At 41.9% G+C, this 60,948-nt stretch overlaps 1 protein-coding gene across 1 annotated transcript; it reads left to right on the top strand.

Annotated features, from left to right (window-relative positions):
• The first annotated feature begins 9,181 nt into the window (after nucleotides 1–9,181).
• On the top strand, nucleotides 9,182–14,106 carry C1D (C1D nuclear receptor corepressor). The gene is made up of 4 exons (XM_016224234.2): nucleotides 9,182–9,328; nucleotides 10,287–10,353; nucleotides 10,677–10,732; nucleotides 13,242–14,106. Exons 1-4 carry the CDS (start codon nucleotides 9,191–9,193, stop codon nucleotides 13,404–13,406), a joined length of 426 nt encoding a protein of 141 aa, XP_016079720.2. The 5' UTR covers nucleotides 9,182–9,190; the 3' UTR covers nucleotides 13,407–14,106.
• The last annotated feature ends 46,842 nt before the right edge of the window (nucleotides 14,107–60,948 follow it).

Genomic DNA, 60,948 nt, shown 5'->3' with positions numbered 1-60,948 from the left:
TTCGCCTCTTATTCGCTTCTTGGCTCCGCCTCTCGCATGTTGGAAGGCGGAGAATTTAAAAACACAGGACTTCACAATTAATTTTCAGTAGCCTTCAGCCCTGGTTTCAGGAAAGGGCAGCAGAAGGGAGAGCTGTAGGGGACTAGCTCTCCTGTGTCATCCACTTCGATCATTCACATTCATGATCACGAGCTGCCTGCCGTTGCTGTATTAGCCCACCCGGACCTTCAGTCGAAATCTGTAGCGGATAATCTCAAGAAAATAGTTTTACTTTATGGCCCAGGAATGTCCATTGTGATTCAGACAAAGACTTAGCGTCTTCCTGTTTGTTGACTGCTGTTCAGTTCGACTTAATAAAGATGGGTCTCCCCGTGAGATCTTCGCTACCCACCTGTTAACCTATTTGGACTGTCTGAGAGTAGATTGAACCGAGACTTAGCCGGATGTTGACGCTGGATCTGAAAAATCACTAGATAACTCATTGAAATTCAGAGAACCAATTGCGATTGTTTGAAATGATAGAACTCATGGTTTTTGTTGAAAGGTAAAATAATGACTGTGAAAAATGGTTTTTCAAAATAGAACAGTTCTCAGTCAAAAGGTGTTATAGCTGACCTCAAATAGCTGTGTTGTATGTATTACAGTTCAGAAGTGATGGTTTCTCATAACTTTTTACAAGGTTCTTTATATGTGTTATCTCTGTTAGATGCTCTTTCCAAGCAGTTGACCCTTCTAGTTTGGCTCAGTAGTCCACATTGGATTAAGGTATTTGATCATTTTTATTTTTACTAAAATAATAACTAATATTACTAATGTATTGAGTGCTAATTGAGCCAGCCACTGTTCAAATGGCTTTATCTGTGTTATTCACTTAACCTTCACAATAGTCCTGTATACTGTTATGATTATTTTAGAGATGAGAAATTGTAAAAAGCAATTTTCATGGTTTTAGAAGGTAATTCTGCTGCTTTATAATTTTTTTAAAAAAATATATCTTTATTGATCTCAGATTGAGGAAAGGAGAGGGAGAGAGAGAGATAGAAACATCAATGATGAGAGAGTTATTGATCGGCTGCAGCCCGCAACCCGGGGGCATGTGCCCTGACCTGTAATCGAACCCCGATCGCCTGGATCTTAGGTCGACTGCTGAGCCACGCCCTGCTGGGCTATTTTTTGTTTTTTAAATTGATTTGTAGACGCTCCTTTTATCTGTCTTTATGTTGCAAATATTTTCCCCTAGTTTTTCATTTGACTTTAAACATAGTTGGTTTATTTATTTTCTTATGCGTACATTTTTCTAAGAGCCAGGTAAAGATGTAAGACATTAGGATTTTTGTTTTAGAAGGAAATTTGTGACATTCTAAAAATAATTGTAGACACCTTGAAATGTCAGCCTGTGTTAGAAATGTTGGTAACACAAACCTCATTTGAAGCCACAGACTCTGTCTTCTTTTAATGAGTTTTGTTTAGCAACTGTCACAGATCTGGTAGTGCTCAGTAACCTACCTTCCCTTCACCTTCCATTATATTTGGAATTGAGATGAGATGTAACAGAGCTGCTTAAGTATTCTAGACTCTACTTCAGATTTAGGTATCCCCCAATTTCTAACCTGTATTGTATTCTAAAAGTTAATTTCTGAGTTAGCTATCTAATTTCACTATAAATACAATGCACATAGATTTGTTTTCCTTGCTCTCAAAGTGTAATTAATCCATGAACACTAGCTTTTTTTTCAAAGCAAATTCAAGATGTTACGTAATTTTACCCAGGGACATTTTTCTGATATAACTATGTATAATACTGTTTTCATAGATGACAAAATTATCAGTAATTTCTAATACCCAATCCATGTTCATATTTCTTTCTCTCAAAAATATCTTTTTATACTTGGTTTATTTGAGTCAAGATTCAAACAAGATCTATACATTCCATTTGGTAGTTATAGCTTCTAAGTCTCCTTTTTCTCTTATTTCTCTACCGCCCTCCCCTTTTCTTTAATTTTTTTCTGCATGCCACTTACTTGTTATAGAAACCAGGTCAGTTGTCCTACAGAGTATTTCTCATTCCAGATTTGTCTGTTTGCTTTTTGGTGGTGGTAACTTGTTTCTCTATCCTGCATATTTCCTGTAAAATAAGTTAGCTCTAAAGGCTCAGTTAAATTCAGATTCAACTTGTGGAGCTGGAAATGCAACACAGATGATGCTGTGTACGTCATCTTCTTCAAACAGGAGGTTCACACTGTGTGTTTATCCAACTTTTAGTTGGATAACGGGTTAGTCTCACCCCTGTTGTAAACTTCCCCTCACCCTTTTATCTGTTGGGGATCGCTGCCCGAGTCTGTCATTTCATTAGGGGTTGTAGAATGGTATTTTGAAAAAAAGTTGTCATTTCTTTCACATTTGTTAGCTGGAATTTGAAATCTAGTTCTATTACTTGGGAACCTGACAATCAAGAATAACAAAGCTGCTCTGGGAAAATGCTGTCAGAACAGCAACTTAAGATGCCAGGAGTATACCTTTCTTTGCTGTGGTCCTGGTGGCTTAAAGGAGTGTAAAGGCCTGCCCTGCAGATTTTGGAATCACTTAGCCCCCACAGTTGCATAAAGCGGTTTCTTGTAACAAATCTCTTCATATATCTCTCCTACTGGTTCTGCTGCTCTGGTTGAACCTGGGCTCACATCAGCAACTCCCCTGACTCTCTTGTTCTCTGACAAAATGGGGTGAGGTGTGGTGGTAGGAGTCAGAGGACCTACTTAGGATTACCATATAATTAATTGCTCAGACTGGGACTCCGGAGAGAGAGATAGGGAGCTGAGCAGATGGCATGCTGAAACAACAGTTATAAACTGGGACTGTCCCAGGCAAATTGAGACAGAATCGTTTTGTGTGTCAGCCACTGGTGATAAAACATCAATATGACACCGCCCCTCAGGATGCTTACAGTCAAGTAAATCAACAGATGTTACCAGATAGTGTTTTAAGTGATGTTGTTTATCTAGACAGAATGGGGTGTCAGGGTGGCAGTCAGAGGGTGAAAGGTGAGAGTGAGCATGACACATTTGGAAAACTGCCATCATGGCCATAACCTTAGAATTGGAAGAGGGGAGCCATGAAAGACGAGGTTAGTCAGACAAGCAAGGGCCACATCAGAATGGGCTTGGCATCCATTCCTGCGGGTTTGGAATTTATCTTCAAGGTGGTGGGGGACAATTGCAGAATTTTAAGCATGGTGGTACCATGACCAGACTATATAGGAAAATCGTATTTTGTAACATTCTAAAATTGAGAATGGAAGAAAATTGATAGTAGGAAGACTACTGAAAGGCTCTCAAAAAAGTCTAGTCATTGAGGAGGGAAGCTTGTCATGTAAGGAGATCAAGGCAGCAATATTGATATGACTGATTGGATATGGGGCCTGAGGAAGGAGTGAGGGGTCACTCCCAGGTTGCTGGCTGGACTGACCTCCCTGAAGTAGAGAATTGAGGAAAAGGTAGAGGAATGACTTCAGTTCTGTATGTGATACTGTGCACCCCTACTTTCTTCCTGTGGTGCTATGGCTTCCATAACCAGTGAGGAGGGGAGTGACAACATCCGGTAGGGATCACTGGGCTGGGTTTCCCCTTCTCTGCCCCTTAGTCTCAGCCAGACCTCAGGAGGGATGAAGGGAAGCACATTTGTCTTGCCCTCTTCCACTGTTTCACCTTGCAGTGGGCTTTAGAAGGAGTAGGTGGCAGGGAGGAACACCGGAAGAACCCTGGAGAGGTAGGAGGAACAGAGGTGGGCGAGTTCTTTCTCCCCTTCGTGCACTTTAACACGTACAACCTTGGCAAGTTATTGAAACTCAGTTTCTTGTCTGAGGAACAGATGAGTTAGTGTGTGTGGTGTGATTAGAATGGTGCCTGGCTTGTAGGCTGTGGTGGTCAGATGTCTGCTATTTCTGCTAACAGCGCACACTGCTTCATGCTGGGGTCCCAGCAGCAAAGGGAACAGGGAAGTTTCTGCAGCTCCCTCCTGCAGCTTTTCCTGTGGAAGAAGCCAGTACTCAGGAACTGTCTATATAAGATGTCAGAAGAAATCATTTGAATTGGGGGGAATTTCTGACAATAGGAGAACCTTTATTTTTTAGTCTGCCTTGCCTTTTTTTTTTTTTTTTTAGGTAAAAGGCAAGTGGTTCAGTTCAGATTTAATGAGGGCAGTTATTCTTACTGCCTTACTTCCAGTGTTCACCCTAACCCATTTTAACAATAAATAACTACTTGTTTATTGGGGCTTAGGGATAGGGAAATATTGCAGGAAAAATCCCCATTATGATTCTAGAGAGAGAAAATATTTTCCAATAGAAAAAATGGATGAAAAAAATTACATTTAATAAAGGTTTTTAAAAAAATACTTGCAGTATTTGTTAAAAGCCAAAATACTTTATTAGAATTTGCCTTTATTTTAATTTAATGATTATTTTTCATCACAAATTTAACATGCTTTTTGAAGAAGAAACTTAATGAAGAATGAAGAGTTAAAAGAATAACAACAGTGTGGAGAAGACCTGGGGGTGGGGGCAGGGTGGATGTTGGGTGGAGGGGATCAATGGGGGGAAAAACAGGGACATCTGTAATACTTTCAACAATAATAGTAATAATAATAATAATAAAATGAGTTTGCCTTGATCTTACTCCCTAATCCCTGCTCTTAGAGAGGATGTCTGTTTTTTATGTCTCCTTCAAATCTTCACTATATCTACAGATACAGGTTTTTAAAAACAAATGGCATATGTTAGATACATTATGTGTTTATATATAGAGTGTTCTATGACATATTTTTCCACCACTTCTCTTTATGTGTTACTACATATTTACTTTTTTTTCTCCTTTTTTTACTGTGAACAATATTTTATTTAGTCATTTGCCTGTATCTCTTCAGTTTACAATGGAAGCTATGGGAATTCAAAATTAACGTCCTTGCCTGTGAGCTTCTTATGGACATCAGAAAAAGTTTCAACCTTGTGCTATATGTTGTTCTGCTGAGCTTTATCCAAATGAACCTTTATGAACTGGCTTATTTATAATGTTCTCTTGGATGGATATACTCCAATTTATTTAGCTGTTTCTCTATTGATGAATAGTTAGATTATTTCCAGTATTTTGTTATAGGTTATTTATTCAACAAATGTTTATTGATTGTCAGGCAGTGCTAGTGAAAAAACAGAAAACATTCTGCTGTCATGTAGTTACCATCCTTTGAAGTGGACAGACAATAAAGTAGTAAGTTTTGAAGCTATTGGTGGGGGAGGAGAGGAAGAGCAGGACATTCTAGTAAGGGGAGAAGTACAAAGGCCCTGAGGTAGGGGCATGCCTGCTGTGATGGAGGAGGAACAGTGATGCCATCCTGGCTGGAGCAAGTGGTATAATGGGAGGAGCTGAGGTCACAGAAGGCTACAGAGAGGGCCAATTTTGTTGGGCATTTTAGGGCATTGTGAGGACTTTGTCTTTTACTTTGAATGAGGTGGTAAGCCAGAGGTATGACATAGATTTGGAATGACCACTCAGATTTGAAGTGACCACTCTGCTTTTTCTTGATAGTAAACTACTGGGCTGGAAATAAGGAGGCCATGTAAGAGGCTGTTGCAGCAATCTAGGCAGGGCATGACGATGGCTGGGACTGGCTTGGAGCACTCTGGAGGCGTAGGGGTGGGGGGATGAAGTTAGATTCTGAGTATGCTTAAAGGTGGGGGGAGAAGAGTCCAGGACCTCTCTGAAATTTTAGGGCTGAACAATTTTGAAAAGGTCGAGTTACCATTAAATGTGATGAAGACTACAATAGGCAAGATTAGGAATTTGGCTCTGGGTACATTATGGTTGAGAATCTATTAATACCAACCAGAGGTATTGAGTAAGCAGTTGGAAATGTAGATTTGGAGTTCAGTAGGGAGGTCAGGGCCAGAGATACAGACCTGGGAGTTAGCAGTTTATTAATGCAGTTTAAAGTCCTGAGCTCACCTAGGGAATAAATTAGAGAAGAAAAGAGAATCAAGGACAGCCCTTGGGACTGCAGGGTTAAGAAGCAGAGGATATGAGAAGGATGCTGCAAAGGACACCAAGAAAGCAGCCAACGAGGTAGGAGGGAAACCAAGAAAATGGGAACCAAATGAAGGGAGTCAATGAAGTCAAATGATGAGCACTGAGACTTGACCATTGAATTTAACTGTGGCTGTGTGGGTGACCTGGACAAGAGCAACTTTGAGTGAGAAGTAGGGGTCCTGTTTGTAGCAGATTCAAGAAAGAATGGAAGGAGAGGAATTGGACTGTTAATATAAGCAACTCTTTTGAGGAGTTCTAAAAGGGAGATAGAAAATGGAGCTCTAGCTGGAGTGGCATGTGAAGTCAAGATGTCTTGTTTCTTGTCTAAGATGGAATAATGTTTTAAGATTTATGAGGAATGATCCAGCAGAAGGAAAAAAATGATGCAAAAGAAAGTGGGGGAAATTCAGAGAAGAGTTTGAGGAGTCAATTTTGATAACTTTTTATGCATGTATACATGGTTTTCTGTAGGCTAGATTCTTAAGACGATTTCCTAAGTCAAAACCTGATGCACCCAGGTTGTGGATTTGATCCTGGTCAGGTCATGAACAGGAGTCAACCAATGAATGCATCGATAGGTAGATAAGTTGATGTCTCTCTTTCTCTCTCTTAAATCAATTTTAAGAGAGCGTTTTTTTAAAAAAGGGTATGTGTATTTAAAAAATGTGTACCAATTTATATTCTACCTTCAGTATATACTTTTGCTAACATTGACCTTTGGTAATCTATAAAATTGTTACCAATCTGATGAGTGATATCTTCATTATTTTAATTTGTTTTATGCTTTGTAGAAACTCAATATAATATTATCTAACTAATCCTTTGTTATATTTTGGTAAATATTTTCTCCCAGGTTCTTTCCTCTAACTTTGCTTATGCTGTACTTTTATCGTAATTTTAAAAATAATTTTTGTGTAGGTAAGTCTGTCAGCCTTTTCCTTTTATAGCATTTGGATTTCACTTGGGTTATGTTTGGATTTCACTTTTAATATGTTTATTCATTTATCTTTTACATTCATCTGGAGTTTATTTTTGTGTGTTATGAAAAAGGTGTCTAAATTTTCTATCTTTTCCTACATTCTAACCAGTTAAATACCGTAAGAATTAACATGTTTCTTGAAGGTTTGGAAGAACTTACCTGTAATGTCTTTTAGGCTTGGATCCATTTTGGATGGCAGATCTTTGACTTCCTTTAAATTTTTCCCTTATGATTAATGATCTACTTGTTTATATACTTCTTTTAGGTTAGTTTAGATAATTGATTTTTTCCCCCCAGCACCTTTCTTTTTATTCATATTTTCAAATTTATTGGTTTAAGATTTTGCATAAAGAGAAGAAATACTAAATCTTCTCTATATTTGCAGCATGGCCCTTGTACTTACACCTGTACCTGGACAGCAGATGCTGGAGCCATCCTTTGACAGCGCTAGAGATTGGGTTTAGCTGTTTTCAGCCCTTGTGGCCCAGCTCTTACTGCCCTTTGCCTTGGGGTTATTCCTAGATTCTCCCCTTTGGTTTGTAAGGGATTACAGGCTCTTTTTTCCTGTTCCTTATCAGTCTGATCCCATTTACTCTTGAGCTTACAAAAATTTGTACCATAAGGTTTGCTGATGGGTATGTGCCCCTTTTGGTTCTAGCATCACTATGGACTTAAATTTTTATATCTCTTTCATCATTTTGGAGAGATTTTTGGGAGGGATGAGAGGCAAATATGTGTTTTCAGGTAGCCTTTTGAAGGAAGAAGTCACAGTCTTTGCTGTGTGGTTTTCTTTTACCATAGTTCTTTGTTTAATTGCTGGTTACACAGTAGTTGGATAGTAACTACAGCACAAGCAGTGATAGTCAGGTGGGCTTCACTTTTTTTTTTTTTTTAAATGAACCCAGATGTCTCAGTAGAATATATACTTGTTGAATAGAAATATTGATATATTGTGACTAAATATTCAAATAGTACATTCTAAACTTAAATGACATAGTCATAACATTTAGAACTATAGGAGTCCTTTACAGACCACAAGACCATTTTATAGATGAGGTATTTGAGGCCCAGAGAGATTCATCTATTTATCCAAATCTGAGGTGACAAAGTCGGTGATCAAGCAAGATGGAAAACCCAAGTCTTTTTACTTCAATTCTGCTATGCTATGTTCTATTTTACCACATTCTTGCTGTTTTCCTTAGCTATGTAATAAATGAGGTATTTTTAGCTAATAAATTTTTTTTTTTTTAAACATAAAATGGTATCCGTGGCTTAGAATTGCTTCTGAAATTTGGTCATAGGTACCACATGAAATATATTAATGTGGGTTTTGCTTTTTCTTACATAGATATTAAATATTATGATATAAATGTGAATTTTAAAAGAATGGGCTGTCAAGGTATGCTCTAGCCTAAATGAAAACCATATAGTAGTTTGTTTCCCCCAAGTTTCCTCTTTTCTGCTTTATGTGATTTATGGGCTCTTTGAGTTTCTTCTTAATATTTTAAAGACATTTAAGGAATATATATGTATATACATATAAATATAGGCTTGAAAGTGGTTTTAGTGATAAATAACCATAAGATATTTCAGATTTAGGATTTCTCAGTTTTTGGTTTAACATACCATGCTGCTAGATCAACACCTAAGTTTAGAAGGGTTAAAATATATATAAGTGTTTTGAAAAAAAGAGCTTATCATTTTTTCAGCAAGCATTAGGGGATATACTTATCACACTTTTATTGCTTTGCTTGGTCTTTAACTTCAACAGAAAGTTTTTTAAATGTAGGATTTTGATTATTGATATTCTGTGTTTGGTAGCCATGTCTTTAGTTCTCTAAAAGCACTGAGAGTTTGATATGTTTAGCATTAGTGAGCTTGGGTGGGTCTGTCCCCTGCTCTCCACTCCACCCTCCCTTCCCAAGCAACTTAAAAAGAGGGCAAGTTTGGATGTAGTTGTTCTACAATTATATTCTAAGATTTGTTTAATTAGCTTCAGGTTTTAACTTTTAGCACTTTTGAAGTACATGGTATGACCTATTTATTTTATAGTAATCTGAGGAGCTAATTCAGCCTGACTCTGGTTTTTGTCTCTAGTATGAATTCTAAGAATTTATTTTTCCCCCAGTTGGTCGTAATGGCAGAAGAAGAAATTAATGAAGACTATCCAGCAGAAATCCATGAGTATTTATCAGCATTTGAGAATTCCATTGGTGCTGTAGATGACATGCTGAAGACCATGATGTCTGTTTCCAGAAATGAGTTGTTGCAGAAGGTACTTTAAAAATGTAATTCAGCCTGACCAGTGTGGCTCAGAAGTTGAGCATTGACCTATGATCCAGGAGATCGCGATTTGATTCCTGGTCAGGGTACATGTCCAGGTTTTGGACTCAGTCCCCAGTAGGGGGCATGCAGGAGGCAGCCGGGCAATGAATCTTTCATCATTGATGTTTTTTTCTCTCTCTCTCCCTTCTCTCCGAAATCAATAAAGATATATGTATTTAAAAAAAAATGTAATTCATAAAAACAAAGTGCTGTGTTAAGTAATAGATTAATGATATATGCATGCTCCTTTCCCCCTTTATTTCAATTTTTAAGTGTTTAGTATTTTTCAGGGATAAAATAAAACAAAACTCCAACCTTAGGAAATACCTCTTAACTACATTTTTATTTTGACTTGGTTTTGGAAAAAAACAAACAAAACAAAACCACTCATAGCATTCTTTTCGACAGACTCTATCTTTGACCTTTAAGTATTACAATGATGTTATCGGGGTTTCTGGAAACCCTATAGGACAAAAACAGTAAATTGACTTTGACAGTCTAAAACAAATCTCATTATGTTTCTTCTGTCTTTGGTATTGCCTAAGCATTTTAGCCTGCTTCTTATACATAAATGCATTGTGTACAATGTTTATATTGATAAATTACTTTTGACATACAAAGTCCAGATCGTAACTCCTGAAATTAAAATAATTCAAAAGAATTTTTCTTGGATTATACACATTCCTCATCTAACTAAAGATGGTACCCTGAATTGAAAATTTGTGGGCAAAAATCACTGGCTAACCAACCTTTTTCTTTTTTGCAAATTATTTCCAGATCACTTGGTTATTGGATTATAAGAAGTAAAAAAAAATTTCTTTGATACATTGTGCTTGGTGAAAGTTTAAAAGATGTGATGGTTCTCAAAGTTTGAATTTCTTTTTTTTTCTCTTTCTCTCTTTCAATAGTTGGACCCACTTGAACAAGCAAAAGTGGATTTAGTTTCTGCTTACACATTAAATTCAATGTTTTGGGGTACGTATATTACTTTGGAGTTAATTACAAAGCAAATTATTTATTGAGTCAAGGGTGATTTATTTTTTAAATGCTAGCATGTTATATACAATCATACTTTATGACAATTTTAATAGTCAGATACAGTATTTATTTCTTTTAAATAAGAATACCTTATGCCCATAAGCCACACATACATTTATTATTTCATAGAGGTTGAATAATTTAAGATTTAATCAATCATTTCTGTGACATTTCTTTTTTGTGAGTAATTAGAGTTTCTTTAATTAATGCTCTTAATTAATATATACACCATTTTATTTCATGAAATCTTTCTCTTGTAGTTTATTTGGCAACTCAAGGAGTTAATCCTAAGGAACACCCAGTAAAGCAGGAATTGGTAAGATTGCAGTGGGTTTTTTCCTTTACATGGCTGTTTGTTGTATTCCTGAAGTTAAAGCCACAGTACCTTTATCACACTAATTGTAGAGAATAAAAATTATTTAGAGTTGAAATTGTGAAAGTGAGTCAGATTTCAGTATGTCTTTAGCTTTTTCTTACCTTTGTCAGAATTGGTGCTCCACATATATTATCTAAATCTCTGGATGAGAAAACTATGTTATGATTCTAGTAATTATTTATAACTTCCATATTATTTTGCCTATAAATTCTTGAAATCTTGTTCATCTCTACAACTGCCTCTCTTTTTTTTTAAACTCTTACACAATTCTTAAAAGTATATTCTAGTTGATTTACTAGCAAAGACGGGAAAGTTTCTCCCCCACCTTTTCAATTCTTCCATTAATTCATTTTCTCAGCAGTAAAGAATCCAGTTCAGCAACAAAGCTAAAAGCTTTTTTGGCACCAGTTGTATGTGTACTGTCCAGTAATTCTGCATTAGTGACATATTTACAACCTGTAATAAATCTTCTAGGTTTGTCTTTGTATCCCATTTAGATGTATAAGTACCGTATATAAGGTCTGGTATCTTAGAGGTTTTGCTGACTTCAGAAATTAAATCAAATCAGTCAGTTTAAAAGAGAAAAATTAGAAATCAAACTTATGGTTACCTTCTTGACTTGGCTTTATGAATAAGAATATTAATTTATTCTTTGTGTTTATAAAATATAAGGTAAATATATATGTGAACACACTTGACAATGTATTATTGTCCTTAAGTCTTACGGTAGTTGATATGTATGTTATATACAACTTAGTAAAGTGTATGTAACAGTAAAGTACTTGGTCATTTATTTTTAAAAATAAATAAACCAGATCTGTTGTCTTCATTTTGTTAATGCGTGGACTAAGATATTTTCTTCTTTTAAAGCTCTTGGGGGAAAACAAATTTATTTCTGAATTCAGAAATTGTGAAAAAATACTTAAAGCAAACTATAAAGCAATGTGATACACAGATCTTGATCTGAGCAATGACACTGGCTTTAATTCCTAGGAAGTATGCATTGTGTCATCTGTTTTCAACTTTCTAATACAGACTGTACATTTATAAAATTTCTCTCTTTTTTTAACATCAAGTTATTTGGAGTATTTTAATGCTTGGTTCTGTCATTGGGAAAAGAAAATCATATGTCTTCTTTCTCCCTCAGAACATACTTTATGGAGGAGTACATTCATATTCTGGACAAGTGTTGCCAAATAAAAAGAATACATAAACCTCTTCTTCTTTTCTGGCCTTGTGACAGACATCACTAATTGATCACAGAGTTAGTGTGTGAGAGAGACATCATGAATGGGAGAGGCATTGAAAATAGTGAATTTATCCATTCAATAATATTTGAGTGCCTGGTAGGAGGCCAGGCATTATTTTCAAGTGAGGTGATTCCTTAGTAAATAAAGCGATAAACATCTCTTCCCTGTGGCAGATGTTGGACCATCCTGTGGAAGAAGACAAACAGTTAACATAATAAAACAAACAAACAGATAATAAGTGTATAGAATATATGGTGTGTTAGGGGATATATAGTATATGTTATGGGAAAAAATAAATAGCACAAGGTTGGAGTGGGTGTGTGTTGTGAGAACTTTGGCTTTTACTCTGAGAGAAATAGGGACCATGAGAGAGTTTTGAGCAGAGTTGTCAGTCTTTCAATTAAAAAATTCTAAGGTTCTGCATTTTTCTGTGTATGTCACTATTTTGATTATTTTACTGAAACCTGCTTTTAAGCAGTGATTAATCATTTACTCGGCTATTTTATGGCTCTCATAACCTTTATTTCTCCAACTGAAGTACAAGAATAGCCCTTCATTCTGATTAATGATCTCAGAAGATTTTAATGGTATGGCAACCTATTGTGTTTCTCACCTTGTTAAGTCTGATTGGAACTGTATATGTCTTTAGAAAATATGTGTTTATCAATCAAAACTATGAAATTGAATAAAAGATCTTGTGTTTTTATCCTGCTTATTTTAATTGTGACACTCCAAGGTAGTAAAAAAAATCAACCTTGCCTTACTCATTTTCTGTTTAGAAGATTTTTTAGGAGAGTTTAGTTTGTATGTTGCAAGTATAGGAGAGCTCTATTTTTAGATTACAGACTTCAGCTAAATAAGAGCCAATATGTGGATTTACGTTAATGCTAAATTAAACAATGTATAACTATATGTAAATAGTTCAATGTTTATCTCTGTAGTGACGTCTTCTAATTTTCCCTCTTTTGAAACACTCAGAATACTTTTGAAATGACTTTTTAATACCTACATTTCCCTTGACTGTGAGCTCTGGGAGAGCACAGGCGGGTTTACCCTGTTCACTTGTACTTACCAGCTGCACTCGATGGGCAATGAATACCTGTCTATTGAATCTAACTGAGGTGTAGTAATAATAAAACTTAGTGGTGCTGAACAGCTCAGTAACTCTGTTGCCTTTCTTCTTTTATTTTATCGTTAAGGAAAGAATCAGAGTGTACATGAACAGAGTCAAGGAGATAACAGACAAGAAGAAGGCGGCCAAGCTGGACAGAGGTGCAGCTTCAAGATTTGTGAAAAATGCCCTCTGGGAACCAAAACCTAAAAATGCATCCAAAGTTGCTAATAAAGTAAAAAGTAAAAAATAACCTTTTGTTTTTGATGTACATATGTTCAAAAAGTACATCATTTTTATTGTTTTACACAAACTAGATGGTGATTATGTGGCAATGCATGGTTTAAATGTATTCCTTATTGAATTCATATATAAAATTTACATTTAAATTTGTAATGCTAAATACATTTTCCTCCAGAAAGATGAAGTTATCTTTATTGATTTTCCTATACAGTACTGTGAGGTTTTTAACATCGTGGTACATTTTATATTTATAGTTTACCATCCCTCTTGACAGGACTCTTTATTTCCTTATATAGGTCAACCTTTCAAGTACCATTTTATAAGCAACTATGAGATTTAAGTTAAATGTTCTTTGTAAACATTTGTCTATTTTAAATGAATAATGACTTTATGAAGTATGCTTTCTGAAGTCTGAAGTTATAAATACATCTGTTTTCACTATATACAAGAAAAAGTGAAGTGACTTAAATGCTCTTTTTTTTTTTTCTATGTAGTTACTTCATCATGTTCTCATGATTTTGGGAATTGCTTCTTTTGATATTTAAAGTGTGAATTTAAGACTTTAAGGCTATACTTTAATTTCTGGCACTTTGCCTATGTCTCATTTGAAGTAAAATATATTCTCATTAATTGTGGATGGGAAATGAGGCTGTATATTGATGACTGAATTTTGGCCTATATCCTGTCAATAAAGGCTGTAAGTGTGTGTAGCTGACCTGTTTATTCTTCTCTTTTGGGTAAACTTGCCCTTGAAAGTGGGAAGATAGGCCTTAGAAATCATCAGGAGTAGAGGAATTCACGTTTCGTTCCTGATGCACGGTGCCCATGTTCTAGTGGTCTCACTTTTCAGATTGTTTGATTACATGTGTTTGAAGCTCTGTCAAGTACATACAAGGGTTTTGGGACAGCTTCCTATGTTATATAATTTCTACCACTGAAGCAGAGGAGAAATCTAAGTGACATTGTATTGTGTTTATGTTCTGATTTATTTTTCTGAAATATTTGTTATAGATAATTCTAATATTAAAATTATTTTTTATGTCTAAGCCTATGAATTTTAATTATATTCCCTTAATGCTTTCAGTCTTTGAATCCACATCATGTGTAGGAATGCTAAGTACAGTAAAGTACTTTAATTTTTGAAAAAGAAGTTAAAATTTTCTGTGATTAATTTTCCATAAGTAGCCTTGAATAAATGAATTTCTTGATTTATGGTAGCAGATATTGGAAATGGTCTTAAAATGTAATGGGTTTTATAAAGCATGTTGAACTCTTTCTATGACACGTGCAGAGGAAGTCACTGATAGATGCAGAAAGTCTTCTGTCTCAGATGTCAGACAATTTTTGAAGTGGAAGAACATTTATAGTTATTTCATTCTTTTTTCTCCTTCATTCAAATTTTTGCCTTTTTAAAAAAGCCACTTCTTTGTGAAAGATAAGTGTTGTTAAAGTTAAGTGTAGTGTACATGTGGCCTTCATTACTGCAAAGAAATTGTAGCTTGCATTTCTGTATCTTTCTAATTTCACAAAGAAAAATAATCATACAATGGTAGAAAATCATTAGCCAAATTATAGGTTTGTAAAAGTACAACTCTGTATTCTGTTAAATTGGAGATTCTTAGGTGAATAATTTTTTCATTGTTTACTAGTAGAAAAACAGTTTGTGCCTTGGCCAGTATGGCTCAGTTGGAGCATCATCCCAAACACTGAAAGGTCAAGGGTTCAGTCTCTGGTCAGGGCACATACCCAGGCTGCAGGCTGACCCCCTGGGTGGGGTGAGTATCGGAGGCAACCGATCGGTTTCTCTCTCACATCGATGTTTCTCTCTCCCTCTCTCCCTCAAATCAATAAAAACATATCCTCGGGTGAGGATTAAAAAACAAAGTTTGAGTGCATTCTATTTTATTATGTATGATTTTAAATACTTAGCACATAATAAGGAACTGAGTGGTGGTGGTGCATTGGTTGCTTATTTGTTCTTTATTTATCTCATATACACTTAATGATACTTCCATCGTGCAACACTGCTGGGTTTTAATAAGACAATTCCTGCTTTTATTCTATTTTTATAAAGTGTTTGAAAAAAGTAGTCTTTTTGTTCAATTCAGATTTTCAGAGTTACTGGAAAATTTATGACAAATTGTGCTCATTAACCTTAGTCAAAACCATGAAGGGTGAGGGGTTGATCTCTTTGACTCAGGTACAGTTACTGTTAACACAGTTTGTTCCAAATGATAGTCTGCTCTAAGTTTAGATGTTAATGACACCTTTTATTAATCTCTCTGGGAATTACCGAGTTGGAGAGGTTATAGCTATAGATATTTTTAAGACTAGAATTATAGACTATTAATCTAATACTAAATAATGAGATTTTGTCTTTTAATATTATTTTAAGTACAATTTTCTTCTTGTTCATAGTTGCAGGACAAGAATTCATTTAAGTAAAGTAGAATATGTTAAGAGGAAAATCGAAGCTTGAATTATGGTTTAGATTCCTGGAATTAGGAGGTTATGGGAAATTGATTGGTTTTTAAAATGCCCTGTAGATTAAAAAATTGTTCCACTTAGCTATTGGGAATGGATTGGCATTATTTCTAAATAAGGCTTTGAAAATTAGTTACAAATGTAGTCAGGAAATTCTTCAAAACTGGACAATGTATTGAATACAGATACTTTTTTCTTAAGTAGGTTGTTGGAGTTAAAAGATGTTTTAGGAATCAGTTGTGATACAGTTAAACTATAATTTTATGCAAAAGAAATGATCAAATTCTGGCTTTACAAAGTGGCGTTAACTGAGAAAGGTTTGAACAGTGATTCGGACCCTCAGATGGTAGCTAATTTTGATGTGTAAAGGGAAGGAAAAGCAGCGCTGGCATCTCACTTTCTTCCTCAGCCTACTTACTAAACTTGCTCAGGTGAATTCAGTGGCTCTTGTACCAAATGAGCTTGGTAGCAATCTATTTTATATAAATGTAACATATTTTCCTAATAAAAACATTTCCTGTCCCCTATATCCTGGTCTAAAAGTCTTTAGTTTTAGAAATACAAACCATATTTTATTTATTTTATATATTAGTATATTATAGTTGTCATTCACAATTATGTTGGGGGGAAAGTGTATAGGGTTTTATAATAGAATTCTGTAGATTTGTTCTACCTGATTAATTTGCTATATATTGCTTGTGAGCAGTAGTTCAAGAAAATGCTTTGAATGCTTTTGGTTTGCAGATTTGTTCCCTTATCAGTGAGCGGTCATAGACCCACCACTCGGGAGGAGCCACCCTCCCACTCGATGTGCCTATTTAAAGTGTCTGTTTTATTGCATAATTTTTAATATAGCCAGGAAGATAGTGCGCTATCAGAAAAGGAGATAGTTATAGTGATACCTATTGGCCATTGAAGTTTAATTTTAATTATGTGCCTCCTCCCCCCAAAGGCCAAAACCCAAACCATCCTGGCTCTGTATTACTCCTCTGTTCAGAAAGGGTTGAAAAAAGATGCTAGTTGCTGCCACCCCCACTCCCTGCCCCATCCTTGAAGTTTAGCAAATGTAGCAGGGCCGAATAACTGCATGTGAGATGTCAGTTTTGTAAAGTGATGTATTTCAGACAGTATACAAAATTTGATGGTGGGAAAAATAAGCTTTTATAAATGAAACATTTAAGAGACTCTTTTTATTACTCGCTTTCAGTTTAGTGTTGCCTTTAAGGCGTACCACTTCGGTTTGGCAGCTACAATAAATGGCTGAGGGAAATTGAAGATGATAATTCAGCATTTCAAGATGCTTCTGCTGAAATGAATGTAGACCTACCCAGGGCTTGAATTTAAAGTTGATAGTAATACAGTATTTTAAAGCCAAGTACCCAGGAAATTCATGGTGATAAGATCTGAATGAGATGATTAGGGGAAATAGAGAAGAGTACCTTCAATTCCTTGTTATGTCAGTGTATCTATCGAGAGGTTATGCTGGAAAATGTTACAGAAAGAATAGCGGCTTGTTACAGTACACAATTGGCTCCAGTTTACCACTCATCTTGGACTTTGTCCAAAGAGGGTTAGTTATTAAAATGAGAGAATTATAACGAAGAATCACCTGATTTAGTGCTGTAGCAGTGGACTGCCTGCAGATCATCTTGTAACGTGTCTGGGTGGTAGTGTTTCATTTAGTGATCTTTGCTCTGTCTGATGCATTCCTTGGCTTATTTAAACTGAAATCATTTGCTACCCTATTTTCGATACTTTATTGTTTTTCTTAAGAAAGAGATCATTATTAAAAGTACATGCCTTGTATAATAGTTCCTGGGTTTTGTGGGTTTTGATGTTTGTGAGTTACCACATTTGTGACCTTACAGATCCATCTGGTGTACAGTATTTTGTAATTTTGCCTCAGCGCATGTTAATTCCTGCTACATTCCACGCGGAAGGCATTACTCAGCTGATGAGTTAGCTGAGCTCAGCTCTGAGCATCCATAGTTTTCTTTCTCATGTGCAGTCTCCTTCATTTATTCACTCATTCATTCGACAGGTATTTATTGGGCTCCTGTTTTCCAGGGTCTGCTGCAGGTGTGGGAAATTCAGCAGTTATTCAAACAGTATGTAGTGACTGGAAAATGCCAAACTTTATCATGTGAAAAATGGCTGCTGTGGGTTGAATTGCATGTCGTGTCCCCCCCCTCCCCCCAAGATGCATATATTGAAGTCCTAAAGCTCAATACCTTGTAATGTAACCTTATTCAAAAATAGGGTCTTTGCAGATGTAGTTAGTGAACGTGAGGTCACTAGGGGGCTCCCTAATCCAGTATGTCAGGTGTCCTTATAAAAAGGAAATTTGAGCATGGACAAGCACACGGAGAACATTATGTGAAGATGAAGGCAGAGATCGGTGATGCTTCTTTAAGCTAAGGGAAGGCAAAGATTGCTGGCCAACCACCGGAAGCTAGGGAAAAGGCATGGGCCAGATTCCGTCTCCCAGAGCCCTTAGGAAGGAGCCAGTCCTGCCAACGCTGATACTAGGCTCTACCCTCCAGGGCTGTAAGACAATCTGTCTCTGTTGTGCAAACCACCCAGTTCATGGTACTTGGTTATGGCCAATACAATGGCCATTAGATGAGAGGAGCTAAAAAGATTAATAACTTGGGTGTGAAAGTATGTGTAAGAAACTTGATGACACCAGATGAAAATGTGATTCTTCGTTCTAAAGAAAACAAGCAACGTGTGTAAACTTACCCAGGAATAGTTTTGAATTTGAGCAAAGATCTCAGGGCTCAGACCTGAGATGTCAAGGGCCTGCTCTTTCTAAGCCAAGCGTTCAGACCTCTCTCGCAGACATCGTCAGTGATGATAGACTGTGCTGACTTTTAAGCTTTGTTATCTGGGTTTGAAGAAACTCATTTCCCTGAAAGGAAAAAAAACTCCTGTCAGGTTTCCATGAAGAAGAGCTTTTCCCAAGCCTATTAGTATGTGCCATGTGGTCTCTTTCTCATAAAATGTGGCAGTCAAGTTCAAATAATGGAAATAAACACGTAAAACGTCTTACATAAGTTGTATGTAATTTATGCTCTTGGACAAGGCCATACCACTTAAAAAAATCTCATATTGAATTCATCTGGATAGAGAGATTTTAAAAAATACCTTAATTTTTTTTCCCCCCTCAAATTCTTTATAGTGGGCTATTCAGTTTTCTTCTTTTAAAGTTAAGTATCAGAGGACTCCGAAGTGGGTTTCTTACTGTTAATTATTTAGGCCCAGTTTAATTTTCTTTTTACTATAATAAATGTTGCTTATTGGCCTTCGGCTGTTAGAATCAGCCAGCGGAATACTGAATGAAAGAACGTAAACAAAGTTAACCTTGACAATGTCAAGGGCAGAGGGCGTCCTCAGAGGGTGAGAGGTGCAGCTGCTCCGTGGCACTGGGGGGTGGGGACGGTCATAAGTTTATGTTGTTAAGGTAAAAGCTACATTATCCTTTTTAATCCTTGCATTGAAACCTGGAAGGGGGATTAGTATAAGTTAAATACTCATTTTTAGGGTGAGGAGTCGCAGATGAGGAGTGAAATACCAGCGTGGGTGTGCGTCACGAAGGTGATCATCAGAATTAGGGTGGAAATGTTACGTAGGCGGTAACCCCTCACGGGGGCAGAGGTTAAGTGGGAGCACGGGTTTTCCGTTTTTTGTTTCCTCATGTATATCATTTCTTTGGTTAAAAACCAAGAAATTTGCTCAAAGCAACAGCCCGACCATCACATAACCCAGTGAATGCTAGTTATTTAGTTTTTGAAATGCTAGGTAATAAAATGCTTCAGTGATGGGGAAATGGCATAAGAACGCTAAGTGTCGCAGCAAATATTTCATTGTCTAAAAAAAAAACCTATAAAACTGTCTGTAGGTGTTTAATCATTTTCCTAAATTTGGGCCCAGTTTACTTTTTCATTTTAATTTTAGACAAGTTACATTCCAGAGATAGCCAGAAACTCAGAATTCTTATTTGGAAGTGGCTCTCGTTCTAACCTGCCTTCTGTGTTTGTTAGCTCTGGCCGGGTAGACGCTGGTTAGAGGGGCGAACCGACGCCAAGGCTGCGGGTTCGTTCTCCGAGGGTCAGAGCCCATACAAGAAGCAACCCATGGATGCGTGAATAAGCACAACAAAAAATCAGTGTTTCCCTCTCTCTCTTGCTCCCCCTTTCTCTTTCTCTCTCTTAATCAATAAAAATGTTTTAGCCCTAGCCGGTTTGGCTCAGTGGTTAGAGCGTCAGCCCGTGGACTGAAGGCCCTGGGTTTGATCCCTGCCAAGGGCACAGACCTCAGTTGCAGGCTCTGGGTGGGTGTGGGAGGCAGCCAATCAATCTGTATCTCTCATGTCGATGTTTCTCTCTGCCACTCTCTCTGAGAAGCAATGGAAAAAATGTCCTCTGGTAAGGATTAAAAAAATTTTTTTTAACTTTCTAATGGTTAAGATAAGGTTAGACACTGCAACAGGCTTGTATGTAAGGGATGGTGTGATCTTTGCTTGAATGTCTTAAGACTGAATTGAAGGAGGGAATTGATTGTACCTGATTTTCATAAAAAGAGGCTAGTTCGTAGGAAACATGCTTATACTTTTTTTCAAGATCAGTTTTCTCACTGCTAACTAGATTATAATGGAAATTGTTCAGTATCAGAAGTTATATACCTCAGAAGTGTAGCAAAATGTAGAATCTTTTTATGATTTGTCCTAAGAACAGTTAAAACCAGGGTTTAAGGAGTTGGAATTGCTAGATTTTATCTATCAGTTATTAAATTTGTGGAGGACACTAGTAAAGACTAACCTAATAGTGTTTTCTTAATTACGGACACTAAAATTTTTATCTCTGCACAAGTTGTTTGAGGCTACCCAGCTACATTTTGTTACCTAAATGCATAACATTGGAAATACCTGTAATTAAATTTCATTCTCTCACTTAACTAGACATTTAAAATAATTTAAATATATGATATTGAAAAGAATATTATAGCAGCTTTTGAAATAGTGTTGATGTGTGCTTGAGTCCTTTTAAGGGAGGTACTAAGGATAGCTTCATAGACTCTGTCCTGCTTAGCTTAATCCTGACCAGAATTTACAGAAACATTGTTGTGAGATGTATCAGTGGCCTGTACTCCCTTTCCCCTTATATGTAATTTTATTTTATTTATTAATCTTCACTCAAGGACATGCTTAGAAAGAGGAAGAGAGAGGGAGAGAGACAGACATCTGTATGTGCCCACACTGGGGATCAACCCCACAACCCATGTGCCCTGGCGAGGAATCCAGCCAGCAACCTTTCGGTGCACAGGACAGCACTCAGCCAACTGAGCCACTCTGCCTGGGCCCCTTATGTGTAATTTTAAATAAGTTAATAAACAACTGTTTTAGAGACGTTTTAGATTCACAATAGAAAGTAGAGTTCCCATAAAGCCCCTTGCCTACCCCCACCCACATAACCTCTGCCACTATCAATATCCCTCTCTAGGGGTACATTTGTTACCATTGATGAATCTGCATCGATACATCATCACCCAGAGCCCATAGTTTACCAGGGTTCACCTTTTTTAAGGTGAGGTATAACTGACCTAGGGTTCACTCTTGGTGTCACACATTCTGTGGGTTTGGGCACATGTCTCCATCATCACAGTATCATACAGAAGTTTCACTAACCCCCGCCTTTCTTTGTTGTACCTATTCATTCCTCCTGCCTCTCACCCTGGCCAACGCTCCTGCCACAGTTTAGCCTTTCCCAGAATGCCATGTAGTTGAAATCATCCAGTAAGTAGCCTTTTCAGATTGGCTTTTTTCACTTAGCATTTTGCATTTTAGGTTCTTTCATGACTTTTCACTGCTTTGATAGCTCTCTGCTTTTTAGCGTGGAATGATATCCCATTGTCTGGCTGCACCCCACTTTATTTGCCCCTTCACCTTGGTTACTTCCCAGTTTGGGCAGTTACGACCACAGCTGCTATAAACGTCCACGTGTAGGTTTCTGTGTGGGCACAGGTTTCAGCTCGTCTGGCTAAATACCAGGGGCTGTGATTGCTGGATCGTGTGCTTAGAGTATGCTAGTCTCGTAAGAAACACCCCCGACTGTTTTCCCAAGTGGCCGTACCATTTGCATCTTCACCAGCAATGAACGAGAGTTCCTGTTGCTCTCCAGCCTCGCCAGCATTTGGTGGAGGTATAATTTATTTGAAAAGCTTTTATTTGTAGTTCTGCCATATCTTTCTTGTGGAAGTTCAAAACAAGAAATTGTTTAAGTGATCGAAGGAGATACAGAAAAGTCTTAAATTTCTTAGTGACGAAATTGGAGTGGAGCTAGGAACTGCATCCCGGGAAGCTAGCAAGTAGAACATTTCATTCAGAACGGGACATGGGCTTTAATTTAAAATGCGGCTTCGAGTTCCTTACATTTCATGACACATTGGAAGACATTCTCAATACCTTCCAATCTCTACAAGGCCAAGTACTGGAAGCCTCTTTCACAAGTATATGCAGTGGTCCCTCGGTTTTCCAGCGTCTCTGTTGGTGAACATTTCGGGTTACAAACGCCGTAAACCTGGAAGGAGATGCTTCGGTTTTGGAACCTGCCTCGGAAGTCGAACACGCCTCTCGGCTTCTGCTGAGGGCAAGATGCCGAGGCCCAGCTGTCGGCTGCGGATCCCTGTTTTCCCACGTTTCAGAACTCGGTCTTCCGGAGCCCATTGCGTTCGAAAACCGAGGCGCCACTGTGTTTTTGTCAGAGATAAATAAGAAGTGTGTGTGAATATGTGACTGGGGAAGCACAACTGACTTTCTTAGGACTGTCTTAACGCTCTCCTTACCCACTGGTTTAAATATTTTTGCATTTTATCAAGATCAAGTGACTAAAGTGTGATGACTGGTATCTTCCTATTCCCACTGAATGGTCACTTCATAGCTGGAGCCCGGGCTCCATGCTACCCTTTGTACTAGTATCTTACAGCATAGGCTATTCAATTAAAGATAATATTTACTACTGAATACAAAGATCCTTCAGTCACCGCTTCCTCTCCCAGGGGCAGTTGTCTGCGTGTGGGGGGGGTGTGAACGCCAGGCAGGGCCACGTCCTGGGCGGGCTGAGCCAGGCCTCGCACCCCCGCTGGGACCACACCGGCCCACGGAGGCGGGTGCCCGTTGCGTTCAGCTCACGGGGCCGCTGCGGCGCGGGCAGGGCACCGGGCGGGAGGCGGCCCCGGGAGGCTCGGACCGCAGCGCCCCCTGGAGGCGGCTCCTTCCTCGCCCACGGAGGAGCCGCGCGCCGCGTGGCCTTGCGGGAGGGGCGGGCGTGGGGCCGGCCTGGGTGCCGACTGCCGCTCGGCCAGGCTGGCACCGACCCTGCACAGCGGCGGCTGGTTCCGTGCTGGCGGCGCGGGGTCAGTGGTCACCGCGCGCACCGGCGTGGCCGCAGGATTCGAATTCGGAGCCGGGGCGCTCTCCCGACGGCCGGCGGCTCGTCCGCCAGCGCGGGCCGCGGATGGGGCCGCCTGGCCCCTCGGACCCGGCTTTGGCAGGTTGCCCGCAGCTCCAAACGCGCCCCTTTGACTGATGCCAAGCTCCAGTCCGCGGGTCTTCTTCACGGCGGGCGCGCCTGTGCGGGTTGGGCTGGGCGCTACTGCGTTTACCCGCGCGAACCACGGGGTGGCAGCCAAGGAACGCAGAAGCTTCTCTCTGCCTTCGGGCCTCTAGAGAGGACGCTGGCCTGGGCTTTATGGTGATGGGGAGAAAAAATAGAGGGATTAAAGCTTGACATTTAACTAAAGCAGGTGAGACCCCAACACAGCTCTTCCCTAAGTGCATGTTACCCTAAGTGCAAAAAATTAAATGTATGCTTTATGATCACCAAAACCGTATCGTGAAGTTTCCCTCTTTCAGTTTCTTTTAGTCACAGTTACTTTAGTCAAAATTCCTACACAATTACTCTTCTATTTATAAAGGGTAAATTAAAAAAAATAAAATAAAAAGACCCAAGACAGATACTAGGAAAAACTTGTTTAGTAAGAAACTTGTAAACAGAGATTTTAAATGTCAAGGAACAGTGGAAAGGAGCCTGATTCGAAGAGTAGTTTTAGAAAAAAAATGGAGTTTGGAGATCTTGCTCATAGACAAGAGTTTATCCCCCCCCTTTTTTAAAAGAGATCATTTGCAAGCAGATTTTAAGTAATGTGAGTCTCTTTGAAGATTGCAACCCACTCCTGTAAAGTTACGACGGTTTAGTTCCAAGCTGAGTACCTTACACGACCTATAGCTCCAACTAACAATGTGAAATGACCACGAGGCAGTGACAAGGTAATCAACATTTGTGATTTTATTGTTTTGTACAGATATCTGGAACCTGTTTAGGAGAAAAGACAGCTTCCCCTTTCTCTCAAATATTTTTCAACATAATGCTTAAAAGATATTTTCTTTTGATTTTTAGGCAAAAATATACTTAACCTATCTGGAAACTTCTAAAGGTTGCCTTTTTTTTTTTTTTTTGTAAAGATCTTTTTAGAGAGAGAGGAAGGGAGAGACAGAAACATGGAAACGTCCCTCAGGTGCCTCCTGCATGCCCCTTCCTGGGACCCAAACGGGCAGCCTTCCAGGGCATGGCACAGCGCCCGGCCCCTGAGCCGCAGCAGCCAGGCGGGCGCGCCCAGCAAGGCCAGCATCTCCTCGGGGCCTGACCCTGGCGGTTACCCGTAGGGAAGTGGCACTTGTGTTTCTCTCCCTGTTGGACTCGAGACCTGCAGCTGTGCTCAGAGCCTCCGCCCTTGGCTTTATTTCCTGTGGTGACATTGTCATCGCCTTTCGGTGTCTGCGTGAGGGGCACCGGCGAACCTCCTGTTACTTGACTCGTAGTGGAAGTGAGGTTTGGAACACAGGACAGTTTCCCCCGTAATGAGCTGTGTGGCCACCTTCCTTCAACAGGGATCAGATGAGGCGTCCCCGCAGCAGTGACAGGTACTGGGGCCTGAAGCACCGCTAAGGCCTTCCTGGCGCGGACTCTGGGAGCGGAGAAAAGGGGGTAAAAATGATTCCCCCATTCCTCCCCTTTGTGGCACTTTTTCTTGGGGGCAGGGGGAGCATTTATGGTGTCCCAAAGCAAGATAGATTTGTGTGAGATGCACCCAGGTCGTCTTTGGAAACCCTGCAGAGTGACCCTGCCGAGGGAGCCCGGTTTGCCGTTCCCAGCAGTCCAGAGCATTTGGGGGCCAGAGCGTTGCATTTTCTTGGGAAATTTCTCGGAGAGTTCTACATACTTCCTCAGTAATGAGAAACTTTGTGGCTGTGAGCACAGTTTTGTTAAGATTTTGAAGAAAATGGAAATTGTAGTTTGATATAGCCATCTGTTTAATATTTTTTTCCTTTTGTTTGAATTTATTGGGGTGACACTGGTTAACAATATTCTAGAGGTTGCAGGTGCACAATTCCACAACACATCCTTTGTACACAGGATTGCGTGTTCGCCACCCCGAGTGAGGTCTTCGTTTATCACCGTTTATCCCCTGATACCCTGCTCAACCGACTCCTGCCCTCCCCCTAAAGTAATACTTTTAAAAGACATTTTGGTCACCTATAAATTTCCTCTCATGCCTATCGTTTGGTCACATGATTTTCATTTATTTATATTGGCTGTTAAAAGGAAATTATAACTATAATGAAACAAAGTGTGTTATTAAAATAAGAGATAGTAAAACTAAAGGCTGAAATGAAATATAATTTGTAGCTATCTTTACAGACTACAGAGGCCTATCTTTCAAGTTTTAGGATTTATTTTGTTACAGACATTAATTTTATGGTTATTTTAAATTTTGTGATTTTTGATCATCCAGCCTTACATCACTCATTTTTACAGTACATAATGAACATTTTTTAGTAAGAACTGCAGAGCATCCGAAAGAACATTGCAACACAGCTTTGACTTCTTGATTCTGCCAGTGACCATGGACTTGGAATAAATGACTGAGATTACGCATGCGCCTCTCCTTCTGTAAAGTGGGTGCAACTGTCCCCCCATCAACGATAGGAATTCAAATGAAAAGGAGTCAGGTTTTTGAAAGAAAATGCTATTTAAAATGTTGTTAGTACTAAAATCAAGGTGATGTTTTACATCAAAAACAACAATTTTGACGAAAAGTTTCTCTTCTAGTTTGTTTTCTGTTTTCTTTGTTCCACATAAGCTTTCCAAGTTAGTAGCTGAAGCGATCATATTGGGAAGGTGGAGTTCTCAGACCTTGCACTTGTAGGGTTCTTTGCTTGAAACTTTAACCTGTGGACTCTGGAGAGCTAAGGCTTTGCTTGGTTGTTTGCGAACAGAGTCAGGCAGTGACAAATTTCTAACAAAGGAAAAGGCATTCTATGAGAAAGTGTTCACCCATCTCTAATTTATTTGGAGAAAGAAGCTACACCACAAGGAACGGACTTGTTATAAATGGAGATCGTTCCTCTCGACTCCAGAGCAGTGTCTAGAGTAGCAGCGCTCAGCTCTGGATCACTGTTGTAGCTTAAAAAAAATTCTCCATGCCCAGGCCCCACCCCAGACCAAGAAAGCAGAGTTTCTAGACATGGAGCCCAGGCATCAGTATTGTTTTAAGCTCCTCCAGCTACATACTGGCCACCCAAGGTTGAGAAGCACTGGCCTTGAGACTACGGTAGACAATAGCAACGTTGCAAAAGGCTTTAAACAAAAAAACAGTCTTCAACATCCATTACTTTGTTCTGGTTTTTATTATATTACTTTTCCAAAGCGAATCTGTAATTTAAAGACAGGACAAAAGGCCAATAACCAAAAAAACAAACACACACACACAAAGATGTGCTCAAAGTCAGACAGCAGATCTTGTCAATGGACTGTGGTCCTCCCTGGGACAATTCTGATGTGGCTGCGAGACTGGAGGAAGTCGTGGTTCCTTGCAGTCCATCGACTCTCTAAGCCATTAAAAGGAACTTAAAATGCACCTGAGCCATCTCGGATGCTTCTGAAGTCCTTAGAGATGGACACAAAATGAAAGTAATATTTTCCTCAGCTTGGACATAAGTCCATTTAATAATTACAGATGTTTAAGAAATTGGTGGTTTCTCCATTTTGTTTGAAATGACTAAGAAAAAAACAAACAAACAAACAAAAAAACCTCACTACTCAAAACAATCAAGTGATGTTAAATTATTAGTATAAACACACAAACTAAAACACACTTGAGAGATAGTCTTGTAGAATCAAAGCTCTTGATTTCATTTTTTGTAAAGTAGACCGACCTGGGAGACAGACGGATTCTGGACCTGAGTTGGCCCTGGCTCGCCCGGACCTTACACATTTCTTTTATTCTCACTCAACCTTCGTTTCCTCGCTTATAAAAAGGGGTTGCGTCTGTGACTCTGGCAAGTTAGAGGCTTGATCTACTACTATGGTCCTCACTCAGTGTTATTCCTACTGTAGAGATTCAGATTTCCAATCAGTGCTAGACCTGCTTTAGAAAAATTCCAACCACAGGTGATAATTTTTACTGGGTGTTAGAAAAAAATATTGATGCCATTTATTACCAATTGCACTTGCCCCTTTTAAACGAAGAAGGTAATGCAGGCATTGGATGGAATTTCAAGGCTGTCTTAGAAAGATGCATTATACAGAGAACTGGGAAATACTCTTTTCCCTGATTATGTTACAGACACTAATGTTTAATATGACACATAAATCAGCAAACTACATGAGCAAGAGTCTGACATACCTTTAAAAGAAACCTAGCAATGCACTTACATGTTTGACATATAGTTGGTGCTCAACAAATTTTTGTTGTTGTTGTTTGTTTTTTTAAATATATCTTTATTGATTTCAGAGAGAGGAAAGGAGGGGGGAGAGAGAGAGATAGAAACATCAATGATGAGAGAGTCATTGATAGAGCCTGCAACCTGGGCATGTGCCCTGACCGGGAATCAAACCCCAATCGCCTGGATCTTAGGTTGACGCTCAACCGCTGAGCCACGCCCAGCCGGGCAGCAAATGTTTGTTAAATGGTGAATGAATTTAAAACGTTGAAAAGCAGTTTCTCAATTTCAAATGCTAAGTTAAAGAGGTTCTAAAAATTAGTATTTTTTTTTTTTGGTCAAAATATATATTTTTATTTGGATTGGATTAAATGGTTAAAATTTGAGTTCAGTAAAATTGGAAAAAACATCATGGGACAGAAATGACAATTTTTAATTAGATAGTGCTTGGGCTAATAGACTTATGCAATCATTTTGAAAAGTTTACAAAAGTTTACAGCAAGCTTTGAAATATTTTTAACCTTTTAAAAATTTTACTCTAACTCATTTTTTAAAAACCATGATCTCAATGAAAAACCTTCAAGGATGTTCATCTATCATTGTATCAACTATGATAAACTCTGTGACTGTGAAGCACAGTTTTAAGATTTTGAAGAATATGGAAGTTGTAGTCTGATATAACCATTTGCCTAAGTCAATATTTTTAAAAGACATTATTTTGGTCAAATGAGTATTTTGTTCCTTTAGGTTAGCTAATTATAAATTGAGAAACCACTTTGAAATTGGAGGAATTAGAAAACTTTTTGTTTTCCTAGTTCCTCTTATCTAAGATTGAAAAGAAAGGAGGAAATTACATTTAAGTGTCTTCTGCTTTCAATAATGATAGAGTAACTTGGACTGTCTCTCGTGCTCAGTCCAACTTGAAAAGCTGAAACCAAACCAGCAAACAGGCAAAAACTGCTTAAAGATCCTAGAAACTGAACAAAATAATAAAGAATTCCAAGGCAGGATTTGGAGATAGAGCAAGGCTCAGAGAGATGATCCTGGAACTGAGGATGCTTTTTCCTTATTTTGGAGAAAAAGCCTGGGGCGTCAAGTGATCATGCAATCGTTTTGATGCACCATGAAGCTAACACAACAGGGATTGCCGCCCAGGGCCCACCAAGCCTGGGAAGTGTTCTAGTACCTCTCTCCCCATGTTGAGTCAGGACACCAAAGGGCTGCCCTCTGGGAGCAGAGAAAGGTGGGTGGGAAGTTGACCCAGAGAGCTGGTGTTTCTGGGCACCCAGTGAAGAAAACACAAACCCCCTCTGGAGAAACAATATCATTACGCAAGGCCTCCAATGACTTCCACAAGGAATTTTACCAATATAATATTTAGGGCATAATAAAAATTATCCAGACAGGAGACATGAACGAAAGCCAGTAGAAACAACACACTGGAAATAGACTCACAGGGCTCCAGATGTTAGAATTATCAGATGCAGAATTCAAAGCAAACATACTTACTTTGGTAAAGGTGGTAAAAGACAAGGTAGAGAAACTTGGCCTATGTGGAAACTAAAAACAAAAGACCAAGTAGAAAACCTGGGACAGGACATTTAATGATGACATTGGAAGATCTCAGGGGCTGGGTTTAACGGCGGGTTGGCACAGCTGTTGTGAGAATTAGTAAACTGCCTTATGGGTTAAAGAAAATATCCAGAATGAAACATGGAGAAACAAACAGGATGGAGAATCAGAATAGAAGGTAAAAGACATGAAGGGTGAAGTGAAAAGCTCTAACTTACGAGTAATTACAGTTCCATAAGGAGAGGAGAAGGGGAATAAAATTCATCAAGTCACAAAGAATGCCTACAGTTCTGAAACAAGATAAATATAAACAAAATTATATTTAAGCACATCGTGGCAATATTACTGAAACTAAGGTTTAAAAAAGCCAGGTTTAAGAAAAATGATAGGTTGCCTTCAAAGAAGTAACAATTAAACTGACAACCGACAGAAATCGTATAACTAGAGAGCAATGGAATCATATTTTAAAGTGCTGAAAAAAGATCATTACCAACCTGGAATTCTAAGCCTGTTGAAAATATCCTTCAGGAATGAAGATAAAGACATTTTGGGCAAGCACTACATTTAGAAAATTTGTCATTAGCACACTCTCACAGAAGGAAATTCTAAAGGGTTTTCTTTAGACAGAAGGAAAATGAATCCAGATGTAAGCCTGGAGATAAAGGGAAGAACAAAGACCCTCCCTCCACCTGCAAAGAAACTATATGGGTAAATGTAAGTGAATAGTCATTGTATAAAACAATAATAATGTCTTGTGAGATTTTAGGAGAGTGAATAAATGAATGAATGAATAAATAAAATATATAAAATACACAACAAAATGTCACATAAGTTGTTAAAGGCAGATACATGGAGCTAAAGTGTTCTAAGGTCTTTTGTCCATCAGAGGATGATTTTGATATGCGATGTTACCCAAAGTCACTGCTAAAAGAGCACATAACTTCTAATGGGAGAAAAGCAAAATAACAAAAAAATGTTTTTTCCAATCAAATCGGAAAGGTAGGAAAGAAGATAAAAGAATCATAGAGCAGGCACGACAGGTAGAGCAGTGAGTAAGGCAGTAGACTTTAAAAGCATCAGTCATTACATTAACTGTAAATGGACTAAAATGGACATTTATATACAAATTTCAAGAGACTCATCTAAACCATAAGGAGACAGAAAAGTTGAAAGTAAAAGGATGATAGAGTGTTTGATATACAGGAGGATGTGACAACTCTACTTTGTGTGCGATAACATAATCTCAAATGTATAAAGCAAAATTGGCAGAAGCTAAAGTAATAGAGAAACGTACGCTTTTAGTTGATGTTGACACACCTCTCTCAGTAGTTGATAGAACAAGCAGAAAAACAATTGCAAAGGTGTGGTGATTTTGAGTAGCATCATTAATAAACTTGACCTGATTGACACAGAATTTTATACTGAATGCCTGTGGAAAATATTTTTAAAATTAACTGTGGGCCATAAAAGCAAATTTCGGGTACTTGAAATTAAACAGAATATAGCCGGGCCAGGTGTGGCTCAGGGGTTGAGCACTGACCTAGGATCCAGGAGATCGAGATTTGATTCCCGGTCAGGGCATGTGCCCAGGTTCCTGGCTCGACGTGCAGGGGGCAGCCGATCAATGACTCTCTCATCATTGATGTTTCCATCTCTCTCTCTCCCTCTCCCTTCCTCTCTCTGAAATCAATAAGGATATATTAAAAACAAAACAAAACAGAATATCTCTCCTCTCCTCTCCTCTCCTCTCCTCTCCTCTCCTCTCCTCTCCTCTCCTCTCCTCTCCTCTCCTCTCCTCTCCTCTCCTCTCCTCTCCTCTCCTCTCCTCTCCTCTCCTCTCCTCTCCTCTCCTCTCCTCTCCTCTCCTCTCCTCTCCTCTCCTCTCCTCTCCTCTCCTCTCCTCTCCTCTCCTCTCCTCTCCTCTCCTCCCCTCTCCTCCCCTCTCCTCCCCTCTCCTCCCCTCTCCTCTCCTCTCCTCTCCTCCCCTCTCCTCCCCTCTCCTCCCCTCTCCTCCCCTCTCCTCCCCTCTCCTCCCCTCCCCTCCCCTCCCCTCCCCTCCCCTCCCCTCCCCTCCCCTCCCCTCCCCTCCCCTCCCCTCCCCTCCCCTCCCCTCCCCTCCCCTCCCCTCCCCCCTCCCCCCTCCCCTCCCTTCCCCCCCTCCCCCCTCCCCTCCCCTCCCCTCCCCTCCCCTCCCCTCCCTTCATTTAACTAATAATTTTAAGTTTTTTATCCTAGAAAGTCACTAAGAATTAATAGCTATTTAGTACACACTTAAACATGATAACATAAACCCCGTAACAATCTGAGAGGAGAATTCTTATTAAAAGGGTCTCAATCTGTTTGAGAAGCAAAGGCAAAGACAGAAACATTCTATTAAATCTGAGACTGTGGGTTGACTGGGGGTGGGGTCGGGAGGAGGTGAGCAGAGCACAAAGCTCTGTTTCTAAGAAAGAGGAATGAATCTCATGTTTAAAAGACCAAAAAAAAAAAAAAAGTACTGATATTAACTCTGTGTTTCAGTTTTGCAGATATTGCTCCCTTTGATGCCCCAATTGTTCCATCTTTGGCCAGTGGGAGCCTTTTCAAGCCGTTTGGCGTTACTTTTGACACAGCACCAGTGAGTCTGCAGCTTCAGTCCAGTTCACTGCTTAGCGTTTATATTCTTTCCTGGTCCACAGAGGTTTTTATCTGGTTTTTGAGCTTGAATTTTTATTTTTGTTTTTTTTGGCTTTACCCTTTATCGTTTCTTTCTTTATGGGACGGGTGGTGAATCCAGCACCGCCCCGCTGTACCGACTTGAATGGACAGGCCAGAAGAAGTTCTGAAATAATCACCCATGTGTAAGGTGCTTTACACAAACTGAGATTTCAGTGCAGGATGACACAGGACGAGAGTTCGTGATCGTGAGACACACATAAGGAGACTCAGTGCCCAGGGGGCCAGGCTGGGCTCTGTGGTCTTGGCCACAGTGGTAGGAGGGGCGACCAGGTGCCAGAGCCCTACGTTTGTGTGTGTTTCTCCCCAGGTCAGCTACACAGAAACTGTTTCTCGTGCCCATCTGTAATGTGAGTTAGCTCCTCTCAACAGCTATTTTGCTTCCTTTAAGGTTTGGCTTAAAGGACTCTCCCAGGCAAGGTCCAGAGATTCTTGGGTGGGGTGACCTACGTGCCTGGTGCTGGGAGCCAGCAGGAGCAGAGTTGCTTCCAAAGTGTCCTACGAGGCTCGATCGCGTTGAAGTCGCTTTGCTTTGCAATGACAGACCCGCAATTTTAAGTTCTCAAGTTGGTGTAGAAATAATCTACTTGCGCTCTATTTTTTAATAGAACACGTTTTATTATTTAGTTTCCATGAATTATTGAATAGTTAATATTTCAAAAGGATGTGTGTTTCTAGTTAAAATGATACATATTTTATGCTGAAGGGAAGGGCCTGAAATATGTTTATTAATTTAAAAAGATGAGTGTGTGTGGTTAAAGTATTGTTTTGAATTTTAGGATTTTCATCCTTCTCTGGCATCACAAAAGCCTCCATCCTTTCTCCTTCCCAAACCTTCACGATTAATCTTTTAAATTGAAGCTAAATAGCAGATAAACAAATATATACATCAAAAAAATATTACCTCCTGAGGTACTTTTGAAATCTGAAAAATTTCTTTAAATTGACTTTAAGTTATTTTTCTTAACTTTAGAATAACTGATAACTTTAGTTTGGTAAGAAAGATGCTAAAATTAATCCCAGACTGATATTGAATTTTTCTGAAGTGTTGTAATTTAAATCACTTCAACTTGTGTTAGTTAATGCAATTGAAACAATTTGTTAGTTTTAAAAAAATATCACTTAGAATTCATATCTCTATATTCTATTTCTAAAAGGACTAAAAATATCCTGCTTTATTAAAAAAAAAGAAGAAAAAAAAAAAGAAAAAAAAAGAAATGATGTCAACCAGCTGAGCCAGCGTTCCTGAACATGCAATCTGGCCACTTGGGGCATCCTCCTGGGCCACTGACCGGAACCTGGCCTAAGAATCTGCTTTCAGTGATAAAATTAGAGTGGAGCCAAGAATCTGCTTTTAAGCAGACCTCTCAGGGAATTCTTAGGCGTGTTAAAGTTTGAGACCCACTAATCAAAATGGAGGGCAGAACATTGGCAACACCTGGCACCAGAGGTAAATAATTTGATCACGACAGTGTGGCCATGGGTTTGGGCTGACATTTCCTGGGAGCTAAGGAAAAAGGAAATACCCCCAAACCACAAAGAAATCACTTGGGCTTAGGAGGTTTTTCTTTTCTGCCCACAGAATTATATAGGTTCATCAACAGATTTGTTACTTGGAAACTAAGCTCAAAGTCTTTTTACAGGGAAAATGCAGAGATGTGGGCAATGTCATAAACTTTGATTTTTGTAAGAGTAACGTTATGAACCTTTAAATGCATCATCCATTGACCGTCCAGAAAGACTGAGGTCTTAAGTTGAGTTTGAAGTTGGGTCCAGCATTTCTGCAGGTGGTGAGGAAAATACCATCCAGGTACTCTGCTTTGGGGAAATCTAACTCACCAAGGGACGGCCCGTGGGCAGCGGGGAAGAACAGGTCGTTGGCATAGTCATTAGATTATTTTAAAGTATTAATCAGATATTTTGAGGGAGCAGTTGGCAGAACTGAAGCACGGTATTTATTACTAAATTCCCTTACAAGTATCTGCCTTTGGTGAAAGTGAGAGCCGTATGCTTGACGAAGATTTGTGGGGGTAGAATCAGTATTTGGTTGCAAAAGAGGATCTTAAGACCAGAATGCAGGCCTGGGAGGCAGGGAGCTCAGAAGAAGGGGCTGTAGAGCCAACATTCGGGTTTCCGAAGAGTTTAGAATCTTGTATAAGTACTTCTTTGGAATCAACCACTATTTAGCAAAGAAGAAATGACTTTTTCCTGAAAAATTTTAGGGCATATGCCAATTACTCTACAATTACCATAGAGAGAGGGTGATTCCTATGGAACACATACTTTGAAGAAGAACTGTATCTTAATAAGGTAATACTAAATAGCCAAATAAATTGATCTGGCAAATGGACTATTTTATGACCAGCTACCAAAAAACACACCTAGGTGTAACTGATGCCTAGCAACTCCAGCAGGCAGTAACATACTACCAAGTCCAATTGGTGTTTATGACCTCCTGTGGCCAGAGTAACATCACTGGGCCAGCATGGCCGGTAGGCTATTTTGTTTGCAGGTAATAGAATCTAAGTAAATTAACCTCAGCCACATCACACTAGCAAGTAGGAATTTATATAAAGATTCAGAGAAGGAAAAGAAGATCCTCTGTGGTGTTTGGAGTGGAAAGGTTGGTCCCTCTCTGGGCCTCTTGAAAATTGCTTAGAGGCTCTGCGTGTATATTTATCCTGAAAAATTTATTTTACGTATATTATGTGAGTGGGGTTCAGACTATTGGGCATTAAAACACTATGTGAAAAGAAGATAAAAAAATAAAGTGTTTGATGGCTGATAAGGTCTAGATTTGTTAGTTTTGTTGTATATGAACCCACCAACCTCAGACTTTGGAAAGTGAGGCCTCACTAGATGGACTGGTTGGCTGTGACACTCCGATGTTGACTGAAGTCAGTTCATTTCCCTTTAACATTCTTCTTGTGTCTGCTTGAGTTACTTTGCTAATAGGTTTTTTAAAATTGAAATTTGAGTTAATATATCCTATAAATCTGAATTTTCAAATTTTGTAGACGAGCGATCCAAAGCCAAGCATCAAGCTTAGGAAACCAGGAGCCCTGCCTTGGCTTCTTCATCCTGTTGTGTCCAGGAGCCTGCTACAGTCACTAGGACCGTGACTGAGAAGACCCTGAGATTCAGAGCTCTGCACACATGAGACGATGGGTCTACACTGACTGTGCGACCAACACTGCAAGGTGCGCAACTTCTATCTCATGTTGGGCAAAGTATGATTCTGAATCACCTTGTTCTCAGTTTTGAATTAGACAGCTTAGCTGATATCAAAAGCTGTATTTAATCTCATCTTTTAATTTTGTGTTTTGCATTTCCCACTGGTATTTTTTAGTTATAAATGTTTTATTCTTGCAACTAATGTAATAAACGCTCATTGTAATATTCAAACAGGAGAGAAATACATTGTGGGAAATGAATGTGCCTGACAATACCCTTGCAGCAGATGCTGTTGGTGCCCCATCTGTAGCCACGTACATTCACCAGTTCTATGCACACCAGCCTGACTTTCAACTGCCAGCACCTGACATTCTTTGCCTGAGAACTTGGCTTGAGGGCTCACTCTACCTGTGTTTGGGCTGGCCAGAAGTACTGAGGAATTATTATCCCTTGGGATGTGTGAGTAAATACCTCAGCTTCCTTGCCTCTTGGTTGGGATAGCTGAAGGTAATGTTCTACAGTCTCTCCCGGCATTCCCTGGTGGGATTAGGCTCCAGCTGCCCACAGTGGCAACTTGCTTTGAAAACACCCCTTCCCTTCCTAGTCTCACTTCTCCACTCCCCTACTGATGTTTCCAGGAATCACCTTTCAATGAATGACCTGTCCTTGTTTCTTCTGGGAGAACCTAGTCTAAAATACTTATTATAAAAGGATGATGTTATGGCTTAAAATTCTCATTCTTTCTGCATGGATGTGAAGAAACAACCCTGTTCTAGGGGCCTTCTTGAATTCTTTTAGGGTGAAAATTGGGCCAGAGATCCTGTTCATTATTTAGGAACTGAATTATCAGGAGTAGGCCTGCCCATTCCCCCTGGGCAGTTAGGGTTTCTCTAGCTCAACACTATTAATATTTAGAGATGATAAATACTTGGCTGTGGGGGCTGTATAATGCATTGGAGGATGTTTACTGTCCCTTGGTTTTCATCCACTAGATGTTAAGAGCATACTCATCCCAGTCCTGACAACCAAAAATGTCTTCAGACATTGCTGTCTGTCCCCAGGGGCCAGAGTTGCCTGGGGTTGAGAATCACTGAATTAGATCAAGGACATGTGGATCTAATGTGACAAGTTTGTTTAGGATACTTGAGACTTTCTGATCACACAACGGGAAGAAAAAGACAGATTGAGGTAATCTGAAAATCATCTTTGAGATTACCCTCTTTCATTGGAGCTACCTCCTCCCAATAAAATAAGAATAAAAGGTATATATATTAGAAGAATTCTTGTGTGGCAATGAGTTCACTGGTGGTTATACTTAGTCTGAGAGAAACTAACATCTTTAGAGAAGGTGGTAGCTGGCTGGTGCCCAGAAGTAACTTGAGAAGTTGCCATTGAATTTCCTAGAGTACAGAGTGGATGGACTCCTTCAATAAGAGGAACTTCATGAAGACCTTGGATTGAACAATCCAAGCTGTGAACTGAGAAAAGGGCCTTATGCTCTAATTGTGACTTTGTGTTCAAGGTTCAAACCTCTTTGGGAACAAACCACTGTCAGGCATGGCACTGACAAGTGCCTAACATCCCAGAAAGAGCAAGTAAAGAGTCAACGCTTGGAGGGTGTCTAGGAAACAGCTGGGCATGGGCTGGTGTACTTCAGAGAAATGATATTGACTAGGATGGGCCAAATAAACCTGCACCAGGGCAAACCCTTGAGGACAAAGGTCTGGGAATTGAGCAGCAGGAAGTCTCTGGGGGTTGCCCCCAGTGTGCAAGTGGATAAAGAGCATTTGCTGTTTCTACCTACTGCTTTCCTGGTTTGGTGCAGTGGGACAGACACGAAGTCAAGAATTCTTTGCACAAATAAGAATCAATCTAATTATTTCCTAGAGCAACACAGGGGTGGGAATTGGACAAGTGTTCGACATTCTTTGTTTGTACACTAGGTGTCAGAGATAAAATAGGACTGTCCAAGCCCGGGGAAAAGGCTGGGGAAAAGGGGTATATTATCATCTAGTTGACAGTGCAGAATTCCATTCCCTCCCTAGAACTTTGAGTTCTAGTTCTCAAAGGCTTGACAATCCCTTTCCTATATCCTGGGAACATATTCCAAACATATCGATCTTTTGTAAAATATTGGAGTGTCAGGGGAAATAAGCTCCTGCAGCCTCTGCTTCATGGCCTACACCAGTGATTTTCAAAGAGTACCTCCAAATCCACCAGTAGCAGCATCAGCACCTGGAAACTAGTCAGAAATGCAAATTCTTGGGCTCACACCAGACCGGCTGAATCAGAGACCCCGCAGGTGGGCCCAGCCATCTGTGTTTCAAGCTCTCCACGTGATTCTGGGTCATACTCAAGTTTGAGAACTGTTGCTCCATGTTACAGGAGAAACGACAAATGAGGATGTGGCATCTAGTCCCAGGCCCCTGCCTTTATTCTTGCACCAGGGAGTCCCTTGTTTTTCCCTGGTTGCCAGGGAGGCCAGGATACCAGGCCTTGAGAAGAATGCCCCTCCCAGTACCTCAGACCGGTGTGGATCACCCAGGACAGAAACAGGGAGTGAGGTTCCTGAGACCAGGGAGCAAGGCCCTGGCTACCTCCTAGTGGAAGGCAACACATCCCCTTGTTGGAAATGTCATTGCAACTGCCTGCCAAGCACAGCTCTGGGCGACCTTCAGTGCTGGCCAGTGGAAACGCTTCCTTTGCTCACTCCTTAACACAAATAAGAATAATGGCCCCCATTGATGAGCTCCAATGACATGCCCGCACCCTGCTAAATGAGCCCTGTAAGGATAACCTTCATTTACTCATCACGACTCTAGTGGTAAGTACTTGTTATGGCCTCAATGTGGGTGCCCCCCTCAAAGTCGTACACTGAAGCCCTCAGGCCCCGTGTGATGGCATTTGCAGGTGGGGCATTTGGGCGGTGATCGGGTTTAAATAAGGCCGGTCAGGAGAGTGGAGCCCTGTGATGGGGTTAGTGTTCCTATGGGAAGAAGAGACCGGAGCTCTCTGTCTCTACTATGTGAGCACAAAGCCAAGAGGCAACGAGCCAGGACGAGGTCCTTGACTGGGACCTGACGGTGCTGGCACCCTGACCTCAGGCTTCCAGCCTCCAAAGCTGTGAGAAGTAAATGTCTGTTGTGTAAGCCACTAGCTGGTGGTATTTTGTGATGGCAGCCAGAACTAATACTATTATTATCCCATTTATAACTGAGTCGACAGTTTCAAAAAGGCCAGGGAGCCCATCGTGGTTCACCCAGCTAGTGAGCAGCAGAGTTGGTTTAATTGTGGCCCGTGTGATTCTTTCCTTGTTCTACCTGCAGGCCCCAGGTTTCCTGGGCGGCTGAGCATTTAAATCCCTGCTTTGGGCTGGACCCTCAGTGCCATGACCCTTTGCATCACACATCGCACATGCCCAGCCCTTGGTACTTTCTCAGTGATCCAGGCCTCAATGTACCTGGTGCTGCCTCCAGAAAGTTGCCCAATTTAGGGAGGAGCTATATTACCCTGCTCAGCTCAAAAGCACTCTAAGCCCGTCACACAAGTTGCAATTCCCTCCTTCCTCCTTGCCCCAGCCCGATGAGCTCACTCCCTGCTCATGACTTGCTCGGGTGCCCCATCCTGACTCTGCTCTCAGAAGCCAGTTCTTTCTACCTTTCAAGGCTCTGAGCTCTCACCTTGAGGCTGCTTTTATCCACTCTAAACAGGCTGAGGCTGCCTGTCTGTCCCTTAAAAGGTGTGTAGCCTGTGTTCATCTTGCTTCTCTGGTGCACTTGTCCCTTTTAAGAGCGAGGACAGCAATGGAACCCCTGTGTGTTGCCATTCAGTGAGGCTGCAGCGGGATTCTGGGGAGACGACAGCTCTGGGAGCGAGGAAAGGCTGAGACGTGTGTGGCGGGCGTGGAGGGTGAGGCCTGCTGTGGGCGGAGAGGGAAGGCCCTGCGATGTATCTGTGTTTGTGTTGACGTTGCCTGTTTGCAAAACTCACAGCTTGATGTGCTGATCCAATAAAACTACCAAGGGAATGAAAGAAAAATAACCAGAGGATCGGTGGACAGGAGAGCCGACTGTGTGACAAGCACAGAAAACTCTGCTTGTCCCCAAAGCACTGCTAGAGGAGGGAAAAACCAGTCAAGGGAAAAAGGCCCAGCAGGCAACAGGGTGACGGCAGCCGCTCTGAGTTTGCCTCGAGTCTCTAATGATAGGTTTTTATCCTATTAAAGTTGATTGACACAGAACTTATTAACAAATTAAGAAGTGTTTATTTCTTGAAATATTTTCGACATTATACCAACTTCTTCTAGCGGTTGTTGAAAGGACTCAATTATGTCAGGTTGGCTCCGAACCCGGGAAGTGAGCTGGCACTCTTCGAAGTTAATAAAACATCATTTGTCATAGGATTTGCAGGTGTGACTCAGTTCCTGCACTAAGATGTACAATAAAAGCTCGGGGCTGAGGAGCCAGCCCTCTGCCAAGCCTGAGGAGCCTTCTGTAGCTGACATGCTCTGAGCAGTCTGGAACCTTCTGTGTTTCTGCCTACGTCTGGATGTGTTGTTTTGTCAGTGTGAAGACCAGACTGCTTACCCTCACATCCACGAGAGCCATTCCCCTCGCCGGCCAGTGCAGGAGAGCCCCCTGCTGTTTTCCTGAGGCTGGCTGGAGGTTATTTTACTGGTGTGCTTTGGCATCATGTGACTTTTGTCTTTGTGAAGAGGAGAATTTTGTTGATTTTATTTGTCCATCTGGATGGGCTCATGGCCGTGGCAGTGGCCATAGTGACCAAACCCTGAGTCTTTTTCTAGGTGAAGTGGCTTCCACAGGTGACTGGGAATGTTCAAGTGGAGTGCTGTGTGCCCACCTTCCCAAACCACCAGTCAACTATGGGATCTGTCCCACAGGGAGCCAGAGCAGACTCATGGCCCTGGGATAAGGGGTTCCCACCCCAACATATCTCCCCTGCCTTTCCCTAGGTACAGAGTCCCATTTGAAGATGATGAAGTGTTCATACTGCAGGTAGAACAGGAGTTTTCAGTCTTTTTTGAGTGCAGGACCCCTTTACAGTTATGAGTTAATGAGGACTCCAAAGAGTTTTTGTTTAAGTTGGTTCTATCAGTATTTATAATATAAGATAGAGGTTGGCAAACAGTGGCCCATGGGCCAAACCTAGCTCACCACAGTTTTTTGTAAATAAAGTTTTCTTGGAACACAGCAGAGCCATTTGTTTATGTACGTCTGTGGCTGCTTGAATGCTGCAATGACAGAGCTGGTTAGGTGCAGGAGAGATGGTATGGCCTGTGAAGCATAAAGTATTTATTACCTGTGCCTTTATAGAAAAGTTTGCCAATCACAGGTATAAAAATTAAAATGAGAAATGTTTAAAATATTTATTAAAAATACCAATAATAAAACCAATACAAGAAAACAGATTACATTCTTTAATTGCAAAAAAAATTCTATACTTTCCCAAACAAAAACAAAAATTAGTGAGACTCAGAGTGGTATTGGTTTACACTTTTGCAAATTTCTTTGATGTCTGGCTAAATAGGAGCAGCTGGATTCTCATCTGCTTCTGCATTTAATCTGTTGTGGTATGTTGCTTTGTTTGAAATAGGTGAAGAAAAATCCAGTCCCATAGAGGTATGTTGTTAGAAAAGGGAGGAGTATTTGAATAGTCATCTCAGATATTTATGGATATTCTTCTTTGGCACTACAACAAATCTTGACAAGTGGTAATTTTTAGGAGGTTGCATGTAGAATCTGAAACCATAGCAATGGAAATTTCATACTCTGTTACATTAAAATCCACTGGTCTAAATTGCACTTTAAATGGATCTTATAACCATGTAAGATTTTGTAACATCATGCATTAATTATTTTGAAAATATTAGTTCACTGAGTTATTCAGCTCTCCTAAGTGTTGACATATTTCATTTTGTATCATATCAAAATATCACATTCGTTAATATCACCATTGAGCTCATTAAGAGTCTTTAAGCTGTCAAACTCATGGTGGTGCATATAAGTTTTCCAAAATTCTAATTTTTGCTTGAAAGCTCAAATTTTATAATTGACACCCAACTCTGTCAGTTGTTTTTCTTGTCAAGATCCGCTCATTTCATTCATTTACAAGAAAATGTCTGCCAAGCACCCAAGTCTTTATAACCAGAGTTTGTCTGTCAGTCAAGTCAAATGGTGCCCCATTGAGAAAAGGCCCAGTGTAGCTTGCAGCTCCAACGGTTGCACCAGAGCCTTTCCCGGAGACATCCATTGCGCGTCAGTATGCAGGACAAGTGCTTTTCATATATTTCTCATTTATTTGCACAACATATTTAAAATGTGCCTACTCAAAAACTGTGATTTAAGCAAGCTAATACTTTCCCAGCTTCACCAAGGACATTAAGTAAAACAGATTTTTCTTTCTTGCGAGTATACGACAGTAAAGGGTACAATGACCACTAGCACAGTTTGAGGACGCTGCCTTGATTCAGGCCAAGGCACCGGCAGACTGACCCTCCCCTTCTATTGTTATTTTATTATCAGTGCGAATGTCAACACAGTGAAGAAGGCTAATAATGTCTTACTGTTATTGTGAACACAGCTTTGACCTTGTGGATCCTTGAGTGTGGGTCCATGAACTAGACTTGGAGAATGTCCTTAAGTAGAGAGGGAACAGACTGAATTAAACCCCCCTGTTTCTAGGACATGCCACTGGGTAAAGGGTTCGGTGATGAAGTCATGTTGGGAAGTACAATATACTCTATCACGTTGTTGGAATTTTCCGATGCTCATGAGATTCGAAAAGCTCTGAGAAGTCCTCAAGGAAGCATCTTTTAAGTTTGGATTTCCCAAACCCATTGAGCAAAACATTCTTTTCCATTTTCCATATATCTTTTGGGAAGCTGTGGCCCTTAGGGCATAAATATGGCTCTTGAGATCCCTCCTGGAAGCAGGCTTTGATGGGCTGGGGCAGCCTGGGGCCCTCTGAGACTGACCCCTGGCCCAAGGCCACTTCCTGGGGTTTCAAGGCCCTTCTCCTTCCTTTCGAGGCTGGAAACAAAGCCAGTGCCTGAGCCTCGGGGCGAGACTGAGAGAGCCTGATCCTCCTGCCCAGCTGGGGGGCCCGCTGCCACTCCTCGTGGAGAATGCCAGCAGATCTGCATTTTTCACGTTGCTGGGTGGATCTTGAAGAGCTGAGTGAAGCAGAAGAGGCACAGACATCTGCCCTGAAGGGGTGAGGGGAGGGTTAGGGGCAGGGGAGGAGGGATGCCACAGGGGCACTTGGCAGCAAGGGGTTTAGCTTCTGGCTTCCAGGCCCCTGCTTGTGTTTGTGGGTCTAGAACTTCACCAGCCTGGCCTGGGGTAGTTGTGCCAATCGCGTGCACCCCCCTATCAGTTATGACAGGCTGGCCCTGGGAGCCTCTGAGGCAGGCAGGCCCTTCCAGGGACCATTCTCAAAGGGTTTACTCTGACCTGCTCATCCTCAGATAAGAAAATTTCCCTTTTGGAAGAAATATACTGAGTGAGATGGTTTGTTCTCAGTGAAGTTGAACTTTCAAAGCTTGTTCCTCAGCCCCCCTGCACCCCCTCCTGATAAATACCTGCTAATTTATATGCACACCCCCTTGGAAGTGGCTTCCCCAACGTGTCCCCAGGCTCTACGCCTGCATAGTTTAAACAAATTCATGTCCTGGTTTTTCCTACAGATAATGACAAGTCTCAGGAAGTGTGTGAACTGTGTATGAAATCTTTCCAAACGCTCCCCACCCAGACCCACTATTCCACCCCCTCTGGCTGATGCCACCAATGTCGAGGTGTGAGATGGGCAGTTGCTTCCAGAGCCTTTTGATGAGCATCTGTTGTGGGCAAGGTGCTGCCCTAAAGGTGTGAGTGTGGGTGAAACAAAGCCAATCAAACCACCCAGTGTGTGCAGGTCAGGTGTTCCCAGGAATCCCCAGCGCAGGGCAGAGAGAAGCAGGGGCCACGGGAGCCTTGCCAGAGGGCTGTGGCTGGGAAGACAGGGCTGGGAAGACTTTGACCCCAAAGATCTTTGGAGGCTGCCTGGAGAAGGTGGTGTTTTTACTGGACCTTGGACCTTGAAGGCTGAGTAGCAGGCTGGCAGGCCTGGGCGGGGCTGGTGTGAATGTGGGAGGTGCAGAGTGGGAAGGGCCCTGCAGACAGAGCTCAGGGGAGGGGAGGGAGGTGTGGACAGGGAGTGGGAGGTGATGGATCCTAGTGGGGGGGCCTGTCATCCAAGACTAGATGAGAGGAAATAAGGGCCTGTATGAGGGACTGGTCAGGATGCCAGGGAAGGGGAGAGAGACTCTTAGCCTTCTCCACTGTAAATGAGTGGGGTGTCAGACTGGACCAGTGGGGATAAAGGGGGGAGGGAGACAGGGCCACAGGGCTCTTGATTTCCACTCCCCTTCAGTTTGAGCACCCCTGCTTTTACCTCTTACATAATCTGAACTTTGGTGTGTGACTTCATTTGAATGAAAGATTCTACTGCTTAAAAAATACACTGAAAATCACCGGGTGACAGGTCAGCTAAGGTCCCTCCCATCTCTAAATTTATTTCACACTTCTTGATGCTTTCTAGATATTTTTTTATGTTTCTCATGCATTGGGCCTTTTGTTCATACTGTTCAGTGTGCTTCTGGAAGCTTCTAGAAGGCAGGGAGCATCTATATACTTTGATCTTTGTTAAAACATCCAGCATGTATCCATACACAAGGCCCTCAGTCACCACTGATGGATTGTCACCAGGAGTGCTCCAAGAAAGCTTCTGAAGTCCCATGGTTTAGCTCTCTCTGAAAACTGGCTGGTGAGCATGTAAAGGGTACGTTGAAAATTACACCGAACCAGGCAGGAGACCTGGGTTCTAATTCTGCTTGCCCCTCCCCAGCCCTGTGCCTGCGGCCCTTCTCGAAGACTCTCTTGTTCTTGGTTTAATTTTCAGTGACATCAGGGAGTAGTTTTAGGGTCATGTTTCCCTGGGCCCTGGAGAACATAGAAAGATCATAGTGAGTCCAGAATCCCCTGCAGGCTGCAGGCTGAATACATAATGAACCGCACAATTGTAATTATTTTTCAAATGTATTCAGAAGTGGATGTGACATAAAATGCAGGTTCGTTTTAAAGTGTTATTCAATTCATAGCGGATACTAAGGCAAACATAATAAAAACGAACGTTTATTAAATGCTTCCTAGGTGTGAATTATAGCAAGTGCTTGTCTTGGGTTGGATTTCCAGACCTGGAGAAGAGGGTTTGTATGCAGGGGACTCACGCGGGCTTTCTCCCAGGGAACTGGAGGAAGCAGAACAGAGGGGAAGAAACGGAGCAGGGATGTGACTTCAGGTCCAGTTCCCAGGCTCACCCTGACTGCAGGGGGTGCTCTGGGGCGTAAATACATCATGAAGTTTGTCTTCTGTCCTGGCCACAGCTGGGCTTTCACTCCTGCCTCAGTCAGTCTCTGGCTAAGGCCACCTCAGCAGGGTGATGGTGGTAACCTCAATTTATGTTGGGGGACATACTCCCAGGTATTTCGGGCTTTGTAGGCCTTATCACACAGCCGCTTCAGTAGCCTTCAAACAGTTCTCTGATGAGAGCCACAGGCAGTTAGCAAAACAACAACAACAACAAAAATCAAACCAGTAGCTGGGGGCAGGAGCACAGAAACCCTACCAATGCCCAAGGGGTGTGAGGGAGTGTCGCCAGCACCTGCTACAATGCCTTAGCTCATCCAGTCTTCACGACAACCAGGAGAGGTACATATCATCTCTGTTTTCCCAAGGAGGAAACCGAAACACAGAAAGGTTAACGAACTTGCCTGTGGTCACGCAGCTGGTCAGCTCAGCGGCAGACTCAAGAGTCAGAGCAGGGAGCCGTGCGTTTAGCACCGGCCTGGGTACTGCTGGCTGCTGCCCCAGATCCAACAGCTATCATGTGTGCAATCAAGGAAACTCTGGGAATGAGTGGACAGGGTATTGGAGGGCCTGGGTGGTGATATCACAATCTCTCGCCAGTGTTGCACTCTGATTTCAAAGCTATTTCTAGGGCAATTTGGATTTCAGTTATTTTCTGTCTTCACAATTATTCTGACCTTAGCAATTTTAATCAAACTCAAAAGATCTGATGGTAGCCTGTTAATAGCTAAGAAAACAATGGCCAAAGGTAAAAGATTTTTTAAAGGACTACAAGGCACTTCTGTTGGCAGAGTAATTGAGAGATGGCTGTTTGGGTGGGAAACAATGTAATTTGGATTTCTAATTCAGCAAAATTACTAAATTGACAACACATGCTTTCTAATCACCATAGGAGGTGGGAGGGTGGCGTTTCAGGGGGTACCTATGAGAGGGGCGCAGGGTGGCAAAGGGAAAAGCTTCCTTCTATTCAATGTTCAATTCTTGTCATCAGTTCTCTTATTTCCTCTGTAGTCCTGTGTTCATGAGGCTGGTGACGCAAGGCTCCCATCAAGGGCTGCTTTGAGAATTGCAGGGCTGACAAGCACTCTACAGCTGAGCCATGTCCAGTACAGTAAACAGTTGAGGGCACTTGAAGGGTCTTGGCCGAGACTTGCAGTGGTTCTCAATCAGGGACAGTGTCCTTCCTTTCTCCAAAGGGTCTTAGAAATATGGGGTGGGTGGAATCTTTTGTTGTTGCAATGATTAGGCTATCGCAAGGTGGTCTGCAAGTATGAGGGCTACTGGAATTTAGTTCCCGGGGGGCCAGGGATGCTAAATACCCTGTAATGCACAGGACACTCCCACTTGAGGAAGGAGTCGCACCCTGTCACTTAGAGTAAGGCTCCTCACCAACACTGGGAAACTCTGGGAGGAGAAGTGACTTGAGAAAGATAATCATCTTCAAGTATGAGACACATTGGCCTCCAGAAGGACTTACGCTTTCTTTAAGCACCCCTGGAAAACCACATGCAAAATTAGAAGAAGGCAGAGAGTCTCAGCAGTTAAGGCTGCTCTGAATGGTGTTGCCATGTCTTTGGTAGTGAGCTCCCTGTCACTGGAGGTATTAAAGAAGAGGCAAGGGTTCCCGGTGAGATTTGGGAAGAAAGGACTTAAAACTGAGCTCTCACCAGAACCCGACCGTCCTGTTCTCAGGCGTTCAGCCTCCAGGGCTGTGAGAAAGTAAACTTCTGTTGGTGAAGCCACCCAGGCTATGGTGTTGTTATGGCAGCCTGAGCACGCCCATACATCCAGAGGGCCACGTGGCAGGAATCGTAGGTCTATAGGAGCGGAGGGCCTCAGTTCCACAGTCAGGAGAACCTGGATTCTGCTAACAGTGAGTCTGGAAGAGAACCCTGGGCTCCAGACGAACATGCCTCCTTGTGAGACCCTCCTGAGACTCAGCCGAGTGGTGCCCAGGGTCCTGACCCATGGGAGCTGTCAGATAATGAGTGGCTGTTTTAAGCCATCAAGTTTGTGGTAATTCATTACACAGCATAGAAAACGAATTCATAGTGCCCGTTGGAGGCCTGTCTTTGCTCAGGCACAGGACAAGATTTGGGAGGGGGGTAACCACTTTTCCTTCACTTTCCTTCTTAGTGCCTCTCGGCTGAATTTTTGCATCTAGATGATTCACATTATATTTATCTCTGGCTTCACCATTAGAAGTCCAGCCAAGTCATGTACTCCCTGCGAGATGCATTTGTGTCATGAAGCACTTTCCATGTTTTCCTAGGAAGGTGGCCTGGGATGGGTTTAATTAGCAATTGCAAAGCAAAGAGGATGGGAAACTTTTATTAGCCACGGCTTCAAGTGAAAGGAGCGATGCCATAAGAGACCAATAATTCCTTTCCGGATAATGTTTCCATTTCTCTCCTGTTGCTGACAGTTGCTCTTTATTTGTTTTCAAGCAAATTTGACCAGTTGGCCTGGAGCTGGAAGTGTGTTTGGTCACCAGGAGGCTGTCTGCCCTGCTTTCTTCCTGGGGAGTTGAAAAAGCTGGGAACTCACCCTGTTACTCTCAAGCTTCCGGACTTTCTGGATGCAACAGTAGCTTGAAAGAAAGTTGAGTTTTGCTATAAAAAAAAAAAATCGAAAACCCCCCCAACTCTGGCTCTCCCTCCTTTCGGGTTAGAGAAAGAAAATGCTTTCAGAAACTGGGGCCCTGGTGGGTGTGAATTCTGCAGTTTCAAGGCAGCTTGACCTTGTGTCTTCCACACTGTGCTTGATTAAGGATTGTTTCATCCCGCTGAAGGAGGCTCTTCCCCTCATCACTCAGGCCCACTTCATAATCCTCCTCTGAAAGCCTTTTCATTAGATGGTCATCATTATTTCTCCGTCGAGTGCATAACCTAACACCTCTCCACGCACAGTGCCAAGGTTCGAAACCATCATAAGCTGAATGCTCACCTTCAAGGCTATTATTTCAATCATTAGAACACAGCTTATTCCTCGAGAGGACATTAACATTTGAAAATGTGTCAACCAGAGTAAGACATTCATCATGATCATGGACCACCTGCCAACTGATTAAAATGCAATGTTCTGATTATTCCTGGATTTTAGACGCATCTAACATCTGACAGCAGTTTACATTTTTAAGTTGTCTTAGTTCAGTTCCTGGTAAATTGCTGGGAAGGCAAGAGGAGTTTAATTTTTAAACAAAAAGCTAGAAAAGAAATTCAGCCAGAAGTGGGTGAAGGGACCCACTGAGAGCATCAGGGCCGACGGGCGAGACTGGCCCCTAGCCTACGAAGCTGTTTCCATCCTCGCGGGACTCTAAGCTGGCAATGGTCTCTGCATTTGGGCACCTATAATTCTGAGCTAAAGTGAGTCTAGTTGCTGTGCTGAATTTCCTAGAAGACTTTAATGAGATCATCTCTGCAGTTCAATTGGTAAGGCGTCAAGGACAAATGTTCCACTTGTGTCTAACAAAAAGCCACATTTCATCGTTAATACCGTTGAAACCATTAGTTGAAAACATCTAGCAAAAAAAAAAAAGTGTGGGTTGGAAAGTAAAATATAAATTCCCTGGAAGCTGGAATGTGGGGGTTCATAGGTTAATATTATGCCAACTCAGAGAGTTTCTGGATGTCTCTTCATCAAGGTAACACTACTTCTTTCTAAAGCTCAGAGAGGGAACCAGCAAATTACGATGGTGCAATTATCCACAGTGCCTTGCCACTGGGCCTAATCTCTTCCAGTTATCTAATATTGCCTAACACACCACCCAAAGCTTAGAGTCTTGAAAGAGTAACGTTTACTCCATGCATGTGCAATTCGGGCAGGGCTCAGTGAGGACCGTTGGGCAGTCAGCTGGAGTAGCTTGAAGGCTGGGGTTGGAATCACCTGAAGGCTCATTCACTCACGTATCTGGGGGTTAATCCTGGGGAGACTAAAACAGCTGGGGTAGCACAATCGGGCTTCCTTGGGCATCTTTCCTTGGTATCGAACGGCAGCTTTAGGGCAGCCAGACTTCTTACGTGTCCGCTCAGGCCTCCCAAGGTGTATGTTACAAGAAAGAAATAAGCCTATACCGAAAAATACTGTACTGTATACTGATTTTTTTCAGAGGGTAAGTGTTCTTACCACAATAAAACAAAATAAAGTAAAATAAAATAAGCACACGGCAGAAGCTATATCACCATTTAAGACCCAGTCTTGGAAGATGGGCTGTACCATTTCCACTGCATTTTGTTTGTTAGATGCCAGTCACTAAGCTGACTCACATCCAAGGGCAATGGAATTTGATTCCACTTTTGATAGTGTCAAAGAACTTGTAGACATTTTTTAAAAGCACTGAAAGCACTAAAATGTTTTTGAGCACCTACACAAGGCGCCCACGCAGGTGCTGCCGGGATAAAGCGACATCAGCCTGGTCCCTGCCCTCATCTCGGAGCTGGCATTCTAGGCGTGCTGAACGTACAAAGTGACAATGGAATACACAGAGGATCTTTATCTCGAAAAGTGATGAATTATTGAACGAAATCAAAGACAGAACTAGGAAATCGGAGCATCTTGAAATGACTCCTGATTGACTAAGGAGGTAGCGGTAGCTTCGAAACAAAACTTTGGAAGCTGGAAATAGTAGCATGTTTACAAAACACTTTCACGTGGGGAGTCGTCCCGTGACTCGTGCGTTTAATTTATATGCCAGCTTTAAACCTGACCCCCTCATAGGATGAAACCCGTGGCCCAGGGCTTGAGAGGTAGCCCTGTGATACCTGTCAGGACATGGGCCCTGAAAGGCTGGAAGTGGGCAGACATTCTCTTCTCTTCATTGCTTTTCAAAAAACAATGTGCCCCTGGGTCTGACCAAGCCAAGTGTAGATGCAAAGCCAGCAAATATTTATCCCAGTTCCCTGTCCTGTGCTAGACGTTTTTACATGCATTGTACCATTTAACTCTCAGACTAACAAGCTGATGTATTAACAGGTAGTAAGGTTTTGGAGACTTAATATTAAAGAATGAAGTAGCTACTGCAGGTGAGCAGGAAAGTTTTAGAAAACCTGGTTTCCACTTACCTTAGCGCAGAGGTTCTCAGTTCTCCATTGGGGTGATTTTGCACCCCCCCCCCCCCCCCGGGGACATCTGGCAATGCCTGGAGATGTTTTTGGTTTTCATGCCTGTTGGAGGTGGGGCAGGGGGAGTAAAGGAGAGGTTTCTATGGGCATCTGGTGAGTGGAGGCTGTGATGCTGCTGAACATCCCGCGGTGCACAGGACAATACCCTGCGACAAAGGATTATCTGGTCCCGAATCTCAACAGAATGAGAAAACCCGCTCTAGAGATCTGATAGTATTTGAAAAGCCGAATACTGTAAATGCTCACGAAGGGTCCTACGAAGGCCGCACATAGACTTGGCTTTTATTTCTTTGGATGTGTTTTTCAAAGGCTGGTGTGTAAAGATAACCTCAGAGCTATGTACCTAAGATCACGTGTGATACGCTTAATGAATGTTTTAAGAAATTTCTTGAGGGTATTTTTTCTCTATGAGATTTTTGCCTCACGTGTTGATCTCAGAACCTCACTTGATGCTTACAGCAGACCTGGGTGGTAGCCAGGGCAGAGCGTAGTGTCTCCATTTCATTGATAAAGAAATTGGGACTCAGAAAAAAAAATGACTTGCTTCAGATAGTGACAGCTAGTAAATAGCCAGGCCGGTGCCTGCAACCCTGATCTGCTTTTTATTTCAACATTCTTTCAACTCATCTGTATATAAGGGACTCAATTATTTGCCTGACATTTGCTCAGGCACTAGGTATTTGTGCTAGGAAATGGGCACACAAAGATGAACGAGGTAATGGCACTGCCACCTAAGGTTATTCCAGAACGGCTGGTCAGAGTTCTTTTACGCAACCACAAAGTGAGAACAAGACTCTATAAAGAGGAACATCCAGAGAGCCAGAAAAGGCTCTTAAAAATAGAAATGTGAGAGTAGAAATAAAAACTTTATATTAGAAAGGCAAAATCGAGGAAATCTCCCGGAAAATAAAAAGACAAGGGAATAGAAAAGAGAAGAGCAACAGCAAGAGGAGTAGAGATAGACTCAGAATGTCCAACATCCTACTCACGGAAGCCCCCAAAAATGAGAATAGAGAAAACAGAAGGGAGAACTTACCCAAGGAGTCACGTCAGAATTTGCCTGTTACTACATTGCAGTCATCAGCACAAGGCTCGGACGGTCAATAGTTCAATAACTATTGGCTGGCTGGCTGTCTACTTCCACACTTTGTATGTAGCTAATGAAAATGTCACCCTTTTTGCTTGTCTGAATTCTGCTTACCTTTCAAGGGCAAGCTCATATTCTCATTCATTCAGTGATTTATCTCCATCAAGCATATACTGAGCACCTACTATGTGCAAGACATTGGGGATGCAACAGTGAACAAAACACTCAGCTTTTGTCCCTGATGGAACTTACTTTCTAGTTGGGAAAACCAATTTTAAACAACGAATAACAACAAATTCTATTCGTGGTGTGTTTTTCAGGGATAAGTCTGGTGTGTCAGGAGGTCATACACGGATGTCACGTGACCTCATGTGCGGTGCATGGGGGATGGAAGTTTTGGGAAAGCATCTCCGAGGACAAGATGTGGAGGCTGAGAGCGAAGGAGGAGCTGGAACGAGCTAAACCGAGGTTGAGAGGAGCGCTGTGGACAGAAGAAACAGCTTGTGGGAAGGTTTGGGGGTTAAAGGGAACATGGCAACTCTGAGGAACAGAAAAAATGACAGTGGCCGCTGTGCAGGACCACACACAGAGAGAGGGGAGCACACGGTCTGAGCAGCTACGTGAGCAGGGCCAGGCCATACCAGGCTCCGTAGGCTGTAACAGGAAGTTCCGATTTTATTCTAATAACAAGTATATGTCATTGAGGAGGTTTGGGAGTGGACAAAGGAAAGACTCCGTGATATTTCTCTTTCGGAGCTCACCCTGTGCTATTTCAGCGGTCTGCGGGGCTGCTGATGCCGTCCAGGCCTGGGCGGAGGTGTTGAGTCAGAGAGAAGAGCAGGTACCCAGAGGTGCTGGGGAAGGTTCACGGGGACTGGCTGATGTAAGGAATACAGGCCATGATTCATGCATACCCAGCAGCCTTGTGCTGTGATTTCTCTCAGGATATATTGCTTCCAGGAGGCAGATGGCAGGTGATTTTGTTCTTTCAGGGCTTGGCCTTTGCCAACCAGGTGGAATGGAATGGAGGTGGCAAAGGACTGGGGATATTCGCCAGGGAGTCATTGTAGTGATGGATCGTGAACTCCAGGATGAGCTCAGAAAGGAATAAAAGCAGAGAGAACTGACAGGAAGTGGGAAGGTAATGGGTCCCTAATCCTCCACAGGGAAGCACAGCAGGAATTGACTCCACTAGCTGGCTCAGCGGTGAGGGAAAGGACAGCGGGCGCTGAGACTTGAGGCTTTCAAAGAAGCTGTGTGAGGTGAGGGGCGGAGGGGAAAGAGCCTGTTCTCTTACTGAGTGCCCATTGTATGCTAAGCAGTAGCCCCTTTGCACGTTCTGATCTCATTTGGTCATCCCAACGATTCAAGTTTATTTTTATTTATTTATTTATTTAAATATATCTTTATTGATTTCAGAGAGAAGAAAGGAGAGGGAGAGAGAGAGATAGAAACATCAATGATGAGGGAGTCATTGACTGAGCCCGCAACCGGGCATGTGCCCTGACCCGGAATTGAACCCCTATCACCTGGATCCCAGGTCGACACTCAACCTCTGAGCCACACCCGGCCGGGCCCAACAATTCAAGTTTAAAGAAGAGAAATGAAAGCTTGGATAGGTCAGGTAGAGGGTGAAGGTGGAATTCACATCTAGGCTAGCTGTCCTCAAAGGCCCTGTGTTTTTCTTTAACCAGGTTTTTCAACCTCGGCACTATTGACATTTAGGATCAGGTGAGACTTCCCTGTCGGGCTGTCCTGTGCCCTGCAGAGTGGTTAGCAGCTTCCTTGGCCTCTACCCACTAGATGCCAGTAGCACCCCAACCCAGCTGTGACAACCACAGATGTCTCCAGACATTGCTAAATGTCCCTTGGGGAACAGAGCTGTCCCTGCTGAGAACCCGTGCTCTGAACCAGGCAGCTGAGCTCATTCAAAGCGGTGCCTAAAAAGCCGTGCACCTGCAATGGGGAGACACCAGCAGGGAGCATATCCTTGCATTTTCACATGCTTTTGCGTGCTTTTTGAAAGCTGCCGCACTGACACGCGTTCTCTCTCTGATCCATGTACACGAGAGACAGTACATGGTTTGTCATAGAAAGTGATTTTTGGTGTCATGGGTTTACAGAGATGCCTCTTCATTCGCATTGCCCTTCCAGGAACCCGTCTCAGAATCACACAGGGCTTCTAACAGTAACTACAGGGAAACGATGGCTCTGCCTGCCACAGTCTAGGTAAAACGAACTTGGGGAGGGTCTCTACTGTAACTGTCCTAAAGGGCCATGTGCTGTGTGTACACAGTTCTGCCTCTGTGAACAGTCGAGATCCCCTTTCTACGTGGAGAGATGGGTTAGCAAGGCCTGGCTGAGCAGAGCCTGGGGAGGAACTTGGCACAGCCCCTGCTGACTTCATCCCTCCTGCCAGTCTGAGCTGATTTGTGGGGCTGGGTTTGGTGCCAGGGACAGGGTGGGAAACGGGAAGTAAATTCAAACAAAAGAACGCCCCTGAAGTGTCTGAAAAGAGGTTTTTGGCCCCATTCTTTCAGTGCTCTCAACCAGACGGAAGGTGCAAAAATTTCAAAAGCAGCCACGACCACTTTGGAGAAGGGGGTAGTGTATCCAGCACAGTGATATTATCACATCTATTTGTTGCACAAAGGACTTCATTGTATCACAAAATAAAACATGTTTCTCCTTCCATTTCCTGCTTTGTGACGAATCTTCGCAGCCTGGAAACTTGGCAAGGGTTGTTTGTAGACAAGCGCCTTCCAAAATATCTGATTGAAAGGGTTTTCAGATTGTTTTCCTGGCCTGCTGTGCAATTTGCAAACAATCTCTCTTTTTTTGGTCAGTGGTGGGTGGGGGGGATTGACAAAAGTATTTGAAACTCATTTCTAACATTTATAGAGAACCCTCTTCCAAGCCTGTTAGTTTCCAGCACCGGTAGCAACTGCAGTTCTTGCCATTAACTACGGAGCTCACATCTGGACCCCCAAATATCTTACAGGGTCTGGTTCCAGGGTTACCACTGCTCCTCCTTCCTCCCTTCCACTCGGGATGCCTGATGCACACACCCTCTAAGGAAGTCTAATGCTTAAATCCTTTCTAGTCAGAGTTTCCTTAGATTCTCGGGTTTCCTCAGGAGTGAAACACTACCTGATCTGAAGAGAGAATTCATCGCCCACAGTAAAAATCCAGTCAAAAAGTTCAGAGTGAGCATGGAAAGTCAATTTCTCATGCGTCTCAAACAGTAGAGCTTATGGCAAAGGGTTACATACTGCCTGATTCTATTTACGTAACATCCTCAAAATGACAAAATTACAGAGATGGGAGCAGATTAGTGGTTGCCGGGGATTGGGTAAGGGAGGAAGGGTGTGGCTATTAAGTATAGGGAATTCCTTTGTGGTGACAGAGTCTACGTATCTTGATAATGGTGGTGGTTACACAAGTCTGGCCAAGGGGTAAAATGTGACAGGATTACGTACCCAAAAAAAGAGTCAGGGCAAAAATTGGTGAAATCTGAAGAAGGTCTGTTTGGTGAATTGCATGGTGCTAATGTGGATTTCCTTGTTTTGACCATGCCTGTAGATATATAAGATATCAGGAGACACTGAGGGGTGGGTACGCAGAACCTCCTTGTACTATTTTTACAACTTCCTGTGGGTCTATAATTATTTAAATATAAAAAGTTAAAAAGTTTAAAAAACCCCACCCCGACTGTATGGCTTCATAGCATCTAGCATGAGATGGTATGACCTATGGTAGGTGATTAAGAAAGGAATGAATTGAATTGCTGAATGAACGAAAGTTCTTTTGCATTATATTAATGGAAGTTTAAAAGAATAATGACAAGCGATTACATTTTTGCACACTTAACGTATCAGGCATTGTGCTAAGCATTTTATGCATCATCTCATCTAATCCTCATAAGGACTTTATGGAAAAAATTGTTCCTTTGAAAGGTAATTCTCCATATTTGGTAAAAGTGGAAAGAGGAGAAAGATAATTATGGCCCCGCAGGCGTGGCTCAGTTGGTTGAGCGTCAACCCATGAGCCTGGGGGTCGCGGTTCGATTCCCTGTCGGGGCAGATGCCAAGGTTGTGGCTCCATCCCCAGTAGGGGGCGTGCAAGAGGCAGCAGATGGATGTTTCTCTCTCACTGATGTTTCTCTCTCTCCCTTCTTCTCTCTGAAATCAATAAAAATATTTTTTTTTAAAGAAGGAAAATTATTAATGACAAAAAAAATCAAGATAATAGTTAACCCTGGATGGTAGGAAGAGCAATGCTGTCCTGGGCGTGGGCATGGGGGTGTGGAGACACAGCAGTGGGTATAGATGGGTATTTGTTATATTTTTAATTTTAAAGTTGTATATATTCTCTATATATGTTTATATACTGGCATGCATGCTATCATTTATATATAGTAAATCAGGTGGGCAAAATATGTAAATATGAAAACAAAACAAGGCAGAACCAAGGGCAGTTAGTGGAGTAATGGGACTTGTTTCACTGACAAGGGCAGACCAACAGGGACAGTCGCTCCCAGAGGGGACACCAGTTCACATCTCTGGGTCACTGTGAGTGCTGGTGAGAAACCACACCAGACCCTCAAAAGAGGCCCCCCGCATAGACTATCGATCTGTCTTCCAAATGAGTAGTGCTGCGGGGGAAATGAAAATGATTTTCTGTGTAAACTCTGACAGCGGACGCGTGATTCATTAATTCCCCGCCAGCCCCAGGCCCCACAGGGACATAGAGTCAACCCTCGGTGGCCTGCGCTGCGAAGGGAGCCGAGCATTCACGCTTCCCGGCTGCAGCACCTTCAGGGTGTGGAGGGAAGAGGGAGCCTGGAAGGGACTTGGAGAGCACGGGGCCGGCCGGGGCATGTGCGGATGGCCAGGAGAAGGTGTGGAGAAGCTGGGACTCACTGCAGGCTCCACATCTCCCGAGCGGCCCAGCGGACTGGACCCCAAGTCCAGGCACAGGGCCCCCTACGGCTCCGCACGCTCCCTGAGTCTCCGTAAGGGCCGAAGGGCGCTCACAGCGATCTACACAAAGCCGCCAGTGCAGACACACACGCACACACGCAGAGGCAATGGGAAAATAGCCCAGGAAAACCAAATCCAGTTTGGAGTAAGGCTTTTGTTTGCAGAGTGGACTTGAAGTTCTTTCCTCAACTCCATGAGGTTTTAGGCGCCTTATCTGAGTGGATGTGAGTTCTACGGACAGGACTTGGGGGCTAGGAGCAAAAGAGGGACATCTGGAGATCTCTAATCTTAACCGCTTTCTTTTTAATTATACAAAGAAATAACATGTGAATACTTGTCCCTTATAAAAATGCAAACAGTACAGATGGATCTAGAATGAGAAGCCAAAGCGCCCGTCCCCTGCCCTTCCCGAAGCCTCTCTCCTCCCTGCAGGCAACCCCTGCTCACACTGGGCCTGCGTCATTCAGACCTTTTTCTTCACACTTCTGTGTAGACAGAAAACATGCATGTATGCAGTTTTAAAAAGATAAATGAAACCAGCTACCATCTGTATTATTCTGCGATTTGTTTTTTCCCTCAGCGAAGTGTCTGAGAAATCTTCCCTTCTGGGTACACATGGGCCACCTCCGTCGCCTCAGTGACCGCGTTGCAGCACAGCTGGGGTAACCATCCTGGTGACGGACACGAGCCTGAGTCCAAATGTACAAGGAGCAGTGGACACCCCCGTGCACGCGGCTGGGCTTGGGCCGTCCGTGTGAGCGTTTGGTAGGATCTGTTCCCAGGAGTGGAAGAGCCCAGTGTCTGCACGTTTGACTAGAGACATTCAGGGTGGCCAACAAAAGTCTGTACAGTGGTCCCCCCGTATCTGCAGTTTCAGTCACCCGTGGTCAACTGCTGCCTGAAAATATTAAATGGAAAATTCCAGAAAGAAACAATTCATAAGTTTAACATGTGTGCTGCTTGAGAGGTGTGTTGAAACCCCATGCCGTCGATGCCTGGCCTCTAGCCTGGAAGGTCAGCGACGCCATCCCGGAGGCACTGCCGTAGTGGAGGACGGCCTTACCTTGCCTGCTGGGCTCTGGCTGGCTGTGTGCCTCTGTGGCTCAGTCTGTGAAATGGTGTAAGCAGAATCCAATCCGAGAAGCCTGTGAGAACTGTATTAATCTAACGACATTCTTACTAAGAGTCCCTGGGATTAAGATCTCCTTGCTGTGCACAAATCACCTGAATGAATTAAACATGTAATTGAAGGGCTCCTGGTGTGCTACTTGAACTCTTTTCTGTACCAGAAATAAAATGAAAATGAAATAATTTTCTCTTTCAAATAAGTATCATATACTGCAGGCTTCACTGGCTCCATTAACACTGTCCAATGGCACAGAGGCAATTATATTATTTATAACGTACAGATGCTCAGAGGCTCCTTCAAATTAAGGTAGACAAGCATTGTGGGATCATTTCCCTCCTTACTCTCCCACCCGGCATTTCTCGCTGCCTCTCTCTCCTTCCAAAACCTACAGGTTGGTGTGTGTTTTTTAAATGACTCCAGAGCAGGCAGATGTTTTCAAAAGGTGTTTCTTTCCTCCGTGCTTCGAGCAAGTCAAAGCCAGCACCACCACGAGACTGGTATGGGAATCCCTCGCTATACTCTGGGTGGGCCATGGTTTGGGTGCAGGTTACTGTCCCTGTGTCAGCTTGGTACTCAGGGAGTGTCGTCAGCAAGGAAGACGCCTGGCAGAGCAGTCACTGACCGTGGAACAAGTTCTATTAAACTACAAGGGGATTCAAGTTACGGAAGCCCTCCTCACCTTCCTCCACAATACGATAAGAATGGAAATATTAGTTAACGTTCAGGGAGCACTCACAACATGTCATGGGTTTCACACACATTTCTAACCTGATGAGGAAAATGGAAATCAACAATGTTAAATACTTTGCTCAGTGCCACCCCATAGAAGGTAGAGCTAGGGTTGGGATCCCAATCTTTCCCGCATCCAAACACAAGCTTTTCCCACCTGTGGTGGTTTTAAAAGAAATGGCTGTGAATTCTTTTTCTTTTCACATTGAGAGGTAGGGTCTACATCCCCTCCCTTTAAATCTGGGTCTGCTTGTGACTGCTTCAACCGATAGAGTGTGACTGAAGCAACACTATATGGCTTTTGAAGCTGGGTCACTGAAGGCCATGAACCTCTGCCTTGTTTCCTGGAACATTTGACCTTGGAACCCTAAACTGCTAGTAAGAAGCCTACTATTCAGATGCCACTGTGGTAAGTGGAAGACCAAAACACATGGACTGGGCATATGTTTAAGCATTGCAGCTACAGTTGACAGTTCCAGCTAAGCCCCAACCCTGAGACATCCCAGTCCAGGTGCTAGACATGCAATTGAAGAAGCTCTAGATGATTCCAGCACCCATCATCCAATTATCCTAGCTGAACCCAAGATGCTGTGGCACACAGGCAGGCTGTCCTGGTTCCTGTCCAAATTCCTGACTACAGAATCCTGAGTGTCTTGGGGTGATTTGTTGTGCAGCAATATTTTGCACGGTTGGAAGGGATTTTGGGTGTTGACTAAGCTACCTTCTACCTACCCAGAATCTCATCTGTTTCTAAGGAGAGGTCACGCATTGGTGGCGAATGAACTAAATTTGACATTCAGAAGAATTATGTTTGGCTCCCAGAATTTTTGAGTTTTAATAATAATTAGATTTTACATGAAACCTAAGTTTCCACTTCCTCTCGGACTATCAGAAGATCTGGAAATGGTGACTAAGAAAACAATGCTATGTTTCTGAATAGAAGCTACCTCCTTCTTGTGGATCTTTGCTCTTTAGTGTTAGGGTACTTAGCACTCTGATTGCCTTCCTGCCCTTCCTTCCTGCCTGTGTTCTGTGGGTATTAGTGTTTGTAGACCCTAAAGATGGATAATCTTATAGCTTGTTTGTGAGTCTGAAAAGGTACTTAAGAATTTTTGTTTCTTCCACTTTCATCTTCTAAAATTCAAGTACGAGTTGCATGGTTGTAATCTACTTTGCATGTATAGTAATTATAGTGATGGCTAGAATACTTTTTAATGCTATAAAATAGTACAGCTTAAGATGATCATTAAATCCCAAGTCTTATATTTAAGCATCCATCTGTCATGATAAAAAAAGATGGAAGAGAAGTTGATTAGGGAAAAAAAATCACTATCTTGCACTCAGTTTGATAAATAAGACTATACTTAAATATGGACTTAATGTTCACTCCATTTGGGACTTATGAATGGATTTGTTCTTGTGGAAGACCTTTCCTTACCAGATCCCTTTCTGGAAAAGAATTTGGATTTTGGCGTGGATCCATCCCTTTGTGGTTTCTGAGTTGAAACACAGCTCTTTTGTGCAGCTATGATAAATCATTTGATTTAGGAGAGCCATCAGGGAAAGTAGTGGCTATTTACTTTGCTGGGGTTAGTAGAATATTAATGTGACTGCTTGCCAAGTGACGGGAGGGGCAAGAGAAAGAGAAGAAAAAATTTCATGTTTACGGAACCCTTAAAATTCAGGCCAGAGCAGAACAACCCAAATCTGTTTTCATTGGCAGCACGGCAGAAGGGAATGTCTTATGATTTTTTAAAATAAAATTTCAAGGTTAAAGAACATAGGAAGTGATTACAAGAGAATTTGTGAAAACTCTTCCTCTAGAGATGTTTGATAAAAAAACAAAACAAAACACAAGGCTTTCTAGATAGAAGCAAGTTATTCCAACTTTGGAGGAAGGCAGAGGTAGGAGATAGGAAAGGCCGATGTAAATGTTATGGCCTTTTGAAGTCCCCATTAGAGCTTTAATAGCTGCTGCTTACTTTGATCAATGGCTATAGACCCATAGCAGAAGGCTTTAACAAAACTGGCTTGGATTGGGGTGTGTATTGGATGGTCATTACTTATTATAGCTGATAGGTGTTTACTGTTAGCATTGTGTTCTTATGAGGTTAATGCAATCTTGACACCATCCATGTTTCCAGATTATTCTTCTGGCCCTGTCCAGCATGATGTAAATCGCAAAGAGGGCTATCCACCTCATAGACAAATTGCCACATAGTAATTGTTTTGGCTTCTGACTTTCATGTGTAGGTTTCAAGTTTTAGGAAAATTGTTAAAAAATGAGAGAATAATACAACTTTTTCCACATTCCACGAGGCACACTTCCCTTTTAGTAACCATGTGAATCTTCTCCTTCAAAGAAATATAATCCAGTCCTTTACATCTGATGACTAAAGCCTGTCCCACTGTGGTAGATGCTGTGATGTATTTGCCATAGCCATCTTCAGAAATGAAGAGCTTCACTCCTCATTTTGTGAGGGTGTGAACAGAAAACCTCCAGCTGCCAACCCCCTATTGTGTTTGCCTTGGCAGGAGAAACTCACCCAAATTTACCACCCTTCTAGGGGCAACATATATCATATCCAATGACTGATCAAAGTAGGGATATGCAAACTTCCACAAGACCACCCTCACTTCCCACACTGACTGCAGAGTCTTAAGGTCTTCAAGGCCACCTTCAGTTTTGATAATTCACTAGAAGGACTCACACAACTCACTGAAAGCTGTTATGCTCATGTTTATAGTTTATTGCAGTGAAAGGATGCAAATTAAAAACATCCAAGGACAGAATGCAAGAAAATTTCACACAAGGAACTTCCAGTTGAATTCCCAGGGGAACTGTGGAAAGCACTATTTTCCCCAGCAACAATGTGTGACAAAACACTTGGAGTATTACAGGTAAACTCACCTGAGTCTTAGTGTCCAGAGTCTTTATTTAGGGCTCCATCGCATGGACATGGTTGACTTCCCACATGGCTGACCTCAGTCTCCAACTCCTCAAGAGGTCAAGTTGATACTTCATGACCCAAAGTACCTACCATAAACCATATTGTTAGGCTATCTACAATGGCCCAAGGCCCCTTGGTAAACAGAGACACTTTTATCAAACAGGACATTCCAAGAGCTTAGAGATGACCTCCTAGGAGCTTAGGGCAAAGGCAAGATTTCTCTTTTGACAAGGTTAAATTCTTTATAACACAGGACATAAAGACCCTGCTCCCCCTATTCTGAAGGGTCATACTGGTTCCATAGCTCACTGTAGGGTAAGCTGAATTCTTCGAAAATGCAACGCAACATTTGTCCCTCTACCCAATCTTTTTTGCTTTCCTTCCCTTCCTCAGGTGTCAATT

This window comes from Miniopterus natalensis, chromosome 13 (genome assembly GCF_054644295.1).
Source record: "Miniopterus natalensis isolate mMinNat1 chromosome 13, mMinNat1.hap1, whole genome shotgun sequence".
Classification (NCBI taxonomy): Eukaryota; Metazoa; Chordata; class Mammalia; order Chiroptera; family Miniopteridae; genus Miniopterus; species Miniopterus natalensis.
The sequence above is the reverse complement of the archived record's forward strand: the minus strand, read 5'-3'. Positions and strand labels throughout refer to the sequence as shown.

What these genes read in the sequence shown, in the direction of transcription:
- C1D (XM_016224234.2), top strand. Translation starts at nt 9,191, where the DNA reads ATGGCAGAAGAAGAAATTAATGAAGACTATCCAGCAGAAATCCATGAG. An exon ending in GAAATGAGTTGTTGCAGAAG is followed by an intron (nt 9,329 to 10,286) that starts GTACTTTAAAAA and finishes CTCTTTCAATAG; the next exon opens with TTGGACCCACTTGAACAAGC. An exon ending in ATTAAATTCAATGTTTTGGG is followed by an intron (nt 10,354 to 10,676) that starts GTACGTATATTA and finishes TTTCTCTTGTAG; the next exon opens with TTTATTTGGCAACTCAAGGA.